The 72,089-nt window shown below is 36.7% G+C and overlaps 3 protein-coding genes across 3 annotated transcripts; 2 read left to right on the top strand and 1 right to left on the bottom strand.

The window, feature by feature from the left end:
* Positions 1–508: 508 nt before the first annotated feature.
* On the top strand, positions 509–3,114 carry LOC149954577 (uncharacterized). Its single transcript, XM_090167642.1, has 3 exons — positions 509–933; positions 2,007–2,185; positions 2,869–3,114. The coding sequence occupies exons 1-3, from the start codon at positions 629–631 to the stop codon at positions 3,021–3,023; spliced, it is 639 nt and encodes a 212-aa protein (XP_090023768.1). The 5' UTR covers positions 509–628; the 3' UTR covers positions 3,024–3,114.
* Positions 3,115–26,683: 23,569 nt separating this feature from the next.
* On the bottom strand, positions 26,684–47,911 carry LOC149954576 (uncharacterized). Its single transcript, XM_090169966.1, has 8 exons — positions 47,766–47,911; positions 47,654–47,697; positions 37,716–37,792; positions 37,515–37,594; positions 35,598–35,664; positions 27,960–28,130; positions 27,673–27,820; positions 26,684–26,931 (listed from the first exon to the last, which is right to left on the bottom strand). The coding sequence occupies exons 1-8, from the start codon at positions 47,909–47,911 to the stop codon at positions 26,684–26,686; spliced, it is 981 nt and encodes a 326-aa protein (XP_090026092.1).
* A 15,920-nt stretch (positions 47,912–63,831) lies between these two features.
* LOC149954575 (uncharacterized protein F54H12.2-like) lies at positions 63,832–64,266 on the top strand. Its single transcript, XM_090169965.1, has one exon. The coding sequence runs from the start codon at positions 63,832–63,834 to the stop codon at positions 64,264–64,266; it is 435 nt and encodes a 144-aa protein (XP_090026091.1).
* The last annotated feature ends 7,823 nt before the right edge of the window (positions 64,267–72,089 follow it).

Below are 72,089 nucleotides of genomic sequence, written 5' to 3'. Positions count from 1 at the left end.
TTATCGTGGCAGATTTTCGTCTCGGTGTGGCTGACGGGTTTTTTGACGTCACTATGTTAACTTAAAAAACAACCACGTGAGAGGGGAGCGCGCGCAGAGGGGATTTTTTCTCTCGTAGGCGGGGCCAAAGCCGTCAGAGTGATCTTACCATACGCGATACGGCAGGATAAGCATTCCAAGTAAAGGTATGGCTTCCTGGTAAAAGCGATAACTAGGAAGATATTTACGATAAATTCAGACTATCTGCGTGTCGGTAATCCACCGCAATTCCAGTTTTCTAAAAAAAGCACGTATAACATAAATTATTTTAAAGAGTATGGAGAGTTCACATTATATTGTCATAAATTCTTAAAGTCCGAATTCCATAAGGTTTGGGATTATGAAACGTTTTATTTTAAGATTTGGTTAGGGTAATTTTCTCGTATTATTGAAGTTTTAATCAATTTGGGGAAATAGATCTAACTTACAATACCATGCATGCAGTCTTGTACTGTAAAAAATCATTATATTTTTTTATTTCCTTAAGAGCTTATACCTAGAAGATTTCTCTTTACCCAAATGGATTTGTTCAGCGTTCAAAGGCGACCGAAAGGGTTTTAAGAAAGTTGACCTTCTGCTGTTGACCAGAATGCAAGGCATGATGAAATGGAATTGGACATACGTTGACGACTACACAGGGAATTCTGTTAAGAAGTTTTTAATGCAATCTCCCCAGTCGGAGTCTTCTGTCCGACTCACGTCACAAGCCAAGGACTTTTACGGACAACACGTTGAAAGTGTCGAAATTCGACATATAGGTAAACTTTGTTTGGACGCTTCATCTTTGGAATGCCAGCAGTGTGACGACATCAGGGTGGAGTACTGTAATATTAAGACCATAAAAAAGGAGGTCTTTGGATCTGGTCTTCATAAATTAACTAATTTACTTATCAAGTAACAAACCATCTTCGAATTCTTAACACCATCTTTGTGACGAAATGAAACCTTTTTTTAGAAGGAGGGGGGGTCAATTGAGATGGAATTTTAGTCGTTACTTTCCAATCGATTTCGCGATAGAGATTTACCACTCACGCGTAAATCCAAAGAGCTGAGAAAATGTGGAAATTTAATTAATCAGATCGGAGCTGACAACTGCATTCCGAGAAGATACATGAAATCGCGTGACAAAATTAAGCGAAATGTTTTAATTTTTGTCCATTTATTTGTAATCTGAGTTAGTTTATATGCTCAAAAGATAACATACCTAGAGATGTTATGACAGTTATGCAGCCATTTGAAATTTAAAAAAAAATAGTATCTCCGGGGATTGCCAATGAAGGACTCAACGGCCATCTTCTTAAAGGGCAACGCAAATAATAATGCAGGGGGGATGAATATATCAAATCTTATAGACAAAAAAAGCATATGAGCATGCGCCTCTGGTGGGGGAACGGAAATGGGGGGGGGCCCTGGCGCATCCGCAGATGCTATTTTTATCTATAAGATACGTTTCCCAGCTGCATCATAACTTGCGTTGCCCTTTAAATGGATCCAGGAACCATATATTTTATCAGACTAACATTTATCAATTCATCTTGTTTGAATTGGCCTTTCTATAAAGTAACATTGACAGCCAATAGACGCTACCATAAACTCTATTTATGTCTTAATCAAATTGTTTTAAGTTCCACGCGCGTCTTGATATTTTAGCGTAAATGGGTTCGAGCGCTTTCGCGCGTGCTCCCTGAAATAAAAAAAATTGCGCGAGCCTTTTACGCTAAAATATTAAAGAGCGCGTGGAACATTTTAGCAAGTTGAACAAGACATGAAGTAAAATTCGACGAGTCGCCCTTTTTATAAAAATCTAAGCTTCAAAACTGAACTGAACTCGTACGTATCTCGTGACGAAAGCGATACATTAAAACAAGTTCGGCAAGCGTAATGACTTTATAGAAAGGCTTATTGGTTAAGTTCGCATTTTGACGCCAGCGGATCGATTAATGGAATAATTTATAATTTAATGTAAGCGACAATGAACTTAAAGAATTACCCAAGGACCTCTTCGAAAACGTCAAGTACCACTCAACTGGCGGCAATCCCCAAACCTTTTATTTGAATATTGACGAAAACCCCATCGAGAAACTGGAAAAAGAGACGTTCGAGCCGTTGAAAGAAACGTACAATGAAATAAACATTAGATTCAGAAGTAAGTCGTTTCTCCACTTTTTCTATTCTAAATTAAATTACCTTGTCATGGTTTATGTTAAGCACAGAATCCGTGTAATTGCAAGAAGAAAAAGCATCGATTAAGATGATTATAACGAATCACCGATTCCAAGAACGGGAGAATGAGGATGACAAAAAAGTGGTCGCCACCGGATTTTAAATTACATCAAAGTCACAGATCCCACAGCTGGCACGAAACCAGAGCCAGTGTTGCCCTTTTTCATTGTCAGCCCCCCTTAACCTGCTGGCAAACCATGACGTGTTCAAATTATTGTAAAACACGACTCCTTCCATTTGCTTCCCCCGAAATATTTTTAAGGGATTATTGACGTTAAAAAACGAAGTTTTGAATTTCCATTGCTATTGGCCTTTCTTTAGAGATAGGAAAAATTTGGTATTTTGCCAGTTGGAGGAGCTTAACGAATTTTAACTACAATTTTCCAATGACATTGTAGTTACTTAGTTCAACAATTCAATTCATTCTGAATTGATAAAATGTCAAGAGGTTGATTAAGAAACTCGGTATGGTTTCTGCTGAAGAATAGAAAGTGACCACTCACCTTAATTTCAAATACACCCACACAAAAATTAATCTACTGTTTGATGACGTTTTTAAGAAGCTATTACTAATGACCTGATTTAAAAATTGTTTAATATCCGTAGATCCCTTCAAGACTTTAAAATGCGATTGCGATCTTCGTTGGCTGTCTCAAAAGCATTTCCAAATCAACGATCTTTGGCCGCTTATGTGCGCCAATGAAGATGGATCCAACGTTGCCCTCTTGTATTTCTTGGAATCAAATAATTGTTTGTCTTAAGAAAAATATCCCATCTTAAAAATTAAGAAGCATGTTGAAGAAAATATACATATTTTTAATTGCTTCATTCGTGAGGAAAATAAACAAGAAATTGTAAATACGTCTAAATACTTTTCAATGCTGACTATTTTCGGGCTAAGCCACTGCTTTTCGAAAAAAATCTTCCATATAATAAGGGCGAAGATTTTCTCTAAAATGAAAACGTACAAATTTACGTTGTGTAGAAGTGCCAAAGTACTAGTAAGCAGATTTTTATTAAAAAAATACATTTGTATTTCCGTTTTGGAAGAGTTTAAACCTCAATCAAAAAGTGTCTTCACGTAGATAATTAACTTGAAAAGTGGCACTAACAATACAGTGCATAAAGTGACCACTATTCAGAAAATTCATCTAAGTTTAATCCATTGATTGAATTATAAGACTTTCTCTCTTGAACTATTGAAATATTTCACGCCAATTTGTATTAGGGTGTACATTATTTCAATGCTTCCACTTTTGTGATTATCTGGAAGATTGTCTAATCAAACGGGAAACAGGAGTATGGATTGGTCTGTCAAAATCATCTTCGTTTCTGGGCGACGCTATGGGCGGTTTCGGTCATTTTGAGCGAAATTGAGCGCTTAAATAAGTTTTTAAAAGAGAGAAAATGAGATGATCGAACATTTCGAGGCTCAGAAACCGCTAAAAGACTAAATAACTTCTTATGTCTTAGGTTATTTTACTTGACTTTGGTTCGAAAGTGTTAGAAAGTAAAACTCTGGGTAAGTTAAACTCAGTTTAATGAAAGGTAACATTGAGAAAATAAGCGCTGAACTAGTCGTTGGCTCTTACTACTCTCACGAGTTGCCCGTTAGCTTCTGGCTTCTGGCTATCTATTTTTTGAACTCTCCCCTTTCTTTTCTTTTGAACCGTTGCTGCTAAAATCACGTGATACAGAAATTCCTTGGTCTATTGTTGGCTTCGACTCTCTCTTTCTAGGCCCGGGGCAATCCTCCGCTTGGGGTTTCTTTGAAAGGAAAGGAGAGTCCATTTCTTCACGTTGGTGTCTTCTAACTGCGCCAAAAAGTCCCAAAAACAAGTTCGGTTAAAAACAATATTTATACAAAATAAACCCTTAAAGGGGTTCTAAAACGTTTTACGAAATCATTAATTAAATTTGTAGAATTTGTGAATTCCAACAAAGACAGGAACGAAAACTTGGCAACTCAATGAAGAGCGAAAACAGATGTGCGCCAATTTCGCTTTTTCTCATTTAAAGCATGACGTTTTGTTTAGAATAAATGAAACTGCATTACGCAAAATCTTCTAAGCCGCTCACGATAGTAAAAACCAAACTTAATACTGGTTTTTAAAGGTCAAAGCTCACCATCGCGGCAGTTACGCCTTAGTAAAAGGATTTTTGCTTCGACGATTGACGTTTTGCCAATTTGAAGAATCTAAATCAGTTTTAAAGGGTCACAGAATCATTTAAAAAATTGGGTTGGATATCAGTTAGCTCGTCTCTTTCTATCACGGGACTCAGACATACTTTCAGGCTTCTCAAAATACGTGATTTCTTTAGGCCGACCCTAAACCTTTTTACAACTTTGTGGTATTTTAAGAGAGTATAACCCATGGCCCAATCGTGGCGTGAAGGTAGTAGAATATCTTGCTGCATTTAATCATTTACTTTTTTATTTATATAATAGCTTATAACTAGATTTATTCCAAGCTGGAAAGGGAATTGTAGTTTTCAACTTCTCTTAACTGTGCTAGAGTTGTACACGTTTGACCGTCCCGGCGAGGGTTATACTCCTTTAAGGGGAAAATGGCGTTGATAAAGTGAGTTTCGAAGCATGCATGAACCGAAAATATTCCATACAGTGATCCCGACTTCGCTACGGAGAAGGCAGCTAAAAGAGACACGGTTTAATTAAAGCTTCTATTCCGAGGGGTTGAACATTTGTCAAAATACCGTCGGAAATTTTGATTAAAACCACCAACCCAAAATCCAAGAATTTTAATCACGTACTTTATATGAAAAAACCACAATAAAAATTTTCGATTTTTCAAAAATCCACCCACCCCAATAACGTTCCTTATCTTATTCTGGTTAAGTCAATAATTTTTTATAAACTTGTACTAACTACCATACGAAACTAAACTATTAATTTGATAAAATAATTTGACATTCTTTCGATGATGGAAATTGAGCGGTAAATCAATCGTTTTTCAAAAGAGATAAATGAAAATGAGAAGCCTAAAAATACATATACAGTAACAATTTTATTGCTCAGAAATTAGTGAATAGAGAAGATTGAAAACTTCCCTGTTCGATAATGAGTAAAAAGAGAGAAGCATTTATTTTTCCTCGCAAAGAAGAGTGAAAAGACAGGAGCAAAACTTAAACCGCTCAGAAAAGAGCAAAAAGAAAAAGCGTAAGCTGTGCCCGGTCAAAATATCGGAAGAGCGAGCGGTGCGTGAACTGAGCGGTTCTTTAAAGTTTCCATAACCGCAATTGGATCGATGGGCAGGTCACTATCATGATTATTAGGACACCCTCAAAAGATTTAATCAGATAAAATCATTAGGACACACTAAGGCCTAGTGACCTGCCCCTCGAATTGGATAGTTAAATGAAACGATCGTTTTTATAGAAAACAGACTAAGCTGTTTTGTCGTGAATATTTAACCAAATATTAGTAATTAGATTCTGCCTATATCGAGGAGGATACATTTGCCAAATGAGCCGAAGTAACCTAATTATATTTATAATAAACAAATATTAATCTAACTTATATGTGAGATTTAAAATAAAAAGGTAAAACAAAGACCAATCTATAACATAAATTAATTTATTATCATATGTGTCAAAGAAAAGGCAGTAAACTTTCCTTTAACATTTTGATGAATTCCATTGTAAAAAGGTTTTAATTATTCCGAAAATAACGGTGGTGAATTATGCCAGAAAGTTTTTGATATATGTGCTGTAAATTTCGTTAACATACATTTTGAAACTAGCTGTTCATGGATATTTTTAAGAGTAAGCGATATTGCATTTTATGCGTTTTTTTCAGTAAATGGTAGGAAAGTTTGTCCATAGCAATTTTGACTAGCAAAAAACGATTGAAAAAAGAAGATTTACATTTCAATGATGATTTTTGTTTGATCGAAGATTTAGATAAATAGGAGTATTTTTTTGGCGTAGGGGTTTTATTCGGGTTATTCCCCTAGGGTAAGTAGGGGAGTCACCAATGGTATTTATATTTTATGTCCTACTTAGCTACAAAATACGACCGAAATATCTATTGCATATTACAAGTATGCACATTACAACTAGAGATCAGCCGGGCCGGCTAGTTTAAAAGCCCGACCCGACCCGATGAAAAATTACAAAAATTGAAACCTGACCCGACCTAGCCCACCAAAGTTATTCATTTCGAAAACCCAACCGAACCCGACCCGCCAAAGTTAAAACCGGACCCGACCCGGCCCGCCAAAATTATTCATTTCGAAAACCCAACCCAACCCGACCCACCAAAGTTAAAACCTGACCCGACCCGGCCCGCCAAAATTATTCATTTCGAAAACCCAACCCAACCCGACCCGCCAAAGGTAAAACTTGACCCAACCCAGCCCGCCAAAGTTGAAACCTGACCCGGCCCGAGAAATTGTTTAAAATTTTAAACCTGACCCGACCCGGCCCGCCAAAATTATTCATTTCGAAAACCCAACCCAACCCGACCCGCCAAAGGTAAAACTTGACCCAACCCAGCCCGCCAAAGTTGAAACCTGACCCGGCCCGAGAAATTGTTTAAAATTTTAAACCTGACCCGACCCGGCCCGCCAAAATTATTCATTTCGAAAACCCAACCCAACCCGACCCGCCAAAGGTAAAACTTGACCCAACCCAGCCCGCCAAAGTTGAAACCTGACCCGGCCCGAGAAATTGTTTAAAATTTTAAACCCGACCCGAACAGGCCCGGTAAAATTGAAACCCGACCCGATCAACTTGCACTTTTTATGTTTATAGTATACGATTGTACTAAATGCTAGAGCGGGCTCACATATTCAAATTTTGTCAGTATATGGCACTTGGAGCTTTTTGAGAAACGGTTTAAAATTAGTGAATTACAAATTTAAAACCGATCCGATCCGACCCACCAAAAACTTCGATATCGAAAACCTGACCCCCTCGAGGCGGATCTCTAATTACAACCTACATTAGCTATGTTGTATGACGTACTTATCTTTGGTATTCCATATGCATTTTTGAAAGGTTTAAAGCATGTTTAATATTATATATGTAGGTATAGGTGCGATGAATATTCACAAGTTTATATTACAGAGCGTCTTTTTGTGGTACTAATTTCATTTGACGTTTGGTCCGACCCTCCCTTAGATTTCGGTTGGGTAAGAACTGGTACCTGTGTTTCGGTTCAAGCTAACGGTGGGCGATCCTTTCACCACCTTGTGTCGTTTATTTTCCCGCTGCGTGGTGGTGGCTCTACCTATCAGGCATGGTGGAGCATACCCCACCCTTTTGCGTTCAGCCGATGTGTTTCTCTTTCAGCTAGGATGCAAATGTTCCATTTTTTTTCAGTTTTTGAAGATTTCTGTTCTGGGCGTTGATTCTAGCCATGTCAGTTGGGAGTGTTACACGAACCATCCTTATTATCATTCCACAAAACTACATGATTCGTACCTTGTTGAAAAAGCAAAAGTCCATTTGGTGATTTAACCTGATCTAACCATACACAAGAAGAAAGCTGATTTAGAAGCTCCTGTTGATCGTAGAATTGTCATCCCGGCAATAAATAACATAATTGTCACATTTGATACTATTCATTTTTAACTTACTAATTATTATAAATTAAATAATTTATCTCTCAGGAGAGTGGAATATCAAAAGAGTGTATATGACTCTGAAAGATAGCTTAAAACATCCTAGAAATAATTGTTCTTGCCCACAGTGATCGGCCTATAATCGTGAAACATTATTTTTAAATAATTTCTTGTTACATAAAACTATATTTCTAATCAACGGCCCCAGAGATCTTCAGTTTTTCTAAAAACTTGTAGAGGTTAACGGTATTAGTAAGTGTAGGGAACTGTTGGCTCGCCTAGCATGAAGGGCTTGTCACCACCCACCTACGCATTATAACCACCTGAATAGACGCTTCAATAAATCATTCTCCAAGGAAATCCCAAGAAATAATATCTCCGAGAGTCAGGACCTGCAAGCGACTGTTTAAATAGTGCTTTTACGTCAGCAACAAGCGTTCCCTTTAAACCAGGTTGGTTTTTTTAACAAAATACAGCTTGGGAAAAATACGACGTTCGGTTTACAGAAGAAAAGTTTCCATTATTACCCCAAGCACTAAATAGACAATACCTCGCGGGTTCTGGCTATCGGAAATATTACTTCTAGGCGATTTCCTTGGAGGATGATTTATTTAAGCGCCTATTAATGGCTTTAAAAGTCGCACGATGACTTAGGCCTAAGGTGGTGAAAAGGGTATTATCGCAGCTGATTATTATTATTTACTTTTATTATATAAGCGGATTAATTTAAGTTAGGCTTGCTGTGAGGTCAGGTGGGTTCTTTGAACCTCGAACACGACCCTCGAAACCTAACAAAAATATTAATTGTAAAAATTAATGGGTTAGTCCATAAGAAATCGACTATAATGAAATCTACCACCTCACCGAATTTTAAATCATTTTTAAATTCAAAGTAAGATTAAAATTACGACCATTTCCAAATTAATTGTCACTTAAGCCTAACCTCCCTTGAATTATCCCTATTTTCTATTTTAAACACAGCGGTGCATTAAAGGCCGAGAACCGAGTTTCAATTTCCTGTTGTGCTAATTTTGACCGCCATGTATTCTGAACTTGTCGATTTCTTGAGGATCTTGGACAGCTTGACTGACGGTTCAGATGGTTTTTTAAAGAATATAAATAATGAGCATCAATTTAAAAATATATAATATAAAATTGTCAACTCAAGTTGTCACTAGTCAAAAATCTAGTAAAGAATTAAAGGTATGGGAATTTGCTGTGTTCTCGGTCTAAGTAGGTTTTAATCTAATAGCCCGGAAATTAACTCAAGGTAGGAACAGAACGCGAAATGAGGGACCTAATAAAGATAAGGCATATTTTGCAGAAACTTGCTGTAAGGTAGAGCTTCGATAGGAGCTAAGACAAAAGTCGGGGAGCCCTTATACGATTGACCCTAACGGGTCGTAATTGCCTTAAGGTAGGATGCCGATCCGAAGCTAAAATAAAGTTAGGGGAATGGTCATGTAACGCGTGTTCGCTAGGACCTAATGTTAAGACTTTGAACGAACTTCATCAAAACAGAAAGACCATTATATTCTTCGTAGGTTTCCGGATCGAGTCGGGTCGGTCATCCAACTTCCAAGCTTAAGCCGACCTGGTGGCAAGTCTAATTTTAGGATCCATTATGCTCAAATCATGGTAATTATTTATTATTATTAAGATTTATCGACGGCCTATTTGGGAGAATCAAACGCAAAATCCCAAGCATGGATAGGTCTGCTTAAATCAAATTCGTTTCAGGGCAACGCTTGGGAACGGGGCAATTGGATGGACGAATCCGTCAATAGTCGCCATTGGAAATTCGCACCAGGATAACCGAACGGGGTGAGTCCCATCGAATACCAAAAACAAACGGAGAATACCTTAAATTATTGGTGGACTTCATTTAACAGGGGTTCGTAGAAAGTTGTTTCAACATGTACAGTTAACGAAATATAATCGGCAAGTGGAACTATGTTCCATGCTCCACACTAAAACGATTCTTCTGTCAAATGAGTAGTTCTAAGTAAGCTGACTTCAGTTTTTACCGGTAGCTATGAATAACACTATGGAAAATGAAATTTCGTAGTAAGAGGTCCTGGCTTTAGCTTAGTTTCAACTTGGCTTTTAATAACGTTTACCTTTATCTCTTGAGTTTGAGAGTAAGGTAAACTGGCTTGTTTAATTAATATAAAATAAAATATATTAAAAAAAATTAAAAAAGTTGAAACTAGAACAAACTGCAATAGAAATTATATTATTTTTATTCCTATAACATTTTTATGAATACCTTTGTTAAAAGGTTATAGTTAATCGAATCGAAGAGTTTCGGATAAATTTATCAATAATTACCAGTCGTGTTCTCTGGAAGAAGCTGAACCAAAAAAAGTCCAAAGAATTATGCCCCAAAAGTGATATGGCTCCTTGGCTAACACATCATAAAACCAAATAAGTTACTCCTGCGTAGAGTTTGCGAGTTATCTCCCCATTGGTTTAAGGAGTTTCCCCCCGAGTTCTTTGGTTTCCCCTTTTAATAAATTAAAGGTTAATAGTAATAGTGAAGGTCTTGCCACCACCCTCCTTCGCAATTTAACCTGGTCACCCGAATTAACTAGATGACGTGGGCCTAAGGTAACGCTTGGGTATTAGCCTAGTTGAAAATAAAAGAAAATTTTAATGATTTACTCAATTATTCAGCGGATGTGTTTTTCGTACGACGATACACCACCACATATCAGGCGCCAAGTTAGAGCCCATGTCAATTCTTTCTTTCCTAAGAGGTGTATGTCGTGGCGGAACGGTTTCATGGTGAGCCCTGATCTTGCATATCTCAATGCTTTTTAGTTATTTTTCCCTCTTCACACAATTCAGTTACTTTTAAGATAGGCGTAGCAGCCACAAAATACGTTGTTGATTGTAAATCTTTCTGAAGAAAAGGTTTTAACCCAAAATAGGTGTCTCATTTCCCTCGACACGCTTTTATTGAAAGGGTTATCTTAATGGGTAACCAAGTTAGCCATTGCAAACTATTCTGTTCGATTTCATTCTAAAATTTGAAAATTTTAAACTCGTTCGTTTAAGATAGAGACTATTTACCACTGAAAGTTGGGGCTAGCAAATTTTGGTGGTGAATAGTATTAACCGTGTTTAAAGGTTCGCTTTTCTTATGTAGAGTAGTTCTTGCAAGATTAGTATTGATATTCAGTGTTCGTTCTTTTTGCCTAGGCTTTAATTGAAACGATTTACATCGTTTAAAGAAGACCATATTATGATTAAACGAATTTACTCAGAATTTTAAATTTTCAGTATAATAAGAACGAAGCAGTTACCAAGGTGAAATTCCTCCTGCCTCCTGAAAACGTAGTTTGGCGTTGTTTTAATGGTATTATACACTTTTTTCTAGCCTTTGCGGAGTAAGGATAATTTTTTCGTTATCAGAAAACTGTCATTGTTTTAAAAGCTTCAACAACGCTATGATATGTTTATATGGAAAGCTTTGGTAACATTCCTTTAAAAATGGTTATCAATTAGCTTCAAGAAATAAAAGATTAAAGGAGTAATATTCTTTAAACATCTGTTCAAAATTGTAAAAATTATATTTTTAGTTCCCCATCGAATATATTTTAAGTGTCTCTAATGTTTTAACCAAAGTGTAATAGTAGTAGTACATAAGTCTAATGTTACTTTGTCTGGGGACCTGCGCGCGAAAATGCCACAAGAAAAGGCTTTTATTTTTAGGTCAATTTTTAAGTGGTGGTTTTGAATCTGTTCCATTGCGCCGAATCCCATTCGACAGAACCCAATCCCATTCGACCGAAAAAGACGCACTTTGTCGGATTTAGGATTCGGTCTAATGGGATTGTCCCATTCGACCGAAAAACCCGCACTTTTCCGGGTTTAGGAAAAAACTAGGGATGTGCAAAATATTTGGTCAGACCAAATAATTCGATCGAATACCAAATCGAATATTCGATTCGTCGAATCGAATAGCGCTTGGAAAAGTTCGCGAATAATCGAATTTTTTGATCAAATAGTCGAATATTCGAAAATATAGGGAAAAATATTTGGTATTTTCAAATAGTTTGCAAACTGGTCGAATAACCGCGGGTCTTTTTCTAATTTGTTGAAGTTCAAGGCCATCCCAGGAGAGCGTAGTGAAATTTCAAAACTAGTCCTTATTTCTGGCACTTCTCTTTAGGCCGCAGCGCCAAGGACCATATAAAGAGTAGCTTGCACGTCCGATATCCATACCGTTTGTATTAAAACTTCTTAGCGAAAGGCAGAAGCTGTGTATTCTAGCGCCTATTGGCTATATTACTCGCGTGTTCTCTTTTGTTATGGAATTTTCTAGAATAGCAAAGTAAAACTAAAATTGAGTCTAAAACGTAAACCAAGTCCAAAACAAAACTAAAAACCGGGAGGAAAGTTGAAGTAAGAAACTTTATGGATTTTTCTGTTTAGAATTTTTGAGTTAACTAAATTAATAATAATTGATTTAAATTAAATAAATGCAATTTTTTATTTGTAACAAAAGATCTGCTCCCTCGCGTTTTACATATATTTAAAAACTTGAAATTTTAATTAAGTGTTTGCAAATTATGAAGTATGTAGCATGTCCTTTGATTTTAATTGTAGTTAGTAGTTAATGAAGGTTAAAGTCGAGTGGTACCTAGGGTATTAGCCTAGTTAATTACTTTTATTATTATTTTGCCATGGTACCCAATTAAAATATGTACGATATTTGATAAGTTGATATGCAGTATATTTTTGTAGGTTACGAACTTACGATTAACTCATTTTGATCAAATCGAAAAAATTGTTCGAAGGAAGGTTGAAAATAAAGACATTTTGTACAACAATTAGAATTAATTTGAATGGTAAGTTAGAGTTTACCACAGTGGCGTAATATAAAATTCTGGGTCCGCCTGCAGCCTGAGACACCCAGGGAACTTTGTTCTAGGCCATACTGTATCTGGTTTAATATTTTACTATTTTCAAGTAAAACGAACAGTAATTTCAACTATTTGGCTATTTGAAAACCAAATACGTCGAATAATTTGATATTCGAAATACGATTTGGTATTTGATCAGTTAACTGGTCTAAATTTTTGCCCTAAAAATATTTGACCAAATTATTTGACGTTATAAATATTCGATTTGGTATTTGCCGTGCTTTGAAAAAAATATTTGATATTCGATTCGATCCCCAAAAAATGGTATTTGCACACCTCTAATTAAAACACTTCCATAAAAAATCAAAAGGAGTAGAAAGAAAAACTTTTTTTTTGCGGTCGCTCACTTGTGAATATTGCGTCGGTCGATTAGAAAAATACAAAACCCGCCTTTGGGCTAATTTCATCAAAAACAGTGGCCAAATTCGGTCTAATGGGATTCGGCGCAATGGGAAGATACCGTGGTTTTGGGTACATATAACTCCCCTTCAGTTATTCGGCCCAAAATACTGGCGTCGACGTGTTTTCGGTGAATTCCCGAATTTGTTTTACAGATAATAAAAGGAAATTGTTTTTTTTCTATTAAACTTACTTTCAACTATTTTATATTTATAATTTAAAAAAATGTATCCTAAAAGTTTGATACTATTTCGACAAAATAAGCTAAAGGTCAATTGTTAATCTACCTCTAAATCTAAATATATCTGATAACTGATTAACTTCACAAAATAGAAATAGCAGTTAGCACTCCAAATTATATTCTTTAGCCTTACATACATCAGATTATATTACGTAAATTTAGTACTTTTTGCAATTACTTATAGACGTTGCATCCGAATTGGATCAAAACTGGCTCAAATGTTTATATGATTCATTTTGATCCAATTTTTGATTAAATCTTTAGGATCAAATAAATAATAACATTTTATCAATTTTTGGTGCCCCATATCCGTAAAGGTAGAGCCTAAATTTACAAATGTGTATCCTTAAGAAAATTTATAATAATATAAAATTTATAATAATATAAAATTTAAAATTAACAGATTTCAGAAAGGAACTTTGCTCCTTGGTTTATTTTTATACCATTTTACTTTTTCATAATAAAAATTTCTAGTGATTTTTTAAAATATTTTAAATTATAACAATTCGGGAGCTCCCCTTAATTTAAAACAAATGCAAAGCCAAACTTTCAAATGCATTACTCGACTATAATTCATAGTTTCGAAATCAAATCCGTACATCTGATTAGACTGAACACTTCAGGTAAAACCCGTTATTTTAAAATCATTGTTTATCATTATTTCGTGCATTCATTATTCTAATGTTTCGTATTAATTAAATAATTTAGAATATACTTTAAATTTTGAAACATATTTTGTTAAAAGCAATTCAGAAATGACGAAGTAATTAATTTTATTTTATTTATCCTGATTTCAAAACTAATATTAAAAAATTATCAGTTTTTTCAAAATGTTTATTTCCGGAAAGCGAGTCGTCAGTTAAACGTACAAGACATATATTTATAAAAGGAGATTTTTCAAGCAACTCGCGCTTTTAAGAAATTTCTTCCACCCCTTCAAATATAAATCGATTTGTGATCTGGTTTAATCTGTGCTATGACTTTAACCTGTTTTCGTCTCTTTACAACGCCTTTTCCGTTGCCCAATTTATTTTTTGAAATTCTAATTCAATTTTTCACAGAATGTTTTCGAAGTATGCAATTTGCAACCACTTCAATAACTAACAAAATTAAAGAGATAATTGTTAAACGAGAATACCACGAGAATATACCAATGACGCCTTTGAAGGTAATATCATTGAAAGCTTTTTCTCTTGGTGTCCAGGTCATTCCGTTGATGACGCTGCGAGGAACTCTTCGAAGTGGTGTAAGCCATTTCGTTTCAAATATATTCATTAATCTAAAAAAATGGCATCTTTAAAATTTAAAACATGTTTCCTCTTGTCATATCATAGCAAATAAATCACAATGAGAGCTTCGCTTAGCAAAAACAACAATAAGGACATAATTCTACTCATAAGCTTACCTAGATCTCCCAAACATCGTATTCCGATTTCATCTTAAGTGAAATTTTTCGTGGACAACCATAAGCTTGGAGTAGAGAAGACTGGAGGGGAAATTTCCATATCTGTAGCATTGAGTCTCTTCCCCTATCAATTCGGCCTTAGCCCTCCCAGCATGCACTGCGTTTTTGATAGGGGCCTACGTTTTACCTTACTCTAGCGGCGAAAAATAGAGCTATTTCCAAGGGTGTTGTGAATATTTGTTCGGTTGTACACATCGTAATTTTGTATAGTACAGGTACCTATATTCGTTTTCAAATGTTTATATAGCGCACGCGCGCGTGAAAGTGAGTTTTTGGTTGCTGTTAAAAAAGGTGTTATTTTTTGCGCGTGTAAAAATAAATTAACGGCCAGTTCTGTTTTGAAATAAGAGGAAAAAGGTTTACCGGTTTTTATGTCGGAAAAGTTCGCGTCTTTTATTTCGCTGTTCACGACATTTTTTGGTCCGTCGAGCCGGATACATTCGTCAACTTGATTATGTTCCTCAACTAATCATCGAATCGGCTATCTTTCCGTGAGAGACAGTGAAAATTAGCGTGGATACTCCGTTGGAAACCGTTTAAACCATCGATCATATCCCGATCGTAAACGAATCAACATAAGTCATCATGGATGTTCTGGTGAGAAGAAGAGCAGCTATCAAGGGACAGATCACCAGGATTGAAAATGCGGTGGGTCAAACAGCAACGAATCTATCTGACGTCGCCTTGAAGCTGTATGTAGACAAGGTGGAAAAACTATCGAAAGACTTGGATGAGGTTCACGATGCCGTAGTTGCAAATATCGATCCCGACGACGACGACTTCGCGGATCACGAAGATGAATACAACCCTCTAGTCGCTCGACTCGAAGATCTGACAATCCTACTCGTCACTGAATCAAATGAAAGAGCAGCATACATTCCAGTGAGACAAGTCAGACCAGCTAGTGATGTACGTTTACCTAAGCTGGAACTTCCATCATTCAGCGGTGGTTACGTCGATTGGCTTCCATTTCATGATCTCTTCACGGCCACCGTACACAACAACGAATCGCTCACCGGAGCTCAGAAGTTTCAGTATTTGAAGTCATCATTACGAAACGAAGCAGCGCTCCTAGTTCAATCTATTCCGGTAACTGACGCTAATTATCTGGAAGCTTGGGATATCTTAAACAATCGGTTCAACAATACCCGGGAAATCATCGATGCACACGTAAAACGTCTCTTCAGTCAAACTAATGTCATCCAAGAATCTTCATCCGCTTTACGAACGCTCGTCGATACCACCGCCGAATGCATAAGGGCGCTCAAGGTTCTCAAAGAACCAGTACAACATTGGGACTCCATACTACTTCATCTTGTAAAGGAAAAACTGGATTCAGAATCTCGCCGACAATGGGAACTTTCCCTGAGGGGGACCGAAAGACCAACTTTCGAGGATCTCGTTACATTTCTTGAACAACGGGCCAGAGCCTTAGCAGCAGCTCCGCCTACAACTACTGCAATCAAGTCGAAGCCTCCATTACATCAGAGACCGAGTACAAAGGCTCATCATGGTGCTCTGAGCGAGACGTGTCACTTTTGCAACGAAACACACTCGGTATACAAATGTACCAATTTTCTGAATGCATCTTCGGACGAGCGTTGGAACATGGTTAAGAGGAGTGCCATGTGTTTCAATTGCTTACGAACCGGTCATCAAAGCAATGACTGCAAATCTGGTCATTGTAGGAAATGCAACGCATGACATAACACACTTCTACATCAAGAGAAGGAATTAACGAAGACGAAGGCAACCTCCGGTGTAGTTTCATGCCCATCTCGTGAAATAATTGGATCAACCCAAGTTATCTTGGCAACCGCAATGGTCCAAGTCAAGGGACTTGACGAGCAACTTTATCCAGCCCGAGCGCTTCTGGACTCGGGTTCTCAAGCCAGTTTCATCACGGAACAATTCACGAGGAAACTAAGATTGAAGCGAACACGTTTCAACGTCTCAGTTGACGGAATTGGAGCAACCGGAATGTACACCTCTCAAGGCAGTGTCATGGTGAATATTCAGTCAAATATCATTAACACGTCGGAGGTCATCGTCGAGGCAATCGTCCTGTAAAAGGTCACGGATTATTTACCTAACAGTCCGTTCGATCCTGGAAATTGTCTACACTTGAAAGGCTTAACACTTGCTGATCCAACTTTTCATAGCCCTGGACAAGTGGATATTTTACTAGGTGCTGACGTGTATCTAGAGCTCTTACAAGATGGCATTTGCAAGGGGAAAGAAGGTCTTCCAGGTGCCTTTAATACTCTTTTCGGATGGGCAGTTTCCGGTCCATTGCTGATGGCCGGAAGAAGTTCGAAAATAAAGGTCCACCATTGTACATTGGAAGCAGATTTGAAACATCTTTGGGAGCTAGAAGACATCCAGCCTCGAAGAATACTATCTCCAACAGAAATTCAATGTGAAAAGAACTTTGAAGAATCACATACACGTGACTCTACAGAAAGATTCACTGTACGATTACCAAAGATAAACGATGCACCAAAACTTGGAGATTCTAAACAAATGGCAATCCGTCGATTCTCTCACTTAGAAAGACGTCTACGTGTTAACCCGAATCTCTATGAGGAGTACCGCAAGTTCATGGGGGAATACATTGCCCTTGGACATATGGAACTCATTCCCTCGAATGAAATAAAAATCGAAACCAATCCATCTTACTACGTGCCTCATCATGCGGTATTCAAAGAAGACAGTACCACCACGAGAGTTCGTGTGGTGTTCGACGCCTCTGCCAAATCTACAACTGGAGTTTCCCTAAACGATCATCTGCTAGTGGGGCCAAAACTTCAAGATGATTTGGTCAACCTCCTTATTCGCTTTCGTCAACATTGCATTGTAATGAAAGCAGACCTTGCCAAAATGTTTCGTCAAATTAGAGTACATCCAGACGACTCCGATCTTCAAAGAATTGTTTGGCGAAACAACTCACACGAACCCTTGCTCGAATACCGTTTGCTAACGGTTACATATGGAACCGCATCAGCGCCATACCTAGCAACTAAAGTCTTGAAGCAACTCGGCCATGACGTGAAAGAGACACTTCCGTTGGCATCTTCGGCTTTACAAAATGACTTCTACATGGACGATCTAATGACAGGAGACGAAACGATTGAGAATGTTTTAAGACTTCAGTCAGAAATCATTCAAGCTACATCTCAAGCAGGATTTGAAATAAGGAAATGGGCGTCGAATGAAGCTGCATTATTGGATACACTACCAGCCAACATGAAGGATTTACAAAAGCCACTATGCATCGAGAACGACGAATCAGTCAAGACTCTCGGCCTATATTGGACTCCTTCGGCTGATAATTTCTCGTTTATGGTTACTTCTCCAGCGTCAAGAAGTTCAATCACTAAACGTACGATTCTTTCGGATACAGCAAGGATATTCGATCCTCTGGGACTGTTGGCACCAGTAACCGTTCGAGCGAAACTGATGTTACAGGAAATGTGGCAGCTAAAATTGAATTGGGATGAGCAACTTCCCCAACCACTACAAGCTAAATGGAGGTCGTTTCGAACCGATTTACCAGAAATTGAAAACATTACGGTTCAACGGCACATTTCGCAAGCTAATGCTACAGACATTAGCCTGCATGGATTTTGTGACGCATCGGAGAAAGCGTACGCAGCTGCCGTATACCTGAAGACGGTGAATAACAACGGACAAATCAAAATACAACTGATCGCTGCGAAAACAAGAGTCGCTCCGCTCAAACAAATCACACTTCCGAGACTGGAATTATCTGGTGCATTACTTTTGGCTTCTCTGATTCAACTGATCAGGGAGTCATTGAGATTGGATATAGCTGATGTTCATTGCTGGTCGGACTCAACAATCGTCCTAGCTTGGTTGAAAGCTCCACCGCAACGTTGGAAAACGTTCGTAGCCAATCGAGTGTCAGAAATCCACGAGAAACTACCGAGAGCGCAATGGCATCACATTTCAGGAGACAGCAACCCTGCAGATTGCGCTTCTCGAGGAATATCCGCTAGCGAACTGGGAAATCATGGTCTCTGGTGGCATGGATCGCAGTGCCTTATTTTCGCCGCAACAACGCAAGAACTACTTGAACTCTCAGAGCCAAATGAATGTTTATCCGAGGAAAGACGAATTATTTCGTTAGTAACACATCATAAAATGGATTTCACGCTCCTTTCCAAATTTTCAGCGCGTAAAAAACTCATTCATATCACCACCTACATTCTACGTTTTGTCTTCAATTCGCGAAATGCGACAGAATTGAGGATTACTGGACCTTTATCGAAGGAAGAGAACGAAAAGGCGCTATCCCATTGGATTCGGGTCGTCCAAAGCAACAGTTTTAACGGAGAGATAGCTTGCCTTAAACAAAACAAGGAATTACCACGGAAAAGTAAAATCCTTTCGATGCGTCCGTACATCGATCAAGATGGGATTCTTAGAGTTGGTGGCAGACTTTGCCACTCCAACTTACCATACGAACAAAGGCGTCCGGCACTGTTACCGAGACAGAGCAAATTAACAGAACTTCTAATACAACACGAGCACGAAAAACATTTTCACGGAGGTGCTCAACTACTAACTTCTGTCTTACAGAAACGTTATTGGATCGTCGGTCTTCGTGATGCCATACGTTTCCATATCAGAAGATGTGTTTCATGTGTACGACAGCAGGCAGTCACTGTAAAGCAACTTATGGGCGATTTACCACCAGCGAGAGTAAATCCTGCTCGGCCATTTTTGAAGTGTGGAGTCAACTACGCAGGACCATTTACCCTTAAACTAATGAAGGGACGAAGTCACCTCAGGTTTAAGAGATACATTGCCGTCTTCGCTTGCTTTATCACAAGATCAATTCATCTTGAACTTGTCAGTGACATGACCACCGAAGCATTTCTGGCAGCATTGAAACGCTTTGTTGCTCGACGAGGAAAATGCGCCGACATTTACAGCGACTGTGGAACCAACTTTACAGGAGCCGATCGAGAGATGAAAACATTCATCAAATTCATAGTCTCTACAAACAACAACGATCAAGTATCACGATGGCTCGCAGACGAAGGAATTAATTGGCACTTCAACCCGCCTGCAGCGCCACATTTTGGAGGCCTCTGGGAAGCCGGGGTGAAGTCCGTCAAGTATCATCTGAAACGAGTTCTTGGCACCATGGTTCTAAACTTTGAAGAAATGCAAACGCTTCTTTGCCAAATCGAAGCTTGCTTAAATTCACGTCCTTTAACGGCGTTAAGCTCGGATCCAAACGACTTCAATGCGTTGACACCTGGACATTTCCTAATCGGAGATGCGCTCACCGCAATACCCGAACCCGATCTCACTTCTGAAAACGTCAACCGCCTGTCACGTTGGCAATTGGGCCAACAAGTACTGCAGCACTTTTGGAACCGTTGGCGAAATGAATTCCTCTCTCGCCTTCAACAACGTCCAAAGTGGACTACACCAAAACCGAATCTACGAGTCGGCGACTTGGTCTTGCTCAAGGATGAAGATTTACCTCCAACCAAGTGGAGAATGGCAAGAATCACTGAACTTCATCCAGGACAAGACAATCAAGTTCGCGTCGTAACTGTCAGAACCTCTGACAAATCACTGAAAAGACCCGTAGTTAAATTATGCCAGTTACCACTAGACTGATTTTAATTGTATTCAAACTGTTTACTAAGGGTTATTTATGTATGCAAATGTAACTTTTCGGACTTTTACTATCTCATTTGAAATTCGTTATTTCAAGGCGGGCGGAATGTTCGGTTGTACACATCGTAATTTTGTATAGTACAGGTACCTATATTCGTTTTCAAATGTTTATATAGCGCACGCGCGCGTGAAAGTGAGTTTTTGGTTGCTGTTAAAAAAGGTGTTATTTTTTGCGCGTGTAAAAATAAATTAACGGCCAGTTCTGTTTTGAAATAAGAGGAAAAAGGTTTACCGGTTTTTATGTCGGAAAAGTTCGCGTCTTTTATTTCGCTGTTCACGACAATATTTGATGTTGATTTTATAGAACTAAGGCCGAACAAACCGTTAAAGGTTTGAACTTAGAGGTTAGAATGGCAAATTTGTAACCGTCAAATTATGTTTTAAAAACGGTACTATATAGTTTAACCATTGACATAGTTAGAATTGTTCATAATGAAAAAGTACTGCTGCAAAAGTGATTCAAGATACCATGTAAATATAACATTCCACCCAGTTCCAAAACCTGGTAAAAACCATGCAACTTTGGAAAAATGTTTAAAATGGATTACTGCCTGATTGAGGGTGACACTAAGGCGCCCCTACCGCGAAGCAAAGGATTCTGGGTAACGTTGAGCTTACAGACTTCCCACCGTCTTTTCCCCTCCAGTCAACTTCTCTACTCCAAGCCATAAGTATCCCTAAGTTCAGGATAACAATTTTAAATCTAGGATTCCCCTGCGTATACCAGAGAGATGTTGCGAAATCGCATCATCTCGCTGGAGAATCGAGCCTTGACCCTTCAGGTGCTCATCCCAACGTCTTTTCCATTGGACTAACATTGGAAATTAAATATTTTTGTTGGAAAATAAATATGTACGTTAAAAAATAATATTTACGCTGGAAAAAAATATAAACGTTGAAAATAAATATTTTTGCAGGGTAAGTATTCTTGGTGGAAAAAATTCTTGATAGAGAAAACCTTGAAGGGGAAAAATAGTTTTATGTGGAAAATTCTTCCCATGTGGGATTTTGAGAAAGGTGATCCAGGTCTCCCCGGCGGTGGTTACATGGGTCGGAGTCAAGAGGAAATGGAGGGGAAACCAACCACATGAAAAAGCTACGGTTTTTCCATAAAAATATTTGTTTATCCACAAAAAATATTTTTTCCCACCACTAATATTTTTTTCCACCACTAATATTTTTTTCCACCACTAATATTTTTTCACCACTCATATTTTTTTCCACCACTCATATTTTTTTCCACCACTCATATTTTTATCCACTGGATTAATTTATTTTCTTAATTTAAAACTGAATGTCCCGCCTTTAACTGGCGCTTGTACTCGGTTGACTCTAAAACTCAATGAAAACAATGAGACATTAGCTTTAGATTCATATAGACAAAACAATTTTTAAATGACGGTTTTCCCAGCCATAGTACTTGTACATGTTTGGATCTAGCACGGTAATTAAAGTGCTTTTTAAACGGTCACATGAAGTGGAATTGGAAATAGCTCGAGTCTGTTTTATCTGAACTGTTGTGGATAAATGGCTTGAGCCGATCAAGAGATAAATAGTACTGACGCTTTATTCATTATGTCCACTAAAGACTTGTTTCTCGCAAAGTTGGAACTGAGTGGCAACATCATGTATTCTTGAATGACGGGGTCCGAAATGTGCATTTTTCTGTTCTCTTTGTACGAGTCCCTCATGATCTCCCCGGCGACACATTCCAAGAACAAGTAATTAAAAATGAAAACTTCGTCTTTCGGGAAATTGTAGAAACTGGAATCGAAGAGCTCCGTTGCCTCTAAGTAGCCTTTGTCTTCTTCAGCGTGGTCGATTTTATTTTGCACGTATCGATAATCTGCTCGTATTGGAGCCTATTTTGATAAAATATAAATTGAACGAATCATGGTAACGAAAGCGAAATATGCAGAAAAATTCATCAAATCTCATGGTAGTTCTCACAAAGTGGTTAGGTCATACTTGCAGACGTCCGTGGAAGCTTAACTCTTAATAGAAGTATAACCTAAGCTAATTTGTCAGTCTAGACGGTAGTAGAAAATTCAATTTTTACGCGAAGTGTATAGAACTATTCTAGGGACATAAATGCTCGAAGCCGGAATTTCTTCTACGTTCTACCTCGCGTTCTACACTGCTAAAATTTCAGCAAAAATTTTCCCGCTAGCAGGTAGACCAAACCAAAAAAGTAAAAATAAAATTAGTTTGGTTGAAAAGCCGTATTTTACTAAGATATGAGAGCATGAAACAAATACCAGTTGGTACCTTACTTTTTCAAAAACTGTGAAATCCTGTAAAATGATACTGAAATTCTGAACTTCAAGCTTTCCCCACTTACTAAATAAATCATGAAAATTTCAACATTCTAGGCTAAACAGTTTTTGAGAAAAATGCCCTGTTAGAGTAAATCCTGTATAACTTTAAACTTATTTTTAATAAAGTCTTTAAAGTAATGTGGTTAGAAATTATTACAACATATTTATCAAAAATATTTCTTCCGGAATTGAGAGCTGATAAAAAGGAGGCATTTCGATGATCATATATAATTAGACAAGTTAAGCCACTCCTCGAGAACGTGAACGGGGAATTTCTAGCTGAGTGTATGAAATAAAGCTACCTCTATACTCTTTCTCTTCACGTTTTCTATAGCTCTGGTAAACCGGAAACGGACGATTTCATATCTAAAACTTCCAAATCTTTTTCTTTTAGATTATTGTAAGTTTCATTCATTTCAAATAAGAATTTCTAATGAAAATATTTTAAAATAATTCAAAATCTGCTAGAGAAGCCGGGTTCAATCCCAGCTTGTGGAACTGGGTGAAAAACTCGGAACTACTACTTCCGCGTTGAGTTTGCAAGTTCTCTCCTCACTAGTTTAAGGGGTTTTCCCCCGAGTTCTTCGGTTTCCTCTTTCCATATAAACTTGTTGAGGTTAATGGTAATATTTAGAGTAGGGAGCTGTTGGCTCACGTGGCACGAAGGGCCTGCCACCACCCTCCTACGCATTGTAACCCGGCCACCTGGATTAATGGCTTTAAAAAGTCGCTTGATGACTTAGGCCTAAGGTGGTGCCTTGGGTATTAGCCTAGCTGATAAAAAAAAGATAAAAAAGTTACATGGCACCTAGATTAAAATTTAAACCTTGAAAGCCGGCAAGATGTAGGCTGTATACTAATGACAAGCAAGTTATTCGATAAAATTATTTTTTTAATTAAAAATGGTGACTGTATTTTTGAAATTCGGACTAAGCAATTTCTTTGCCCAAAGTTTAATAAAAAGGGTGATTTAATTAGATCGCCCCAAAAATAATATTACCTAGAAATGTGAAATTTTCAGGATGTTCACTATCGAGGAAGGTAATTTTTATTTGTAAATTGCAGCAAAATAATGACATTACTCACGGTTTTGGAATTTTTTTAACACTAGGTGGTAGACGAAAACTGTCAAGAAACAAGTTGGAGAGCATACTCGAAAACCTTAAATGAAATTGGTTTGGTTGAAATAGGTCAATTTAACATTGATATATTAGACCAGGAAAAATAACAAGTTGGTAGTAGGTGGCCTTATCCTTTTCACAACTAATTTAAAAATAAACCTATCTAAATTGTAATGTTTGTATGACTGCTAAAAATGAACGTTTTTTAAACTAATTTTTTATTGGTAATTAATTTTGAGAGGAAAAAAACATTTTCCGAAAGTATTATCGAATTTTAAAAAGGAGGTTGTAAGAAGTCTACAAAAATGTTTAATTTATGCTAACGGAATTTCCCAAATATTTTTTTACATTTGCACTTCGTTCAAATTTAGGTTTTGTTTTAAGTATTTTAAGTGTAAAGTGACCAATATTAAAATCATTATATCAACGTAAATTAGTATGCCTCATTATAGCCGTGAATAGAGGTCCAAAATGTTAAAATTATAATACGGTGATGGTCATCAAAACGCACTTCTAGTAAGTCAGTTATTTCAAATGTTCTATCCTGACAGTCAACCAGATCACCACACTATTCTCCGTGATGTTCGTGACTTTGAAGATGATGACGGAGACATCATAACATAAATATAGAAGACACAGTCATTGCTTACTTCGTAGCCTGCCCTCTAGCAAGTATAAGAATGACATGCTCTGATTTGGACTTATCAACGAATGTCTGGAGTGTCCTTGACCACCCTAACTTTCATTCATACCGTGCCACCCTCCACCTAGCACTTCACAATGGTGATAGGCGACATAGATTTTACTTTTAAAACTGGTTCAGTACCATGGCCGATGCATATAAAAATTTGCTCCGTTTGCTCCTCTTGTCCGATGACTGCTCCGTCTCGATAGATGGCCCGTTTAACAGATAGAACGATGAAAATCCGCAGTGGGGATTTCCTCGCCACAATCAGGTCCAATTTCGCTTCAACGTCTGGGCTGGTCTACTATGAGATCGTGTTATTGGACCATTTTTTCTACCAAATTAGCTTAATGGGGAGAACTACTTGGCCTTCCTACATAATTAAGTTGCAGAAGCGTTGGAACATGTACCTTTGATTGACATCACACACCTTTGGTTCCAGCATGACGGTGCGCCTCCTCACAAGAAAAGAGGTGTGGCCCAATTCCTTGGATTGGAAGGATCAATCCAATGCGATGGTCTCCTAGGTCCAGAGATTTGACACCGCCGGACTTTTCCCTGTGGGGATTCGTGAAGGAGGCAGGGGCGTAGGGACGTTCTAGAAGTTGGTTTGGGCAAAGTGAAACCAAAAGGTGTCTGGAGAATGGTTTTTAATTTTTAATGGAGTGTAGCTTCTCCGAATGCAATTGTACATTTTTCTACTATATACATTGGCGGGAAAAGACTGAAATTTAAACACACTTGAGGTTCTATAAGCTTTATATGTTTTTAAAATGATAATTTGAGCCTTGCGAAGATATCAACTGACCAAAAAGTTGGAGGGGGCAATAACATTGGTTGCCCCTCCCAGTAAAATTCTAGGGAGGGGCATTGCCCCCTTGCCCCCCCCCGGGTTCCTACGCCCCTGGAAGAAGGAAGTTTATAAGACGCCAGTCACTAGCGAAGAAGACTTGCGCCAGATAATTAATGCAACGTTTTGACTCGTAACTCCAGCGGATGCTAGAATTTTTGAACCTCATTTAGTATAAAACTGGTACATTTGTAAATTTTGTAACACTTTCGGAAACTATTTTTTATCTCAAAATTAATTACCAATAACAAATTAGTTTAAAGAACGTTCATTTTTAGCAGTCATAGAAAAATTACAAATTAGATAGATTTCTTTTTAAATTAGTATGTGGTCACAACTAAAAAATTGTTTTTTTCCATGAGCTAATATCCCAGTGACAAATTGAACTATTGCGACTAGACCAATTTTATTTAAGGATTTAGAGTATGCTCTACAACGTGTTCATTGACACATAACTTTAAAAAATAAAAATTCCAAAACCGTGAAAAATATCACGGTTTTGCTGAAAGTTACAAATAACAACGGCCTTCCCCGATAGTGAACATCCTGAAAATTTCACATTTCTAGATAATATATTTTTTGAGCAAAATGCCTTGGGCGATCAAATTCAAACACCCTGTATATCATTGGAAAGTCATTGTTTTGGCAAAATATGGTCATCAACCCTTTATATCCGACAATTATTAGTAGGTGCCTCAGTAAAAAAACAACTTGAAATAAATCGATTCAATCATTGGGCTTACAAAGACCAATGACAAAGATTAACTTGGGTATCTCTTTCCATTCACTTCATTGGGTTAAGTGATTTCGGGTATAGATGATTTATCCTTGGGTATTCGCTTAGCTGATTATATATTACTTATTTATGTTCCATCAAAGCAGTTTCTACACTTTGATATTATAGAAAAGCCCGAGAAGCAATTTATAATACCCGTCTGCGTACATTCCCATAGAGTATGCATTATGAATTTCGATTAGAAATTCGTATGTAAAGCAATGTTATTGTCTTTGAGAAATACCGTACCGACAGATCACAATTTCAATCGCAATTGAAGGAGCTTCGTTCTAATTACTGAATAAAATTCAGTTATTTTTTTTAGGATTTCAATTAGAGAATAAATAAGACCCCACTAACTCTTGACCGAAAAATGAATTTTTCGAGTGATGGAGTTGGAATCCTTGGAATAATATCCGGATGAGACATCAAGTCGCTCAACGAGTTGATGATATCGTAAGTGACGAACGAAAATTCCGAGTTCAATGCGCTACTCAGAGTAATTGAGAGAAACTTCACAGAAACTAACCAAACAAGGAGAAGAGTTCTGTGCGATAATACTGTGGGTAGTGTTTTGCCAGCTGAAAAAAAATAAAAAAAAATAAAAAATTGCAAATCAGAGATTTTATATTTAATATAAGATCGCATTAAACTGTCCAGAAAATATTGAAAGCCCTTTTAGACAAGTCTGGTTTCAAAAAGCTGTGTGATTGCCTTTCGGCTCAGTTGATTTTCTGCGGCGCACACAATTCAATTTTCCTTAAGTGCATGGTTTTGGATGTGTCTACGCAACAGCAATTATTAACCTAAGGTACTTTTGTCTTTCCACGTGAGCAGAATAAATTATTTATAACTTGCTGATCACCCTTTGTTTTATAGCGCAAAGTCACGTGAGCATGGTTACACTTCTCTAAAATATTTGGAGCGAGCACCCAAAGAATCAACAAATAATTTTATTCACGTATTTAACCCTAACAAAAACTAGAACGGTAAAAGTTAGGTAGGAAATTTTCTAAATTTCTTTCTCGCCTCCACAATTTATGACGTCAACCATGGGTACCGTCAATCACAAAATTCGAAATATATCCAAGCTGAAACTATATCTTTAAAGGGAATATAACCTCGGGTATTTGGGGTAGAACACCAACGTTTGCAGCTTTGGCCGCTCTTGCCCTTGGCTTTAGAAATGTTGGGCTCCACTGTACAGGGTAATTTGAAAAATTGAAGGGGTCTTCCATAAGGATTGCTATGCAGGTAACATTCCCTTTAAGGTAACGTCAATTCTTGGCTGCATACATAAAATAGCATTTAAAACATTTTACCTTGGAGGAAGAAAAAGAAAAATGCTTCCCAAAGATTGGCGAACAAGGTTCCCAGCAATGAAATGTTTTTCTTTTTAGCCGTTAAAACCAATATGAGTGTGGTTAAAGATGCAAAGACTAGAATCGAGACCACGAAGATAACTAAAACCTAACGATAGGGAATATAGAGCCTTTAAAAAAAAATTCGTACAAAGAAACGACGAAAAATATAAAAACGGAAAAAACACTATAGCTTTTAATATTAGGCATTTAATGGAACTTAGTTAATTTTACGCGCAGTTTCTCACCTCCAGATCTATTTTGAATAAATTATCGCAAGCTTTAGAGATTTCCTTAGGCTCAGCACTGAAGATTACCGAAGAGCTGAAGTCCCAGACAAAGGAAGGCATTGCTTTATTGGGTTTTGCGAAGTTCTCAAAGACACTTAGTTGCGTGTCCAATACAAGGATGTCCGCACTCTGGAATATCAAACGAAAATATCGAATAAGGTCCCGCTTGTCTCAGTGACAATAGTCTAGACTATAATAGGCTCACTAACAGCCTACTTTTTAAGTTAAAAAGTAATCAAATGGTTTGGGAAAATTAGCTTGACTAAATCTAACAACTAAATCAGTGGCGGATTAACAACCACCATAGGCTTTAGATCTTTTCTGGGCTTCTCTACCTGGGTTTTATCACCATCTAAGATCCTTTTACCTTTCGGCAAATGTTTCGGGTTCTTTTCTCAAGCCTACTCAGATCAGTGATGGGCACTCTCCTCTCACCGTGTGATCAGTGAGAGCAATTGAGAGGAGGTGAGATGCTCTAAGCTTCCAATGGAGAGGAGCGTGAGATAAGTTTCGAAGCTATGAATTTAAGTGAGAGGAGAGTGAGTGGAAATAAGATTTTTCAATAATGTATTTGGAGTGTAAGCGAGGTTAATTTAATTAGTGAAATGCGATGAGAGGAGATCAGCTAAAAAGGTATTTTGCGGTGGTGAGTTTAGATGTAAGAAAACCAAAACAAAGGAAATATAACAAAGCCCAAACGTACAATAACGTAATATTCTGACGTTAGAAGGCTATCAACAAGTTAAAGACAGTAAATCTTATGTGGCCACCGGCCAGTGATTGTTGTCGTTGTTCAACCCCTGTGAGAACAGTGTGAGAATCTGAGAGGAGGTGAGATGCGCTAAACTTCAAAAGGAGAGGAGCGTGAGAGGAGTTTCACAAAGTATGCATTTCGGAGAGAGGAGATTGAAAGGAGATAGTTTTGACTTCCATAAACGGAAAAGAGCGTGAGATGAGATCAGATTTTTCAACAAAACTAGCGGAAGTGTGCGCGAGGTTATATTAGTTAGCCAAATTCAATGAGAGGAGATGAGATAAAAAGTAAGTTTACGGTGGTTAGAGGAGATGAGTTGAAGTTTAAAAATTTTAGAAACGGGAAAGAGGTGGATTGAGAGTTATCACAAAATTTTTAAAAATTCCTATTACTGACTCAGATTAAAGGTTAATCTGCTACTGAGTTAAATTAACATATTTAAAGAACATAGTTTTAAATAAAATCTCTTACTGTGAGTAATATTTATGAATTTTTATAGTTGGTAAATAACGTATCATTCAAAATCTTTAACGTTAAGCTTTCGACTAATCATTGCTATGAACAATAATAAATGAAAAAGGTACACGCGAAAAAAGTAAATACAAATTAAACACTATCTACCTATATATATATATTTTTTTCCCAGAAAGAAATATAAGCGGAAATTTCGTTAAGTTTAAAATTGGTATCTAAATTTCACATGTTTTAAAGGCCGAGAAGAGAGATTCCATTTTCTCGTGCGTTAATTTTGACCCCCGCAAAACTGAACTTGTCAATTTCTTGAGGAGGGACAGGGTGGAAGGCTTGACCGACGGCTCAAACTTTTTTTGAATATAATATCGATAATGAGCATCACTCAATCTGTCAGAGCTGTCAAGAAAGTTGTCAGAGCTGTCAAGTTAGTTTTGCTGTCAAGCAGTTGTCACTCGTGAAAAAAATAGGTACAGGATGAGAGGGTGGAAATTCGCTCTCTTCACGGTCTTTAAGAGGGTCGATTTATAAAAGTTTGGTAGTAATCTATTCTCGGAAATACTCAATTTTGCGATTTAAAATGACAACTGAAGTACTGAACTGAATGGTTGTTGATAATGGTTTCGACAATTAGAACACAAACCTGTACAGATATGTTTAATGACATACTTTCCGGTTTTCCCCAAACAAAACCCCGATTTAAAGATGCTGTTCCGTTTAGTGATTTCACTAAAGCGAATTTGAAAACGGAAATATTTTATCTCGACAAAAATTTATTTCTGTGACTAATTATCATCTATAGATACGCTTCTTCATAAAACAAACGTGGGCGTTACTGAAATACGCGCCAATTTCTTCGAGTCACTTCGAGTCTTGAAGAAGTGAGAAAAACATGGAAGTGAAACTTTTGTCTATTACGCTGCTTTTTGGTAAGATGTAAGAACCGCTCGAGCATTACGTAATGCAATAAAAGAGGGGAGCGGTGTTGTACAATCATTAATTTATGTTAAACTATTATTGTTATTACTATTACGTTAACTAAAAGCTTTATACCAGAACCTAAATTATCAATTATTTTAAGGAACATTTGCAATTTAAAACTTGTATTTATAATTTATAATAGTATGATTAGTTTCTAGAGGTAAAACAATACATAAATAAGTTTATTTCGAATTTATAAATTTGAGGGTTTATTGTACTATTTTATTTTAGGGTGTTTGAGTATTTGTGACGTAATTTAGGAGATGAGGGTCTTTCCACTAGTTACTCTTCGCTACGAGAGGGTATCAAAAAGTCGATTTTTTGCGTTACGTAACTTTTGAACAATAAACTTGCGCAATATTAGTCATATTTTCCATAGAAAATATAGTATTGAAATAGCAACTTCAACTATTAGTCCTATCGGGGTAATTAAGCCTATTATTTTCCGGGAATGACTAATATATTTTAACTGGAAGTAACCCGTTTTAGATTCTTGAATACATTTTAATTTCTTGTCAAAGCTAGAATTATTTTTCTTCTGATTTACAATTGAATTAAAATAGTACTTCCATCTGCGAATTTCGAGGAGACAACGTCGTCTACTGGTTTCCCAGATGGATGGAGACCATTTCGTTAGTAAAATTTCATGTCTTTCTGAATTTCGCGTAATTACTTAAAAGCTTTATTTACAGGAAATAAATATTACAAAATCTTCGCCAATTCCGTGGATGGAGTGACTGACAAGACTTTTAACGACGGCAAAGAGTATTGTTCATCGAAACTAGGCACACTAGCGTCAAAACACTCTGTCGAAGAACAAAGTAAGATGCCTCAAAAGTTGAGAGAAATATGGAATCCTACAATGCAATGCTTGCCGATACCTAATGCTCTTGATCCGTTAAAATTATATGAGCGAATTAATTTAAGCGTCCATTACTCTAAAACCATTGATATTTGTTAAAAGATTTCTTAACGGCTTATTTGGGAGAAACATACGTGAAATCCCAAGTATGGATAGGTCTGCAAAAATCAACGTCATCTCGGGGTGCCGCTTGGGAACGAGGCAATTGGATAGACAAATCGGTCGATCGTCTCTATAGAAACTTTGCACCAGGGGAACCAAATCGGATGAGTCTTTTCAAAAACCAAATCATATATTCGAATGCCTAGAATGCCTAAAATGATATGTCAAATTTAACAGGACTCCGTCGAAAATTGTTTCAACATGGACACTAAACGAAATATAATCGGCAAGTGGAACGATGTTCCTTGCTCCGTACAAAAAGGTTTCATTTGCCAAAATAGTAGAAGTAAGCTGACTTTACGTTTTTAACAAAAGATATACCTAAGAATTTAAATATCTAGTGTCGTAGTGTGGTAATCAAATAGATTTTGAAACCGTGGGGGCGCCAAGGCTGTCGTAGCTGAGTGGCCCGCAAATCAAATTGAGTGGGCCCGTGGGATTCTGAACACCTGCCCACGTAGACAGCTCACCTCTTAGGTCAGAGATATAAGTCAAGGAAACGTCGGGGAATTTGAAGAATTTGTTAACAGTCTGGAAATTTTATATTTATCCAGAAACCTCTTTGAATGTGATTTAACTGTTATTTAACTTTAGTTCCGTGATCAATTAGCCTACTTAGTTTACATTGAGGCACGTAGCGACCAACGCGGAAAACGAAAAGTGTATTAGCTTCTCACGTGGGCTCTGAGATAAACTTCTGTACATCCTACAAATAATTTAAACAGTATTGAAATGTCCATAGCTTTTAGTAAAAGTAAAATGAAGTTTGAAAAATATTGAATAATTTTGGCGTGTAAAAGGTCATGGATATCTATAGAAATGGTCAAAGAGAGAAGGGAATCTCCAAATATTGTGGCAACCATGTCCGAGAATTAAGCCAATAAACGTTACACTCCAATTCTGTTCTTGGGAAAAATATTATATCGTATCGTGCTCTTTTCCGTTTGTGAGAAAATAAAATTTGTCCTCTTCCCAAAATTGTGCAGTTTCGAGCAGCCCATCTAGTTTCAATTGCTCTCACTATCTCAGAATGAGTGGAGAGTGCCCACCACTGCTAACTATACTGAGTTAACTGCAACACAAAACTAAATAAATTCCTGATTATAGCATTTGTTTATGGCCAGTCTAGAAAAAATGTTACGGGAAAAGAAGGTCTTGATGATTCTCATTGAAACGGGCGTGGCTTACAGACGAAATTTTCGTTTCAAACATGGAGGAATAGTAGAGGAGGGGAAAGGAAAGAAGGCGCTAAATCCGACAGCGTAGTGCCAGTTCGAGGCGGGGGGGGAAAGTCGAGGTAGACTTTTAAAAGAATTCAAACCCTAACCGGTAGATGGCGCCATGATCGCGCTGCCTTTGTTGGAATGTATGCATAGATAAAAGTCTACCTCGACATACCCCCCGTTTCTACATTACCCTTAACGCGATTTCTGAAGAGGAATGTCAGTGCTTAGCCCAATCAGAACTATCAATACCACTCCAGGGCTATTCCTCTATGTTTCAAATAACTGTATTTTTCTTTTAAAAGTGAAAGATGGTAAAGAGAGTATTATTATAATAAAGTTATTTTCACAGTCTTAAGTGTTTTAGCATTTTAGGTGAATTTGTTTGTATATAGACGGGGTACATATTTGAAGAAAATATGAGTCTAATATACTGCGCCACCACTGCATAAAGGATCTAAGCTAGAACAAACTGCAATATAGTTACGTTTTCCTAAAAAATGATTTTAAACTTCCTTTAAATATTTCAATTGAAACCTTCGTAGAAAGCTAATTAGAAATAAAAATTGAAGAAATTACTTCAATACAATTAAGGGTGAGTTGCGACAACTCTATTACCAAATCTGAGCTTGATATATCGAGTTCTGCAGTGGCTAATCCGCGTTAAAGAACTGTTCTTTCTTTAAAATTAATTCTAGTTAATTTTGAAACGTCTTTTACAGTAAATGGTGGAAAAGGTGACGTTGTTCAGTCCCATCCAGATTGCCCGAAAGAATTCATAAGCTATAAAGAAGTTTGCTTTCGTCTTGTGAAAGACAAAACAGATTTGTGGTCCGCCGAAGATAAATGTGAAACAGAACTCGGGGCTCATTTAGCTTCAGTTAGAGATACGTACGACGAAGCTTTTCTGGCCACATTGTCCGTGGATCTGGACGCCAGCGTTTGGATTGGGCTCTCAGACCACAACAACGATCTGGTAAAGGCGATACAAAACGTTCCAACGAAACACGTGTTTCGCTACTAATCCTTTACCAGTACAGATTGAGGCATATTTGCTTGGATAGATGGCCGCCCTGTGTATCATAACAATTGGAATGAAGGGCAGCCATTTGAAACATCAGACGATAGGTGCGCTATTTCCACGCCGAATGCAGCTGGATGGTCTATTGATGATTGCGCCACCAAACGTAGTTTCGTGTGTGCCAAACCATTACGTAATTCGTAATTTTGCAAAGGAATGTAGCATTGAAACGTTGTTAACTGACCATTTATCTTAGAGGAAAACGGAAATAGTCGAGAGATCCACGTCGGAGTGTGTCCCAATGGCTGGATTGATGTAAGCAATCTCCACTGCTATTACATAGTAAGCAATGAAACTAAACATTTTGAGAGAGCGACTACCAAATGTTTGAATATAGGTAAAAACAATTATATTAAGTTTAAATTTTAGATATTTTTAAACATCAACTTTTTTCTCTTTTAATCAATTAACAGCAGAAAATGGAAAGCTTGCTATGTTCAAATTCGAACATGACCTTCTTCTCCTGGGACATTATCTTCGGAAATTCACCAGCCAGGAGTTCATAGTAGGAATCAGACAATCAATAAGCAGTAAGTCAAAGAAAAATAATTTTTATCGGTTCTAACCCTCTGTTAAATACAGATTTATTCGTATTTCATTTCGTCAATGGCCAGGCCGCAACATACTTACCGTGGACAGTTGGGGAACCGAACAATTTAGTGTATGAACTCTAAAATTAATAAAGGAAACAGAGGTAAAAACATAATTATCTAACTTTATTTATTATTTATTTATGTAATTAAATGTTGTATTCGATATGGAAGATGGCAATAAAACTGGCACCGCGAAAGTTTAAATTATAGGGAGAAGCGGCGATTTTGTAGTGACTATATGCTAATTCGCGTTTTAACTGCACTTAATATTTTTGTTATAAATTACGGTGGCACAGGCTCATCGTTTACTGAAATTTGTCAAAATCTAGCTTTACCTTATGGCGTGACTCATTCATTAAATATTGGCTATAGGTTTTTCTGACCTCAATATATTTTTATCGTTCCAGCTGATACTGGTCATCGTGTGTCCGATATGGAAGAAGGTGAAGTGTCCGGGGTCAGTCGAGAGGGCACGATTTGGATCGCAGTCGGGGTTGTTCTTGTTGCCTTGGCATTGATTGCAACTATTTGCATGGCTTATAAAAGAATATTTTACAAGAAATCGAATGAGTCAAGAATTGTAAAATTTCAGAACGAAACGGAATAAAACATTTTAAAAGACTAACTCAGTTGTCTTTAAAAAAACAATTTCCCACAAGGCCAATAACTAAAACGAAGCGTTTGACAAAGCCAAACTATCTTGTTAGTTAGTTATCTCATACCACCTTGGCTGTCGTAGCTGATGAATTGAAAAAAAGATTAGTTCTTAGAATATTTCCATCAGTTTAAAAGCTTCAATAGCTCGTGTTGTGGTGTCATTCAACGAATTTTTTCTAAAGCTATTAACGACTAGAGATCGGCGTTTGGATAAAAAATAATCACTTTACTTTTTTTTATCCACAAACGAAAATTATCCGGGGAAAAACGATTATTTTACATGTTAAATTGCTATATAGCCGTGGATAATATCCATGGATAAACAGTTAATCGTTATTTTTATGGTTAATCAAAACTTTAGCGGTTAATTTATCTGTTTCGCCGAGCTCTATTTACGACAATCTGTAGTTTCACAAGTTTTGAAGCCAGTGAGAGAGTTAGATTTGGTTCCTTGTGTAATATATTTGGCATGTCTTTATTTAGTTAAAGTTAAAAGAATGTAAAGAGAATAAATATCGGATAGCGCGTTAAATGTTGTTACTTGAAATAGGAGCGATTTGAAATGATTGGAGAAACGCGTGAAGAGTTTTTAAAAAAGAGAAGTTAGTTCGAATTGAGTTTTGAAAGATTGGTGACGTGTAATTAAAAGAGGCTTAAAAAATTAAATAGTTTACCGATTCTATTGTCGTTCTTCTTCCCTCGCCTAACGAATTTTACACTGGGAACCAAAATTTGCGGAAAGGCTGGGACTCCGGATTTCTGTGGGAGTCTTGCTATTTTTAAATACCCAGGACAAAGTTTTGTCTACCTACCCAGGGAACTTCATCAAAAACTTCTATTTCATTGAAATCAGCCGAAGAGTGTGGCTCAATTTCTACTCTGAAAGACGCAAAAATAACATTTTAATAATTAATTAATTTAATTAAAAATAAAAAAGCACACCTTTGTATGCCAAGACATTTCTGAGGAGTGCGAATTCATAAGAAATTAAACAATTAGAAATAAATAGGAAATGGCAACAGAAGCGAAGGAAAGTTAAGATTTTGGGGAGTACAGCTTCAATGTTGATTTTCTTCACCAACATAATAAGAATAATTTAAAATTATAATGTAAATTTAATAATTGCCCATACACATCAAAGTATGATACTAAGAAATGTATTCACTACTGGCATACGTTTTACTATAACTAAAATTTTTTAATGAATTAAATATATCCTTTTTTGATTTGTCATATGGCGCTCAATCTGAAGTAGGTCTAGGACTGGTTGAAGCTCTGTGGTCCTTTAATAAGCACAACCTTGGAATTTAGATCGTGTGGGGCAGTTGTGGCTAGCCTGGCTACCGATAACCCCAAAGCTATTTAAGCTCATACCCCATTTAAAACTTCCTCAAATCCCTTGAAAAACTGATCGTAGCCCAATATTATACCCAAAAGTTACTTTAATGCTTTGTAGAAAGTAATTTAAAATTATGTATTTATGGAAAACAATGTAAATCGAATATAAAATGTCTTAAGCTTCCAAGCGTGTGGAAGTACCCTTTTTAATTACAACATTATTGTCAATAAATAACTAAAGCAGTCATCGGTCAAAGGGACAAAAAGCCAAAGCTTTATTTTCTTTCCCACAACTTAAAAGTAAAACCACAATAGAATGAAGGACTTTAAAAGGGGTCTCGTCTTGCCGAAACGAGGTGATAACAAACATGAACGACACATCCAACGTTAAAGGAAGTAAATCTTTTGATATTCTAAAATGCAAAATGGAAATGATCCATGGCTTCTGACCTCAAGACAACAGATATCTCTCAAGTTATCAAGCTCAGTAAATCAAATTACTGTATAAATCGAATTGTATCGCTACAAAAACGAGCTATCCAAATTATTGGGGACGCCTCGTTTTTGGCACACACTGAACCACTTTTCAAATCATTAAATATTTTAAGTGTAGACCAAGTATATAAGTACGAAATGTTATTATTTATTTTTAAATCCTTAAAAAATCCAATACATAATGAATTTACCATAAAAACGGACTTAAATTATGCAATTCGGAAAACTAATGTCATTAACTTAAAAAGAACTAGAACATCAAAAAAATGAAACTCCTTGTATTATAAAGGTATTAACTTTTATAATTCGTTATACATTGACCTTGTACAAATTTAAAAAATACGTTCGTGACGTATCATTAAACCATACTCTCTAAAGAAAAGTTAAAGAAAAAGAAGGAAACTGTTTTTTCTTCCTCGAGTAATTAAGATTAGTTAAATGATTATATTCTTTGTACTCTTGTGGATACTCTTTGTGCTTTCTTTTTTTGTTGTTGTTTTTCTTTTCTTATTTTTATATATTTTGTATTTCTTTCTTTTATTACTGCACTAATATTTATTTAAAAATGTTGTCAAATAATTCCGTGGCATAAAAGTCAGATACTGACTTTGCCAGTCGTAACATCTCTGTAAATGATAGACAGATGGAATAAAACAAATATTATCATTATTATTATTATTATTATTATTACCATTTTGAGACATTAGATTATTATATCTAAGAAAGCATTCGGGTTAACATGAACACAGAATCTTAAGCTGCGGCTACATATTATCTATTACCCTGACCGTATCAAACAGCAGATAGATATTTATGTACTAATTTCATAAAAACATGAAAGGTCGTAAAAAAGGGGGGAATTTAAGATCTCTAAATAAGTATTTCAAGTTACTTACGTCAACATGAAAAGAGATTCCAAGTATTTCTGTAGCTCTTCGTAAAGTTTTGCTTCAGCAGTCAGGATTGTGTACGCTTCCTTCGAAAATAGGGATTGTATGTCTTACGCGTGTAAACATATATACCATAATCGATAGGTGTATGTTAGTATATATATATGTAATAATATATAATATATAAAAAACTCAGTATATGCTTACTTCGATCACCGCTACTCTTATAGTTCGCTTATCATCCCTCATATCTTTCAAAAGACTGCACAGATTGGACGAGAGCCCTGCAACAATGACAAGAACTTAAAGGGACAGTCATTTTTAATTATTAATTCTTCACACGTGTATTCATGTGAACTACTCACTTTCTTCTGAGTTAGCCTTAAATCATTTAACTTCTGCACACTCACCTCTGAGAATATTTAACTTAAATGCATCGCTAAATATATCATTGTACAAAAGCTTAAATTGTTGTTCCGGTGTTTTTGAACATTTCTAGAGTTTTTCGATCTCACTATTAGTTTTTTTATCAAAGAAATTTGCGTTATTTGTCCATTTATAAATGATATTGCATTAAGAGGGGTCCTCACAAAATGGGATGAATTAAGAACCGTTTAGAGTAATTTGGCATGTCAGCATTAAATATTTTTCAGGCAATTTCCTATACTAGCCTATGAATTTTGAGCAGCTAATATTATTTGAAAAGCATTTCAACCTTACCCTTTGTCAATAACCAGCTCAGTGTACGCTAGATTTATAACGTGTGCTGTGTTAATAATACCACTACGTCAAACTAGGAACGCTCGCCTGCTATATAGCCTTATGCATATTAAAAGACAATTAGTTCTTTTTCGAACATGTTTGTTTTGAACAACTAGTTTTCAAAATAAATATCGTAGCAGGACACGTTATACGTTTTTCAGGTAAATAGTAATTTGGTCGTGTGTTTCTTTTAATATGCACCTTGTTTTTATTTTTTTCTACGTAATGGAAATTTTAATGATTTATCTATTAGTCTAAGCTCAGTTGCTACTACGTAAAGGTAAATGATCTATAGCTTTCACTGTTTTGCCAAAATAGCTGTCTATGCTGTTGGGCCGTGAACCACAATGAAAATAATGGAACTGGACTTGGGAATTCTATGCGCTTGCTAATTGTGGTTCCAAAAATGTTCGAAAATTAAAACTTCGTCACGTGACTTCGAGTGAATATTTTATAATATATCATTTTTACAACATTTTCTATTCGTTAGAGCCCAGCTATTTGCGTGACTCTTTCCGCGTGTATACGTGCTCACTCTTGTTTCGCGTTATCAAAGCAGGCTGAAACCACTGAGCTAGCTTCGCGTTCGCTTAGTATATTTTCATTCTCAGACTTAGACCAATTTGCTATGCACTACTCGTAGGCTACTCATATTTTTGTAAGCTTAATTTTGTCACTGTCTTCCAAATTCTAATAATTATAAAGTGTTTTTAATTAGCGCGTGCCGCTTTAGTTTGTGTAGGAAATTTCTCTTATACAGTTTTTGGTGACGGCGTAGCGCAAAATGTCATGTTTGAAACAAGGGGGTTAGTAAAACTTAGAGGTCAAGCAAATGATTAAAACGTTATGTTTAGCTTTTACCGCTTTTGCGTTTGTGTAAAAAATTATAAATCAATATGAAACTTTTTTTTTCGCTTATTCAATTGTAATGTCTCTGTCGACAAGATATGATTTTAACAAAAACTATAAAGTTGATTAATGTCGTAATAATTTTACTTAACCGCGTTCGTTTGAATTACGGATTGTGTAAAAGCAATAATTTTTTTGAAGCGAAATTCCACGAAAGTTCTAGGTACAGTACGCTCTGTTTTGTTATCTATTTGTACTTTAATTGTCCCTTTCAAAGATATTCTTAAGAATGGGAATCTTTGGGAAATTTGGCAACTTTTTCCCAGATCGATTCTTAAGATTTTCTTAGGAAATTATCCTTAAGATATCCTTAAGGGTTTTCCGGGCTCGGGTTTTCCTAAAACATTTCTTTGGCAATTCATACCTTTCGCTTTCCTTGAAGACCTAGTTTAACTTCGAATCCCGAAAAAAGGGTTCAGGCGGGTATATGCTAACCCCTTCACACCCCTCTATTATGCTCGGTCGCTCGCCAAATACGTTTTGCTTACTAGACAGGCGTGTTCAATTGCCCAACTTGCATACAATAGCAGACGCTTCAGCAGTGCTACTAGTGGCGCCTCTAACGGCTGGTCAAAAGCCTTCTCGCGTGTTTCCAAAGTGTTAACAGGTTCTTTGAAGGGACACGCCTGTCTAGTAAGCGAAGCGTATATAGTCTTTGGTCGCGCGCTGACCGTTCTGCTTCGGACAATAATCGGCTTATCTCTCTCTCGCTTCTCAGTAGAATTATATATTGTCGTAAAAATATAAACAAACGTGTAAAAACGACAGGATAGCTTATTAGCAGCGGTATAATCTAAGCAGGTAGAGATTTTCCGCCTGGATATTTCTCAAGGATAAAAACGAGAAAAACGAAAAGACGATTTTAAATTTATTATAAATTAAATTAAATACTACGAGATATTTACTACGTGCGTAAATACGACTCTATACCTATGCTTTATTTTTTTAATTAATTTATAAACATTTCTTAGGTAATAGTTATTATTTTATAATAATTAATGTAATTACTATCAGCCTATCTATTGAAACTATAGGGTCATTGAAAGAAACACAATTTCTTGAATATCAGCTAAATTTCGATTTACTCATTTGTAACATTCATTAATTTTTTTAACATTACAATAATTCCGTCCGGATTGGGATACCTCTCCCTTACACAGTCCAAAACGCATTTCGGTATAATTACCTCTCCGAGGGGACTATGCTTACCTTACTCGTAACTTCGTAATTTGTTTTACGTGTTTTCTCATCGGCTTTAAATGTTCGATACATTTTCATTAATGTGGTTAAGTTAGTTTTATATTTTAAGATATGCGCTGTTCACTATTCCTTTAAGAGTTGTTGTGTGCGTTATAAGCCGGCAATTGTTAACGGTAAGGTGTTTTTGGTTTTTTCTATTACAATTTTCATTACCGTGGATTGACTTTTTCTGGATTTCTAAGTATTTGAATTACCTTGTTGTTTGATTGGGTTATTACTATATATTTTTCTATTGGTTATTTTTCTTGTTTTATTTCATTTATCGAAAGTGTTGTTAATGTGAGTTAGAATTCTAGTCTACGATTTTTTTTATTTGCATTGATTTTTACCGGCTCTGTTGGGTTGTCGTGGTGAGCCTACGCAGTTTTTAATAGTGCTTTCATCAGAATTAGATTAGAGGAAGTTATCATATGGCAGGCGATATAACCGCTGAAACGTCTTTGCGATCTATTATGGATATTAACAGCTTAGAAAGTGAGACAGTGGCATCTAGGAATATGAATTTCCCTCTTCCTAGGATGCATCAACTCAATATAGTTATTATTTAATTAGCAAATCTAAAAAGAAAAATAAGTCTGTAGCATGTAATTTTGATAAAAAATTGACAAATAACCAAAAAACGGCCAAGAATACTAAGTTTTAAATCGGTTTCTTAAGCCGGAAATTAAAAAGAAAAACGATTCCAAAGCTAACAAATTTACCAATGTTGACATCAAAGTTAGTCCACCCTTACAGAATCAGTGGTAGTTGGGACATTAGTTTGTGATATTTCAAAGATGATCAATTTTAATTATCATGTAGAATTAAATTATGAAGTAAGAATTTGTATTTAGGAATTTTGGCATTAAAGATAAATAAAAAAATGTATAGAATATTGAAGCATATGTTTTAAATAACGCGGCTCTTGACTGAACAAATAAACTTACATCTTTTTTTAAATATATTAGTAACTTGGGTATATATATAAGTGTCATCTCAGTATTATGGATTCCAAACTCGTAGTTTTCACAAGGCATTCGCGCTAACTCACCGTTTGCGGAAAGATAACCGACGCAGCTCCCCCATTTTCTACCCCTTTCTTCCCAAGTGAGCCGGAAATCCGTTAATTTAGATTTTCTGCGCATGACCGAAAATTCAAACTTCTTTCCGTTAGCGTTAGGAATTTTAGATGGTACTTTATTGTTACTCATTTCAAGTCCTGAAAATAAATTATTTGTTAAATGTTTCTTTGAAATTTCTCTGTTTAACTAAAGTCTGATAAACTTACCTTAAGTTTCACCAGTGTAATAAAATTAGGAATAGATGAATTAAAGACATTTATAATAATTCGCGTTAATATAGTTAAAGCTTTGGAAATCATACACGCGGTTTAGCGAGCAGACGACATTTCCTGCCTAACGTCCGGTCCGTTTTTTGAAAACCCTGCTAGATGGCGGTGACTGCGATTAAGACATTTGCTTGGAATCCATAATACGCAGTATTAATACATATCCATGGTCCCACCGTTCCATGTCTAACAACACTTAATATCTAAGCCTTGTAAATCGTACGATAAAGCAGACGATATTTTCATTTCGTTAGCTCACGTTAGATGGCGGTATCGTTGACCAGCGTCCCTCGAGAATAATATCTCCTTTTGAGGAGGGGGGGGGGGGATTTTCAACGAGAAAGAAACTTAACCCCGCTTTTGTAAGGCATTTGCGTTTCCAGAATTTCAGGCTCTGTAGTAACTTCTCCTAATCTAATTCTGCTTTCACTTATAGTTTTTGTTTTCGATTTAGTTGATCGTTTAAGAGCTATAATACAATGGGTTGGTTTTTGTCTTTAAAATAGTTTTTCGCACGTATGTATTTTACGTTTCATGAGCGTTCTAATAATAGTTAATTAGGAAATTTTCATTTCCCATTTTTGTGCTTTGTTAATTTAATAACGTTTTTGGTCTAAAGTTGGTTTTTTGTTCTATTGATATTTGAAATTTGTTTAAAGCAATAAAATTTGTAATATTTATTTTAATTATAATAAATATACTACTGGTAGGGATAGGAATGGGATCACATTTTAAGGCGGATGCTTTGAATATGGTGCCCTGTCCAGTAATTAATACGTCCAAAAGGAAACTCTCCCGAGGAGAGTTATATTTTGGCCTGCCAACTTGTTTTCCTTCGTAACTATTATACCTCAATAAAACTTTCGAATTCGTTGTAAGCCTATGGGAAACTATAGTTTTGTCTAAAAGGATAACATTTTAGATAGTGTATATATTTTCAGTGATTTACTTGAATGACTTAGTTGCTTTTAAAACTTTTTATATTCATTATCGTAAAAAATTGTTTTTGTTATGTATAAAACTACGAATATAGCAAACGATATAAACAAAGAGGGAAAAACAAGTGAAATATTGTATTCCATCGAAGGCAAATGCCGAAATGCGTTTTGCACTTCTTAAGGGAGAGGTATCCCAATCCGGACAGAATTGACAATATGGGCCACAAATAATGTAAAAAATTAATAAATGGTACGAATGAATTATTCAAAATTTAGCTGATATTCAAGAAATTGTGTTTCTTTCAATGACCCTAGTTTCAATATATAGGCCGTTAGTATTTACATTAATAACTATTATCTAAGAAATGTTTATAAATTAATTAAAAATAAACTAAAGCATAAGTAAATAGTCGTATTTACGCACGTAGTAAATTTCTTGTATTATTTAATTTAATTTATAACAAATTTAGAATTGTGGTTTCGTTTTTCCCGTTTTACTCCTTGAGAAATATCGGAAAACAATCTCTACCGGCCCAGATGATACCGCTGCCAATAAGCTATCGTATCTTTTTACACGTTTTAGTTACATTTTTGCGATGATATATAATTGTAGTGTGGTTGACGCTGAGAAGCGCTGGAGAGATAAGCCGATTATTGTCGGAAGCGGAACGGTCAGCACGCGACCGAGCATAATAATAATATACTCGTATGAACTCTTTTCGGGATTCGAAGTTAAACTGGGTCTTTAAGGGTTTCCCTTCCGCAAAACTTTGAATACCCTTTAAAGGTTTCCCTTTATTATTTTTATATTAAGCTATAGTTTTTAGATACAGTTTAGTCGGTTGAAGGTCAGCGGTTAGAAGACTAACCTTGAAAAATATGCTGTGGCTCGTTCTATTGAGATTTACTTTGACTATTAAAGAAAAGTTACTCTTGACGGTATCCAATATTTATAAATAAATAATATTCATATTTATTTTCAACAATAATGTTACATATCAAAATATTTGTTTTTAATATTAATTGGCAGAGCATGCTTATGCCTAATTTAGCTATATTAGTATAAAAATTCATTCTTTTAGCAGTCCTATTAGTATACTATTTCTATTTACTCTTTGCGAATTGAAATAAGGTAAATAAAGTTTTCTTTTTAGATAAATATAGAAAAATTTCGTATATTTAAAACAAAAGTTAATAAAGATTTTGTAAGAAAACCCTAAAATATTGAAGAGATTCTTAAGAAACTCCAACAAAAATTCCTAAGAAATTCAAGTGGCAAATATACAATTAAACTGAAAACTTTGTTAAATATAGTATACAATTGAAATTTCTAACGAAAAATATTGGGAAAAAATCTTAAGAATTGCTTAGATCGCTTGTCAATTTCTTAAGAAATCTAAGGGAAATTTTCGTTTGAAACCCATTTCCTAACCCAGAAGAGATTTCCAAAGTTTCTTAAGAATGTTGTTATAAGATTGTCACCTCTCCTTTTCAATTTTACATGATAATAAGTGGGTAAAGTTTTGGTTTTAAGCGTTTAGATTTAAATAAAGTAAACTAGGATTTATTGGATTGCTATAGAATTAAAACCAAATAGACTAAAAATTATCCCTGGCCGATATGGGACTGGCCAATTTCCAAGATGGCGTAGGATTTGAACTAAATACAAAAAGTATCATCTGCAGTGTGTGACCAACTAACACCGAGGCGTTCACTGGCATCGTTTTTAAACTACGGACGCAAAGGTACCCTTATTTTGTCAAACACTAAAACTCTTAATAAAAGCCTAAAAATTATCATGAGGTTATATTTCCGTTATATGATAAAAGCTTTTTAAAAAACTGTCTGAAATGTAGTCGCCATAACATTCGCCATTGTGAAATCTTGCTTAAATGATTTTTGCCATTGTGAAATCTTGCTTAAAGGATATTCGCCATTGTGAAATCTTACTTAAATGATATTCGCCATTGTGAAATCTTCCTTAAATGTTAATCGCTATTGTGAAATCTTCCTTAAATGATAATCGCCATTGTGAAATCTTGCTTAAATGATATAGATGCAAAAAGGGGCGAAATCCACCCGATGTACCTTCCATTTAATAATGTTTCAGGTAGATGGCGACACTATAAAGATTATGAAAAATAATTTTTTTTTAAATGTTATTAATTAATTACTAACTATAGTACTTTAAATTCTTATTAAAAATATATAATTTTCGTAATTTAAATTAACAATTAATTCTAACAGTAGTTAACACTCTCCACCATAGATGGCACTATAATACGATTTTTAACTATCCAATCAGGGAAGAGAATTTATATTTTAAATCTCGACAAAACCGTTCTCCACTATAAACTGAAAACTCTCAACCAATCGTTGAAAATCAAATTTATTACGTCATGCTGCTATCAGAGCGCCATCTACTAACAAATAACGCCATCACCACGTTACCTCGGATGAATTTGACCCCTTTAAAGTCGTCTTTTCTCGTTAAAAATTGTAAATCGATCTATTCGCCATTGTGAAATCTTGCTCAAAGGATATTCGCCATTGTGAAATCTTGCTTAAATGATATTCGCCATTGTCAAATCTTGTTTAATGGATAATCGCCATTATGAAATCTTGTTTAAAGGATATTCGCCATTATGAAATCTTGTTTAAAGGATATTTGCCATTGTGAAATCTCGTTTAAAGGATATTTGCCATTGTGAAATCTTGCTTAAATGATATTCGCCATTATGAAATCTTGTTTAAAGGATATTTGCCATTGTGAAATCTTGTTTAAAGGATATTTGCCATTGTGAAATCTTGTTTAGGCCCCTGTACTCCTTGCACACTTCCTTAAAAATCAAACTAAAACTCTTGCTCATTTCACTTTTAGATTTGATTTTCACATACGACCATGCCTTTCAATATTATTTCAAAATAAATTTAAAAACGTCAAGGGTAACCTGGTGCTTTGATTAAGAATGACGAATTGATAACGGTAGTTAGGTATGACACGCTTTCATCGGCATAAAAGTGGATGTTGAAGTGTCTTAAAACAAGGTCGCTAAGCGAAAGGAAAAATTTACACGTAAATAACGACGAATGAAGGGTTTTCAGTTCCAATCGGAAATAAATATTGTAGAATTTAAATAGTTAAATAAAGCTCTTAATCGTAATTACTATTTTTATAACATGAATTAAGTACTATTGATATCCATTTAAATTATTGTGAATTTTTTGCCTAATGTTTGTTATGACACTTTTCTTAATAAATTAATTCGGATAACTAATTTATATAAACGTTTTGATTGGTTATTCTACTGTAGAAATATTTTTTTTACATCTATTCTTTAGGCCAGCGGTCAACGCAAGCGATTTTATAAGGTAAACAGTGTGTCAGAATTTATAGCCCGGTGTACCTAGTAACAGAGACCATACCACCGGAGGCCTATCATCATAGTGCCCTACGCCAGCGTCCCCCTAGCCCGGACAGGTGACAAATCCAGCATGGGTAGCAGAACCCCACTACTAATGGTCTCACCTTTGACGCAAGCCACTCAACCCAGCAGAAGGTGCAGCAATGGGTGGACCAATTCCCATTTCGCACACAGCAGTGGGATTTAGAATGGATGCTATAGCAACTCCAGTCGACACCAAACCTATGAATGTAAGGAGCCAAACCCTTTTGAGAGAGCTCCTAAAGGGGAACGACGAGCACACAGCAGCCCGCATAACCCGGCACAGCTGGCACCGGAGATCCCGGTGGGAGTCCAAAAGGCCGGGAGATGGGTCCGCCGTGCCCTCATACGGAGGCTCGCCGCCCCACAGCAGGCTACCCAATCCGCCGAGGCGACCAGTTGGCCTGGACCCTCTCCGTTAACCTGAACCGAAGTTCAGTATCCAGCCCAAAACCTGACCGAAGTCGGAGGTGGAGATAGGACCATTTGATCAGAGCTAACATCTCCCAGTGCGCCACCGCCCTTATGGGTTACAAGAGCCGGACCCCGACTCCCCGGTAAAGCCACCAGTTATTGCACACTCTAACCCATTTAGGGCCTTTTATAAGGTAAACAATCATTTTCACCACGATTTCCAATATATAAGGCCAAGGCTTAATGTGTGGTTTTTGTTTTCAGGCTAGTAGGAGCCGGCTTTTAGGCCTATTTATAGATTTGAATCTCCAAAGAAGCGTTTTGATTGCCACTTGACATTTGACAGTAAGTGGCGAGCAGTGTAGTGTGTGCTGTAGGACGGTGCGATAATACATTTGACAATTGTCGTGGGTTAAACATATCATTTCATTAATTTCCGAAAGATCAACAAATAAGGGCGGTATGGCAGCTCTAGGAAAAACAGATGACTTTCAATCTACTCCAAATTTGAGAGTATATTCTGCTCACTTCAAATCATATAGTTTTCATCCGCGTACTGCTAAGCTACCTGTATGTAAAAAAAGAGCTTTATTAGAAATTATCACAAGTGAAAATAGACTGTAAAACTTAAACCAGAAATCTATTATAAACCCTTTTCGGGGAGAAGTATTCAACCGCAAATTTTCTAGAAACGTTCTTTTAACAATTTACAGCTTGTGGATGTGCACAATTTTATAAACAATTGAAAAATATTAAATGTATGCACTCCTTCCGAAAATTTTACATTAGGGAAATGTATGTTTTCAGGTTCTTTAAGAACTGGCTTATATATATTTTAATACATTCTCCTGAATTTATTACTTTAATTATTGTAATTTAAAATGTTGGTGAAATAAGGTTTATTATAAACTTTTGTTAAAAAATTAACCAAATAGTATCTTACTCATGTATTTTCCTGTACGTAATGGAGGTACGCTCGCTCGAGAACATCAATTTCTAAACAATTTAATCGAAATTTTCTCCAATCGAGACAGCAGCGTAAACCAGGGGTTTCTCGCACTAATCTTCCTATCTTTTGACAACAAATACTCTTCGTCGCTGTAGGCATTGGCCTGCAATTACCGCAAGTACACCTAAAAGAAATTGTTTATGCTTAAATTAGTATAATGATTCGTGAAAAATATTCAGAATTCATTTTTACCAATTGGTTTTTACAATACCTTCATAATTTCCCGCTACTACTGGCTGTTCATTTTCATCTTGATTTGCAAAATACTCGGGGTGGTCAACAAGTAGAGGCTCAAAGTTATACGGAACGGCCCCTAGATTCTCCAATTCTTCAGCCATAATTTCCGTCAGGACCCTTTCTAAATTTAACTAAATTTCATAAACCAAAATAAGTCTTGGCCTTGTATATTATAAATCATGGTGAAAAAGATTGTTTACCTTATAAAATCGCGTGCGTTGACTGCTGGCCTAAAGAATAGATGTAAAAAAATATTTCTACAGTAGAATAACCGATCAAAACGTTTATATAAATTAGTTATCCGAATAAATTTATGAAGGAAAGTGTCATAACAAACATTAGGCGAAAAATCGCAAAATGCAGTGGCGATTGGACGCTCGTACAGCCGCGGAATACACAAATTTCCGAGAACTTTTTGGGTTGACGCGTTAGGCCCGAATTTCTTAAAGTTTTTATTCTTTTAAAAAATGGATTTGAAGTATTTTAACGAATGAAATATTTAAATAGGCTTAATTATAGATGGGGAATCGAATAAGAGTAAGGTATTTATCGTCTTCAGCATCCCTTTAAGAGATAATTTCAAAATTCAATGTCAGCCCGTAATTGCTTTTCGCGACTAGCGAAGGAGTACACATAAATTGAACGTCTGACGACGATTACTATAATAACGAAGGTTTTTTGCAATGGGTTTTCCGATTATGACAGCTCTACGACAATAACATATGGTAGCTATAGGTATCAAAGATATCACAAATGTGACGCACTTGGATTAAGTTGTTTTCTTTCAACATATGCCTTGATCCCAAGATGTACACTCTGTTTAAAAAGTCTTCGACAGGTGAAATTTTTGCCCTCTTTTTAATTCTGCTAGAAAACTATAATAGATAGATCGATGAAACCAATTGCAACTATTCTTTATTTTCTAATATCTTTCGTTATTTATCGATTTCGTCCGCCAAAAATTAATAGTTTTGGCAGCTACCGTTAAAACTTATTTTTGACAACTTTTTAAATATTGGTTCTACGGCACTGACTCGCGCGTTTTTGAATTCACAATGGTCGATTCATATATAAAAAGTTGAAAAATTTTCCCTCTACAACCAACGGTTGAGAAGTTATCGCGTTTACAAACTTTCGTCGAAATTGGGGAACACCTAAAATGCACCAGGTGATTATTAATAACGCAACTTCAACAGCGATTCAATAACATTGAAAATATATTTAATTAAAGGCCGGTTAAAAAAAACCAATCCCATAGAACAACTTGGCAAGTGGTTTTAGGAATATCCTTTTTTATACGCTAAAGCTTTTAAAAAGCTATTTGCGTTAGAAATTGTTTATAATAATGGTTACCACAATTTTAAACCAGCCTTTAATTAAACATGTTGTTGGATCGCTGTCGAAGTTACGTTATTAATAATCGCTTGGTGCATTTTAGGTGTTTCCCAATTTCGACGAAAGTTTGTAAACGTGATAACTTCTCAACCGTTGGTTGTAGAGGGACAATTTTTCCACTTTCTAAATATGAATCGACCATTGTGAATTCAAAAATGCGCGAGTCAGTGCCGTAGAACCAATATTTAAAAAGTTGTCAAAAATGAGTTTTGACGGTAGCTGCCAAAACTTTTAATTTTTGGCGGACGAAACCGATAAATAACGAAAGATATTAGAAAATAAATAATAGTTGCAATTGGTTTCATCGATCTATCTATTATAGGTTTCTAGCAGAATTAAAAAGAGGGCAAAAATTTCACCTGTCGAAGACTTTTTAAACAGAGTGTACTTGAAAGCGTCAATCATGACCGAACGATAATTCGCGTTTAATTAACTCTCAGAAATCTGACATTGAACTGGGCAGATAAACATGAATATCACTTACACATCGACGAGCGAACAGTCCTCTGCTGGGATTCTTAGCTTCACTCTTTCAGTGCGTACTAGTCATTTGCCAATTTTATCATCTTTTTATTTCCATATTTTGTTGCTTTTTATTGGTTTGCCTCTATATTTAATACGTGTTTAAGAAATATTTCGTGGCATTGTTAGAATTTTGGATAAGAGATAACGTGTCGCGAAATCGTAGTTCGGAATCATCACGCACTCTCCTTCAAAATGCCGAAAGATTCGAAAGTCCGAGAGTATGTTGTACCCGAGCCCGTTTTGAAACAGGGTATAGAGGACTTACGTCAGAGATTTTTTGATGACTTCGACCAACAAAAAGGTATGTTAAATACCCTTTGTACCTTTGTATATAAATTTTGTACCTCTCTATATTTCTTTTCGAATTTTATGATTAGACTGTACCTATATTTATAGATATTATCTACCTATATTGATTTCAATGTCTTTAATTAGCATCACCTACATTTACTCCACAATTTTATAATTATTTTCAACTTAAATTTCTTTCAGTCTTAAATAGTCTCTACACATTTCTTTCGAAGCTATATAACTAGTTTTTATAATTATTTTCAAAGTATTCTATAAATGTCTGTATAACATTTTATATTCTGTTTCTACATATATTTCAATCAAAATTTTACAACAAGTCTCTTCATATTTATTTCAAAGTTTTGATGAATTCCCACGAATTTTGGTTATCTATGGTTTTGAATTAATTTTTCATGGTAGTATGAAAATTGCCAAAGAGGAAAGTTGCAATGGGATTAATGTTTTTGATCTCTCAAAAAAAATCTCCATTTAAAAAGCATGGGATTTTCTCGGTTTCACAGGGTACTTACTTAAAAATATTGAAAAATTAAATTTTCAAAACTTACCCAAAAAGATGAATTTGACTTATTTTGTGTCAAATTGATGAAGGATTTTGGGTAAAATTTATCAATTTTGGTTAAATTAAAAAAAAAATTGGGTAACCGAGAAAATCCCATGCTTTTTTAAATGGAGAGGTCGTATTTTTATACTTATATTTACATATTGGAATTGTTTTTTTTTTCATAATATAAGTAGAAAAAGACATTTTATGCGATATGTTTCCACCTATTTACATATCGGAAAAAGATTTTATTGGATTTAAAGTAGAGTAAAGATGTTTCTTGTGTGTAGGCTTAGGTTATTCTTGTTTGCACTTCAAAAAATATTTATGAATAGATTATATTAAAATAAACTTTGTCGCCCGGGTTAGAAAATTTTAATCGAGAAAACTTCTACTTATACGTACTATGGGTGACGTGAATGACGGAATCTCTTAAAACGTTGAAATTTTTTCTAATTCTTCGAAAACATATCAATCAACTAACATCACACGTGCGATTTCAGAGAGAATAAAATGTTTTTCTAAATATACAAAATAATATTGTAACGCTAATTTTTTTAAATATAACAATTATTTTATAAAAATATTCTGTACATGAAACATAAGAATTATTTTATAGTATATAAATCAGGGTATTTTAAGATCCTTCGCGTTTTTTCAATGGGAAATTGCGCAACATGGACTACTTGGGGAAATCGGGGATCTAACTCCACTATGTGTTGCGACACCTTACGCCGGTTTTTCCGAGACTCACTGATCATGTCAAAGTTTAGGTATACGTAAGCATAACAAAATGAGAGTTTAGAAAAACTATGTATCCAAAAATTGCATCATGTTGTAATAGGTATACTGGACAGTATAAAAAGGGTCAGAATGTAATGTTAAGGAAACATTCGACCTCTAGATGTTTTCCTGTACAATTTGCTCTGCTGTTTTCAACCATAAGCCAAGTCTAGTTCGCCATGTTAATTCTATGCACGGTAATATAAATTTATCATGTTCCGTTTGCGTAAAGTCTTTTAAGCGAAATGATAATTTGGTTGGAGGAGTGGTAAAATAACGGTTCTTCGTTTTTCCAACTGCTTTTCTACCAAAATGTACCAAAATGGACCAAAAGTACCCTAAAAGCGACCAAAGTCACCGTGACTCTTTTATCACTATCTCTCCGGTACGTCCATTCAGAAATTCGAAGTCAATAACAATAGATTTTTTATTCCTATAAAAATAAATTTTAGTACATTCGCTCAAGTACGTTTTCGGAAAATATAGTCTCGAAATGAAAATATATTTACGTATAGCTTGTTGGTTCCATCTTTGAATGCGTTTGAATGTTTTTTCGATCATGATTTCTCGGCTATTTATACTTTTACATTGCACAAGAATTAGTAACAATGTAAACACTGTAACGGAGAATCACACAGCCACCTTGTAACCTCTTTGCCATTTAAATAATACTGGCGAAATTAACGGTTAAAATTTTAATTTAATTTGCAAATTAAAATAATGTATATTTCTTATATCGTAGTTAACTCTATCCTCGCAAGGAATAATATATACCGTTTTACCGGAGTGTTTCAGATAGCGTTTACTTATTCCACACCTTCAATCCATTTTTTCCCATTAATTTGATATAACCTTGAATCCACTAAATTATAGAAAGGATTGGAAGATCATAGTAACAGGGAAAAAGCATTGCTTGGAATTATAGATATTGGGGTGTAGGAGTGGTAAAATTACGGCTCTTCGTTTTTCCAACTGCTTTTCTGATGTAACCAAAAATGGACCAAACGTACCCTAAAGGCGACCAAAGTCACCATTACCGGCCCTATGTACCCTATTTCGGACCAAAAGTACCCTAAACTGGACCTATAAGCTTTATTGTAATGTTAAACCCCCATAGAGATTCGCCTAAAAAAACTGGCGGTCCAATTTTGGGTACATGAAGTATTGCGTCATGAACCCTTCATTGATAGTTCACTAACAGCGGAGTTGGCTTGGCTGTTCACCGCCGGGTGGCGGCCTTCCACTTTACTGTTTTAGAACCACCAGCACCACCCCTGCCTTAGACTGTTCACCACCTTCATTAATATAGAGAAAGACTGCTGCCTTCTTTAAAGCTTTCATTTTATCGGGGTACAGTCTTTACGTTTTCTTATACACCACTCTCTATAGCTTTACTAGTTCTCCATCCAAAGAAAGCGGGGACTGTCAATCAGGATTATAACCCTTCTTTTCGGGTGGTGGATAAAGAGCTAACGGTCAACCATTAATACACAGAAAGGCGGCGGCCTTCTACAATTCACCACCAGTGGCGATCTAGCGTTGCTAGTTCACCACCTAAGTATAGCGTCACTCTGTCGTTAAACATAGCATTGCTAGTTCATCCCGCCTTTACGCGTTCACCACTAGCGCGTTTAGGAGTCAACCACCAGCGTCACCTAGTGGTGTAGGCTTGGTAGTTCAACACTCGGGTGGTGGCCTGCCACTGTACTGTTTTGGTATCCCCGCCTTAGGCCGTTCCCCACCAGCACCACCCTGCCTTTGTACGTTCACTACCAGCTCCACCCTACCTTTGTACGTTCAGTAATTGGTGGAGCCGTCTCCAGTCGGTGAGCCTGACAATTACCTGTTTTAGAATCGACATGTTGACCCTACTAGCATCATTTAAAATTTGAACCGATAGATAACCTTTATTATTGGAGGTTCTATAGAAAACATAAATAAAAAATGGAGATTTCTTGTTACAATATCCAATAAAGTGCACTACAGCATTTTCGAGATTCTAGCAGGCTTGAGGCCACCCAAAAGAGAATTTTGAATTGACTTGAACTTCAGCATGACCATAATAATATCTATTTCTGTTCTTTGAAAGTTGAGTCCGTAATGACAAAAAATTTCATAGCCTTCCAAAACAGATCTGTTGTGATTATATCTTAATAGAATATTTTAAAGAAAAAATAATTAAAGCTTTCGAAATATTATACAATTAGCTTACCATTTAGGTGTTCAACATTCTTCCAAAAAATAACACACTAATCGCTACTAAATTTACCGCATTGTTTAATGAAAACCAGTTAAAAACTAAAAATTAGTAATATAATACATGCAGGCTGCCTTTTAGCGAGCCAAAGTTTAAAAAATTACATTTTTTATCCTCAAAACTGTAGACTCAAGTTTCTTTTCTGACAAAGATCCCTGTCATCGTTTCATATTTATTATTTAACTGAATTAGTTAAACCACATCTAACGTAAAAATGATATTACAATACCGTGTAAATTTTATTTATAAGGAAAAACAGTAAATCACTTCATAATTGTGGCCTCCAGCTCGGTCTAAAGACGCCATTTTAATTTCTACTTTTCTTTCTTCAAAATAAGTCATAAAAGTGAGAGCCAATGGAAAGCGCCCGCGGTTTTTGAACTGTGGCAGAATGATCTATCATCAAAATAAGATGGGTTCAATGAGAAATGGAATACTTTCCCCGAAGGGGTTTATTATGAACTTCTAGGTTACAATAAATGGCAGAACATTATTATTTTAAACATCGTTCTTATAGAATCAAAATTCATTTTCACATACTGTTATAAAACTATATTTTGTGATAATATCAATATTTTAGTTCCGAACGTACTTCTCATCTTAGATTATTTAAAATGTACATATTTTTTCCGTCGTCAAAAATAAATAAATTTTTAAATAAATAATTTATTAAAAAAATTTTGTAATTCGTTTTTACATAACAACACGGAACCGTGGACCAACTTAAAAAAATATCCGTTATTAAATTAAAAAATTTTCTTCCGTTCTTGTTTTACAGCAAATCGTACAGTGTACTGAAAGATAACATGTAAAATCATTTTCACAATATCTATTAGCCTATATGATGATTATTAATAGTATAATAGCTCTCTTCCAAATAATTAGATTCCAATCATCATTTCGTCGCCCAAAGATGATCAAATAGCATATCTTCTCAATCTATTTTAGCATCCTTTAAATCAAGCAAACTCTAGACTACCGCAGCAAGCTCCCTGTACGCAGCCCATGACCATTCAGGCTGGTTTTTTAGATTCTGCGCCTCTTGAAACTCTTGAAATAATGGCTCAAATATTTCTGTTTTATAAAACAATGGGTTCGGAACCCTCTATGTGACCTTGCTCTCAATTGGTATTTCGAGGAACTACCAAGTCTTAATTATTAAAACTTTTTAAAAGAGGAATCAAAGCTCGCTTTGAAACAAAAGCTTATGACATAGAGTTAGAAAATAAGTAGAGGCCCAATGAAATCTGAGGGTTTGTTCCGTGGTGCTATCCCCCTTCGCGAGCTATGCGTTATAGGGAAGAAAACACGTGGCGCCACAAACGGCCATCTAAGAAACTAAAATCCCTTTATGGCAACCAGCTGGGCTCTATGACGTCATTGCAGAATGAAAACAACGTCGATATTTCGAGAGAGAAAAGGTATATTTAAATATTCAAGATTAAATACAACTATCAATCGAAATAACATATATTTGATAGACAGGTATTGCATTAATTAATTTCCTGTCCATTCTGTATGTTTCTTGATTGACGTTTCATCAATAGATTATGCTATTAAAAGTTGATGATCTGATTTGTCACTCTCCTTTTTAATGTAGTTAAAACTTTCAGCTGTGAAGCCAGTTTTGACCGATTTTGTTTATCCATCAATTCTTCATTTGAGGTAAACAAAGGTGTTTTCTCAAAAAATCGTATGTTTTCGGAGATTAAAAATGAACTGTCATGGCAAAGCTTCGAAGTAAATGAGGGTATGGCTGTTTTTTATTTTTCAATCAAGTTTGGTGTTACAATTTAAACAGTTTCATTTAAGTTGAACCTAATCTTTCGTCGATATTCAATAAAAGCTTTCGTTTTCTCATTTTCGTGAAGAGTTTTTTAGAGATGAATCATCTGCAATCTCGTCCATTTCAGTATATTCAAAATCCATCCATACCGACAGTAGTAGTGTAGTGTATGTTCTGTCACTAGGGGAGCCAGATGGAGCCAAGAGGAGGCAAATTTTCACATACCAATCCTAGGGTGTTTTTTAAATTTTACGATTACACCAGGGGGGTCAAGGGGAGGTAAATTTTAGAGTACCTATCCCAGGGTGTTATCTGTCTATCGGTACTTAGAGGACAGAAAACTGAACTAAATATGTAAATTCTTAGCCTATGGTGAGCCGAAAGTAAAGATCGTGTACCTATCCTAGAGTGTTTTTCGATACTCACAGATATTTTATGTTTATCGGTACTTAGAGGACAGAGAACTGAACTTTGATGATATATTGTTATCCAAAGGGGATATATATATATATTCTATATGTTATAACATAATGAAGCGTGTTCGTTTCTCCGATGTAACCGTACATTTTATTCCTTACGAAGACCGGGTGAATCATGTTCTAAGAAATAAACAACATTTCACTATGCTTATTAAATTGAAATTTGAACCATTACTATCCCCGATATTTATCAACTGGTTGGTAAATGACGTACAACAGAGGATGATAAAGCGTGTAAAGGTATATTAAAATTTTCAATATAAGATATAAAAAATTGCGAAATATGATAATCAATAGACAAATATGCCAATCTTTACCCCGGAAAATAATTTTATAATTAAAATCAAAACAAACCCTTTGAGAACGTAAATACATCTAGGAAAACCCAATGACGTTCATATATGATATCAACATCGACCTTTATCCTTTTAATTGAGTATAAAGGCGAACGTGAGATCTTTACCATCATTCTCTCCAACCACATCAAGAAAGGAAAAGACGGAACAACAAGACTCTTAAAATGTAAGTGTAATTTTCTCTTAATTAATCGGGAAAGTCCGTGTTTGTTGCAAACCTAATAAAGAATATACAAATATGTATATCCCCAGTTCCCGAAAGAGTAATATGGTGTTACACTGAATATCAATCTACCTTGTTTAATTCTGTACTACGTCACTCTCCAGCGGTGGAATTTCTTGAAGGACTTTTAGACGTAAATATCCTCGATCCGAATATAAAGAATTTGGTTAAACTCAATGATTTCCTTTGCGAGATTGCAAACAACAAAGATGTGACAAATCTCTTCGTTAGAGTGAGCCATCACCGAAATACCTCAATCCTGATTCTAATGCAAAACTTGTACTACCCCGGAAAAGAGATACGAACTTTGAACCATAATGCGCACTATTTAGTTATTTTTAAATCGCCACGTGACCAGTCAGCTATTTATCATCTTGGCAAACAAATATCACCCGGAAATAGCAAATTTGTTATAGACGCGTACAAGCAAGCCGTAGCTGAACCATATGGGTACTTGTTGGTTGATCTGAAACCGAATACGCATGACAAACATAGACTTTGGTCTGGAATTATACCCGGAGAGCAAGCGTCCATATATTTACCAAAATAATCAATCTTGCGGAAATTTTTATCTATCAACGTGGTGATAATGAGTGGGAAAATCAAATATCTCAATCTAGTCGATTAGATTAATGACGATTATTGATTGGGGTTTTACCAATCGACATTGTACTTTACTTATTGCAATGCTATAAATATTTTCTCGAACTTCAACCCTATGAGATTCCTTTTAAAGCGGCGGAGATCTTTGAGGAAAATCATTCTGATCCGGAAAGCTGCCAATAGGAAAACCTCCAAAGAGCTCAAACGAACCCCTCTTTCAAGACGTTTTAATGTAAGTAAACTTTAATTTCCTTGAGACTGTTTAAACCGTTGGGTTTTCTTATAACGAAACTTATTGGCGACAGATTGCACTGCCGAGAAATGACGGGTTTCATCGAAGCGAACTTCTATAGAGCGAGGGGAGAATGGATCATTAAGGAAGTGGCCCTTTACGTTGACGGAACGGGAGATTATCAAGCATGGACATTCAGACCACCATTTCCATTTTCGGATCTTTCGTCGGAGGATAAAAGACAGTGTAGATGGCTAACGTGGACCATTTGCGACTTACGTTGGAACGAGGGACAACACGCTTATAGCAGTCGAGAAACCGTCGCGAAACTTATCCTGGAGAGAGCCACTAAATTCTATTGCAAAGGGGTAGAAAAAGCAGAAGTTCTCTCCAAATTTCTAAAGACTGATGTTAGCAACGTTGAAGATTTGAACTGCCCCAGTCTTTCAACCATATACTGTTTAAATCCACCGCAACATTGCGAGTTCCATCAAGATCCCAATCGCTGCGCAATCGTCAAAGCACATAAAATCGCGACATGGTTCAGTCGAATAGGGTGCAAGAAAATATAAACTTTTTGAAATATTTATCGAGTGGGAAAGCGCGTCAGAGAAAAGCCGCCATTAAAAACGCCAGCAATGAAGAGTTAAAAACTTTGGCCGAATGTTGTATAAATGTTTTACGGGGTTCGGTTAAAATTTCAGACGAGCACAAGAAGCGGTTGAAGAAACATCGAAGTGTTCTTCGTAAATTCAATCGAAAGCTATCCCCATCAAGGGGAAGAAAGATTCTTAATCAAACGGGTGGATTTTTACCCATTTTGTTGGCCCCGATCCTCTGAATTCTTAGCTCTGTGGCAGGTGCCGCTATAGGCAAAGCAATCAAGTGATGGCTCGGAAAATGATGCTAGTGTCGGAAGACGTTTATAGAAGACTCCAAACTGGAAGTACCGAAGCGGGGAAAAATCACGAGCAGATACCGAAAGTGGATTCTCTGCTCGAACTGCACACCGACCGTAACAATGTTATGGAACGAAGAAAATTGAGCCAAACTGAAAAACTAAATATTTTTAATCATAAACTGCAGCAACGTCTCAACAAGGTAGTGAAAGAAAAGAAAAAACTTTGGTAAAAAACTGGGAAACGCAAATCGCCTCTGTTGTACCGGGATATTATATTGATCAGTGCTTGCCGTTGTACAAATGGATAAATAAATCTACAAATATTAAGTTTAACGAAAATGGTGAATTAATAAATCGGGGTGACACCATTTCCGGTTCGCATATTATAGATCTTTTGGCGTATTGGGCGGTAAATTCTAAAAAAATTAAAATCGTTCCCGGAGTTGACGAGTTTTATGATTGTTTAGTAAAGGAAAATGTACCTAAATCCCTATTTAGGGAAATAATAGTCAATAAAAATAAAAAAAAACGTAAAATGGAAGATGCTGTAGATTTAAAATCTGACAATAATAATGATAATATGATTGGTAACGGGTTCCGAAATTGGATTGTCTTGTAACGTTTTCAATAAAATTTTACTTATTAAGAAAAACAATTGTACTTTCTATTAATTTCCAACTTATCCACCACAATGGACAGTAGTGCGATGGAAGCTGCTGTTGTAACCAGTCTGACTCATTCCTTTTTTAAATATCCGAAAGTACTGACCGCGATCCTAATCGTAGCTATACAGGGTCTTTTTTTTGCTAGGAAAAGTGTTTTTTTTTCAAAAACTATTTATAGTACCGATTTCAAATTTGGAAGGTCAATTCTCTATACCGGGGGACATCAGTTTGAGAAATTTGAGCGTTTTCGGTAATGTTTTTCACCAATTTTGAAAAATTATTTTTCGACCACTAGGTGCGAGATAAAAAATTTCTATTATAAAGTTGTAGGCCGTCATCGAAAACCCTTAAAAATTGTTCACTCGACGAAAAACAACTTATTTATCAGTGAAAATTCGAGCTTGAAAAATTTACAAGTTGGTGAAGCCAAATTACGATTGTTTGAAACGATAATTGAAAAGGGAACAAGTCTAATACAAACGTAGTAGAGTTTTCACACTTGAAAAAATGTACACGTTTGGTTTTTAAATGCAGATATTTTATTCACATAAATTTTTACAAAACATTTTCCATAATATCACCAATGGCTGCAACACAGGTTTGTGCGCGGACAATTAAGTTCTCAAACGCTTTCTCTACCATTTCTGGTGTGACGTCTCGGCAAGCACTGATTATTCGTCTAATGAGTTCCTCCCTAGTTTCAATGGGCGTGGCGTATACCTTGGCTTTAACGAATCCCCAGAGAAAATAATCCAGCGGTGTTAGGTCAGGTGACCTTGCTGGCCAATGCACTGGACCATTTCTCCCTATCCACCTTTCAGGAAACTCGTTGTTGAGGTGCTCAGTTACTTGCCGGGAAAAATGCGGAGGGGCGCCATCTTGCTGAAACCACAACTGACGTCTTTCAGCCAATGGAAGGTCGTCGATTGCGTCACTCAGTTCGTTCTGTAGAAAATGTAAATACCTTTGGCCGTTGAGGTTCGTCGGCAGGAAAAAGGGACCAATCAAACGGTTTCCAACAAGTCCAACCCAAACATTGACCCGTTCAAATTGAACCTGGTGATGATATTCAAAACCCCAATGTGGGTTGATGTCAGACCAAAGATGGCTGTTTTGATGATTAAAGGGCCCATCTCTAGAAAATGACGCTTCGTCGGAGAACAAAACATGGCGCAAAAATTGTCTATCTTCTTGGACAGCATTTAGTAACCAGTTGCTAAATTCATAACGTCTTTGATGGTCTCCGTCAATTAGTCCTTGGTGGAGCGTAGCTCTGTATGGGTGATAGCGATTCTTACCAAGAATTTTCCACACACGATTTGCAGAACAACCCAAATCAGCAGCGGCGTTAGCGCAACTGTGACGAGGATATGCCACAAAGTACGCGAGTACATTGTTCTCGAAGTCTAAATCCGGTTGACCCAATCCGCGAAACCTAGGTTGCAAGTTACCAAATTGATTGAAATCGTGAATTGCTCGTCTTACTGTATTTACAGATGGTGCTCCATTTGGATGTCTTTCTGCGAAGATTTCAGTCACTCATCTAAGGTTTTGCGCTGCTTCTCCATAGTAAATGGCAACTATCTCGGTACGCTCAGCTACTGAATAACGAGGCATTGTTCGAAATATTATCAAACACTGATAATAATCTCCCAAAGTTTTCCTTTAAATACCCAATGCATGTTTAGGATTGACCATTAGCCTCGTGTTTTTTAAATCCGGTCGTTTTTTTAACCAAAGTTTCAACTGGATTAGGTAATTCGGTTTCAATTATCGTTTCAAACAATCGTAATTTGGCTTCACCAACTTGTAAATTTTTCAAGCTCGAATTTTCACTGATAAATAAATTGTTTTTCGTCGAGTGAACAATTTTTAAGGGTTTTCGATGACGGCCTACAACTTTATAATAGAAATTTTTTATCTCGCACCTAGTGGTCGAAAAATAATTTTTCAAAATTGGTGAAAAACATTACCGAAAACGCTCAAATTTCTCAAACTGATGTCCCCCGGTATAGAGAATTGACCTTCCAAATTTGAAATCGGTACTATAAATAGTTTTTGAAAAAAAACACTTTTCCGAGCAAAAAAAAAGACCCTGTATACTTCGATGCCCGAGAGCCCGGTTCCTTTGGGGGTGCCAAAGCGCTATATCAAGCGGCTAAATCGATAGGCGCCAAGATAACTTTGAAGGAAGTAAAAAATTTCCTTAAACATCAAGATACATACACGCTGCACAAACATGTTAGGCGTGTATTTCAGAGGAACCGAACTATTGTTTACGGTATAGACGAGCAATGGCAAGTGGATTTGGCCGATTTACAAAGTTTATCACGTGTGAACAAGGGGTATAGATATTTGCTTTGCTGTATCGATGTCTTCAGCAGTGTGTCAGAATTTAGAGCCCGGTGTACCTAGTAACAAAGACCATACCACCGGAGGCCTATCATCATAGTGCCCTACGCCAGCACTATGTCACCTGTCCCTAGCCCGGACAGGTGACAAATCCAGCATGGGTAGCAGAACCCTACTACTGATGGTCTCACCTTTGACGCAAGCCACTCAACCCAGCAGAAGGTGCAGCAATGGGTGGACCAATCCCCACTTCGCACACAGCAGTGGGATTTAGAATGGATGCTCTAGCAACTCCAGCCGACACCCTACCTACGTAGGTAAGGAGCCAAGCCCTTTGGAGAGAGCTCCTAAAGGGGAACGACGAGCACACAGCAGCCCAAGTAACCCGGCACAGCTGGCACAGGAGATCCCGGTGGGCCCCAAAAGGCCGGGAAACAGGACCGCCGTGCCCGCATATGGAGGCCCGCCGCCCCACAGCAGGCTACCCAATCCGCCGAGGCGGCCAGCTTGCCTCGATGTCTTCAGCAAGTTCGCATTTGTAGTGGCAGTTAAAAATAAGAAGGGAAGAACCATGGTGGAGGCATTTAAAAATATATTAACGTCGGGACGTCGGCCCAAAAGAGTTCAAAGCGACCACGGCAGTGAGTTTGTGTGTTCCGCTGTTCAGAAATATTTCAAACAAAGTGACATTAAATTTTTCGCAACGAACTCTGAACGTTTCCAGAGGACCTTGAAAGAACGGATGTATCGTTATTTTACTGAAAATAATACAAATAAATATATAGATATTTTGAAAGAATTTGTCAGATCTTACAACAACAATTTTCACAGCTCGATAAAATGTAAACCAGTTGACGTTTCTAGGGAAAATTCGGAAAAAGTTTGGAAGACCTTATATGGGAAGATTAATTTTTCCCCGCCAATTGCGTTTGCTTTTGATATAGGTGATATTGTTAGAATAAGTAAAAATAAGAAAACATTTGAAAAGGGATATTTAGCAAATTGGATGGAGGAATTATTCCGTGTAGTGGAAAAAATTCCAAAAAATCCGCCGGTATATAAGCTAAGTGATCTCAACTCGGAGCTCATTTTGGGTGTTTTCTACAAAGAGGAAATACAGCGAGTCGGTAAAGACCTGGAAAATTGTCCGTTTATAATTGCGAAGATTTTAAGAAGCAGACGGACTCCCGACGGGCAAGTTGAGAAATTAGTACGCTGGAAAGGATATCCACCCTCGTTCGACAGTTGGGTTAAAGAAATTATTGTAGTATGAGTTTCTACATCACATTACCATCGGATTCATCTTCGAAGTTCTTCGAGGGGAATACCATGAGCAAATTTCATACGTATCTCCCGGAATGCGTTCAACTAGACGGTTCTTACGAGGTTGGTTTAGCTGAGATTAGTTATCCTAGAACATGGAACAATCTTAGAGATGATTGTATCGTAACTCTTTCGAAGAACAACGAACGCGAGTTTCCGACTCATATCGACGTTCCAAAAGGTTATTACGGATGCGTCACGGATCTCCTGGAACTAATTCAATTCGAATTCGATAACAAACGCGATACTATTATAAACGCCACAGAGTCACGGGTGTTACCAGTCACATTTAAATACGTGAAACACTTGAGAAAGGTTTACGTGAAATTGGAAAACAAGGTTTATTTAAAAATGTCGGGTAACCTAGCGACAATACTTGGATTTACAAGAAATACCGAAGAGGATTTCACTATTAACAAAAAGGAAACACTATCCAAGTATACCGTCGATATGGATGTAGGCCTTCATTCTGTGTTTATATATTCTGATATTGTAGAAAATCGTGCTGTAGGGGACTGTAGCGCACCGCTTTTAAGAATTGTGAGCGTTCAGGGAAAAGACGGTGACACTGTAGATAGAGATTTCATCAAACCTCATTACATTTCGGTGACCACCAACAGATTTCAAACCATCGAAATTCATATTTGGTCGGAAATGGGTGCACCAGTTCAGTTCCAAAGAGGAAAAGTTCATATCACCCTCCATTTTAGACCTAGAAGAATGTGGACGTCGTTATAAAAGGGAACCCTAATGTGTTTGGTCCTCATTTCTCTGTTAGATATTGAAGCAAACGCACCATGAAAATAACATCTAAAGAAGGGGAGTCAGATTACGAAAAATATTATTTGAATCAAGTGCGGTTCGGTTCAAATAATACTATTGATTATGAGCAGTATTACCAATCGCAAGTCGGGAGCGGATCAATTCAGTTTTATCAAGGCTCATCGACGCAACGTGGCTATGGGCTCGGAAATATACTGGCGTCTGCGTTTCGAAAAGCTGTCCCATTGTTAAAAAAGGGCGCTATATTCTTGGGGAAAAAAATCCTAAAAACTGGCGCTAGAGTAGCGGACGATGTTGCCAGTGGGGTACCGATTAGAAGCTCGCTGAAAAACCACGGTACGACTATCGGGAAGGAAACCCTTTCGGAGTTAAAGGATATGGTGATACAAAATATGTCTGGGAACGGTATAAAATTAAAGCGTAGAAGGGTTCAACTCGTCAGTTCAGTCGCGGCTAAGAAGCGAAAGAGACGCACACTGAAACATCCCGATATATTCTCCAAATAATGGCTCTAATTCATCACCAGTCCGGAAAATGTACCAACTCGGAATTAGATCTTTTCGAGGTACCACTCACGCAAACCGTAATTGTGAGTGAAGAATGGGTGGAATTCAATCCTGTTTCCAACGCGGACGAAAATTCGAACATTAATTTCGACATTCCCGGAAACTCGGAGACCTATTTAGATCTGTCCAAGACGCTTTTCCACGTACAAGTAAAATTAGTGAAACCTGATGGTGCTGATCCCGACTACGATAAAGAAACCGTTGGTCCTGTAAATCTGTTCCTTCACAGCCTATTCAGCGAGGTTCATTTAATTATGAATGAGAGATCGGTTACCACATCCGCCCAGAATTACGCTTACAAAAGCATGATTCAAACTCTATTAACGTTCGGAGGGCCGGCTAAAGAGAGTTTTTTAACTAGTTCTCTCTTCTAGAAAGACACAGCCGGGAAATTTGATCTATTGACGAGCAACGAAGGATTTAAGAAAAGAATGTCGTTTTCGAAAAAAGGTACAATTGATATGTTTGGAACAGTTCACATCGATATGTGTCAGCAGCCGCGCTTTCTACCGAATTTTCTCAACCTCAGATTCCGGTTTATCAAAAACCCGAACGAGTTCAGCATTCACTCGATAGGCGACATTAAATATAAAGTTAAATTTGAAACAGCTTCGCTTAGCAAAAGCGTTGGAACGTGGCTCTATGAAGTATCCAATTATTAGAAGTGAGTGCAACACTTATTCTATTCCGGTCGGATCGAAAATGTCGACACGTGACAATTTATTTAATTCTCAAATTCCTAAGAAAGTCGTAATTGGATTATTAGAACAAAGCGCCTATTTAGGTGATTATTCGAAATCGCCTTTTAATTTCCAAAACTTTGGCGTAAACCATGTGGCATTATACGTATATGGTACGTGTATTCCCCATAAACCGCTAACTCCAAATTTCAGGAACGGTTTATGTATGAGATCCTACATTAATCTATTTCTTCAAACCGGACAATTTAATATTGACGAAGGAAATCTAATTAATCGAGAAGAATTCGCCGAAGGATGTTGCCTATTTGTTTATGATCTCACCTCGGATATCTCTCACTCGGCAGATCACTTTCACTTGATCAGGAACGGAAGTGTGAGATTAGAATTAAAGTTTGAGACAGATTTACCCAAAACGGTTACCGTACTATACTACGCTGAGTATCAAAACCTCGTAGAAATCGACAAAAATAGAACTGTTGTCTTTGATTACACAAGTTGATGGACACTTTACAATTGACAAAAATCTTGCGAAAAGATCCGTACACCGAAAGATTATTTCGCGGTGTTTTTGCGGCCGATAAATTACCCAAGTATGTGAGGATATTCCCATCTCTTTACATTGTCAATACTGGATTATATATTTCACATCAAATCGCAATACTGTATTTCTAGACTCATTTGGACTTCCACCGGATTATTTTAAATTTAATGGTTTTGTCGAAAGAAATAGCAAAACCGTTACTTTTAATTCTAAACAACTTCAGAGTAATATTAGTCAAACTTGCGGTGGTTATTGCGTTTATTTCGCTACTAATATGTGCAGGGGTGTTAAAATGTATGATATTGTTTCTAGGTTTAAAAATTATAAAAATGTAAACGATCGTATGATTGAAGAATTCATGTACAAGAAATTTTCAATAAAGTTTTTCAAATAATTTTTATTTAATTTTATTTTCACATAATCATCTTTCGCGGGCGGGCGGGCTGGGCCGAGCAGCGCGTACCGCGGTACACGAATGAAAATGTTTCGCGCGCGAACGCGGGTTAAAAACAGTTATATAAAAATTTTATTGTTTTACATTTGTAATTAAATCAAAAAACCGTTTTTAATCTTCCGACAAAGTGGGAATATCGACATGTCCATGCGCCAAGGTGGTGACTCCATCATCTAAAATGTACCGCTTGTCGTCGCAATTAAGGGTTCAGGCACAATTTAGATTGTTGAACCAAATATACCTGGTGCTTTTTACTTTGAATGCGTATCATCCGCGCGATCGTTACTTTACGATTGAGGATCTTCGTGTCGAACGTATTTTTTGACGACACGCTTGCAGATTCCCTTTGCTGTTTTTTTTCTCCATTAGCAGACAATAGAGAATACATTTTTGGTCGAAGTCCGCAAAATTCCTTGATGGGAATTGACGACATCTCGTCCTTGAATTTTCCCAGAACTTTGTTATTCTGCATACTGAATAACGGATGGTCCGGGGGGTACGCTGAAAGTCGTACTTGTCGGCTTGTTGTCCAAAGTCCTTGTACAAATCCTTTGTTTCTATGACATACGTTAGGCTATCTGTAATTATAAGATATAAGTTTTAAAATGAAAATAGATGGAATGAATATATATTGAAAATTAGCAGTTACATACCATAATCGGTAAATAGTAGTTTCGCCTTATGTCCGTATTGGGCTCTAATAACGTCATAGTGAAATCTGTACATAAGCAATTTGGAAAGTTCAAGTATTGCAAATCCTGTGAAAATGGGGCGGTCTAACGTCAAGCTTTTCTTTTTCAAGTGAATTCCAACAAGGTCCTGGTTGAAAATTGTAAACCGTTCGAAAGCTGGTGAATTGGCTTTTTTGGTAGCTTTCTCCGGAGATTGAACGAGAACAAAATTTATCCTATTCCGTAAATTCTCCATCGTTTTTCCTGGAAAATAGATTTAAAAAAATAATATTAGTCAAAATTAACAAAAATATTCTGGCTGTTCTTTACATATTAGTTGTGGGTGACGTAGGGTACGCGACGATTGTATTAATAGTTGTAGACTAATCTAAGGTTAGGTTGGGTTGGGTAAGGTTGGGTTAGGTTGGGTTGGGTTAGGTTGGGTTGGGTTGGGTTAGGTTGGGTAACCAATTTCTGGTTCTTTTGTAGCTGAGAAAAAAAATTGCCAAATAGAAAATATTTTATGTTACCCTAACAACTAACCTAACCTTAGTTTAGTCCACAACTATTATTACGATCGTCGCGTACCCTTTGTCACCCAAAACTAGTATTGGTGGCAGATGTAAACTACATTCAATTTATTAATTAAAAAGGCGTACGTACCAAAAACGGAGTTATTCTGTAATTTCCAGAAATCTCGTTCAAAATTGTTGGCCGCAGCTTTTCGTTTTTCTGTATTGAAGTTAATGAACTCCCTTAACCACGTTCCTTGATCAAAGGAAAGCACGCGATGCACTTTCGTGACTTCCATCCCCTTACTAACGTAGTACTTTAAGTTTCTGTAGTGCACTACATAGTTTTTCTTGGCGTAGAGGTTAGGTACCAGTTTAGGTAAACTGTCCTTCACCGGTATCTTCAGATGTTCTAGTTGCGACTTTGAGTAGGGTGAAAGCTCCTTCGTTAAAATTGAACGTCTTTCCGGTGCCAAGGGGTAATCGTTGTGGTCATCGTGGATTTCGCTGGTATACGTTAGATCGACTTCCAGTATATAACCGTTGACGTGCTCATCGGGATGACTTAGGATTTTGTCGAGTGATTCCTGACACCATTTAAAGTTGTTCGTGGGCATTGGATCGTTCATTACTGACCCGTATAGATTATTACAATCTGACGGCAAAATAGGTGTTAATTATAAATTTGATATAATTATTATAAAAATATTTTATTTTTAAAAATATGAAAAATCCTCAAATTTTTACCTAGATACGTGATGAAAGTGTCAGGTTGCTCGGGGTTATACGTTTCTGGTAGATATGAATTATTCGCCACGGCATGTCGGTTAGAAATCATCGACACACCACCTCGTATACCCTTCTCGATCAACAAATGCATGTCAGAATCCAAAAGGAGATCGAGTTCAACTCCAGTCATGAAGAGGGCACTTTCCCATGCAATACCGGGTCCCGTATACGCATGTGCCGGATCCAAACGATAATACTTAAGGCCCATGGTTCGAAAAGATTCAAAAACATCTGCAAGTTGAAGGCAATCTGACGTCACATAAACATCATGATATTGCCCTTTAAAAAAAAACAATATATATATATATATATATATATTCAAATAAAGGATATAATGAAATGAAATATATGAACTAAATCGTTATATTTACCACGATCCGAAATTTAAAACGTTTCCCACACATCTTTGGCGTGTTGGTAATCGTCGTCGCTAATTTCCTCTTCGGTCAGCGTGTTAAAGAAAGCCTCTCTCGGTGGTAGGACCGTGTCTTTAAATTTTTTTGTGTTGTCTACGTAATCGTACGGATATACGCCTTTCCTTAAAAGAAGCGCGACCTCTTCTGATGTAAAATTTGAATTGAGTATTTGAAATTTTGTAGATCCCTCTTTTGCCAGGTTGGTAACGAGGGTTTGTAGAGAGGCGGGTAGAAATCGCAAAGTGTCCACAAACCGTAGTTTCCCAAGGGAAAACGAAATGTACGTTTCCGAATTTGAGGGAATACAGTTTATCTCCTATTTTCCTAATCTTTAACTGTTCCGATATGCTGCATAATTAAATGAGCGTCATACGAACTTAAATTATGAATAAACACCGGGATGTGTTTAGGAGCTTTCAGCTTAAGATTAAAACTTTGGTGACACGCCCCCCGATATGGACCTTTGTAGTGGTCGTGATCCCGAACTTTTATATCTTCTCTAGTAAATCGTGTGCTACAAACGTAACACAAAGTAGCGGCTTGAAATGACTCCTCTTCGCTGTTCGTCAGATTCATCGGTATCACTTCTTTAATCTTTTCTGAAATGATTGCTTCCTCTCGCTGAAGGGCGTCTAAAAATCTTAAGGTTGCTCAATCTCCTCTACAGGTGACTGGCTTATTGGATTTCCCATCTGGACCCACTACGCAATAGCTCCAACCGCATGATATATGATGGGCGAGTGTGGTTGTGGACGACAACGTAGAATCGGGGATGCACGTATGCGCCTTAGGTAAAATAGCGTCAAAATCTGCGTAAATTACGAAAGATACCTATAAAAAATATTGGTTAGTATACTATTTAAAGGAAAATAAAAATTAAATAATTTTAGCTTTTGACTCCACCCATATTTCTTGAATTTGAGTATTGGATCCCTAGTCGGCATCTTCACTAACTGCGGACCGTGAACTTTACAGTTATTCACGTGTAAATTATGGCTCTGTTCGGCGTTCGTTCCGGCGGAACGGTGCAGACAATACCCACAGTAATAAGTCTTCCTACAATTTTTAGTGAAATCGCTCAGAAGGCGGCTTAAATTCGTTATCAAACAGTAGTGAAACTTTCCAGCTTCAGCTATAAATAACAAGTCTATTTGACGACATTCGTCTACGACCTGACCACTTACATAACGCGGAAAAACCACACCCTCATACGCGAATACATTAATAGATAAATTATTGTTTTTTTTTCAAAATTTCGCAACCTCTCAGAGTTCAGTTCAAATGGGAATTTAACGCCCGATAAATTTAGTTCTTTCTCATATTGCAAATAGTTGCGTACGAGATTGGGATTATGTTGTGCGGGATAAAGTTTTGCTAATATAGCCCAAATGAAACACTTATGGTCATTGTTTTTAACGTTAATAATGGCTTTTTTGTTAGCAAGTTTGGTTCGCGTTTCAATATAGGATCCACCGACTAGGGGTGCGTATGTTATGATATTAATTTGGAGGAAAAGTATGCGATCTAATACCCAACCTGATCCCAGATCCTCAAATCCAGACATAGACTGCACAATCTTTTTAATACTCGCGTCGATTTGTTCACTAATCACATCCGCACTTATTGTAGCGTACGTTAGCCCCCGGAAATACGGAATTACCTCTGCCATCCCTGCTTCGTTGGCCAGAGGTCGTATATATCTGCAACGGATGGCCAGGTACCATTTCAGTCCCTTCTTGGTTTGTAACTTATTTTTGACGTAGTTAACAATCGCCGAGCGATGACGGTTAATGAAATGCTCCGCATCCGTTTCAACTTGCGACGGCGTGAATCGTGCTGCAAAGATGTTATCACCGAGGGCGTATATCTCCTCTAGTTGATCTTCAGGCACATTAACAGCTGCGTCGGGTAGCGCACCTTGGTTTTCCGCCTCCCACCGTTGCATGAACTGCTCCACATTCTCGTCATTTTCATAGTCAATAACCTCTTGGTCAGCGATCTTATCCAAAAGATCATTGTTCAATTGGCTGTCTCTGAAGTCGAAGTTCGAGTCTGATCTATGTTTTTTGCTCGGGGGAGGGGCTGTTGGTTCTGGACGGGATCTTTTCGCACGGTGTATACGAATATTTTGTACAGGAACGTAGTCAACGCGATGTGAGGGACCAGCTACTTGACTCGAATGAAAGATAGCGACGGTGAAAATCGACGGATCGGTGACCGGAAGTGGCATCGGAGTGGCGGGCGGACGAGACGTCGGAACGGCGGGCACATGAATCGTCGGAACGGCGGGTGTGGGAGACGTTGGAGCGGGAAGCGGTGGAATCGACGGAACGGCGAGCGTGGGAGACGTCAGAGCGGGAAGCGGTGGAATCCTCGGAACGGCGGCAGGATGTTTGGTCTGTTTGGCGGGTTCTGGACTAGACGAGCTGGAACGTTGGTGTTTCTTTGCATGAACTTTTAATTTTACATGGCGGGTATAGGCGGCTCCACATTCGTCACATGAGAACTTCTGCTCGTCATGTTTTTCACGAACGTGACGCAGAAGATTCTTTTTCGCGGAAAACGTGGAAGAGCACTGATCGCAAGGAAACATATTAAATTTTAACTCGAGCTAAGAATAGTAAAGGCTATTACTGGGATCTCTCAAAGCGATAATAGATAATTGAAAAATAGCTACCCGGTTTTTTTACCGTTTATCATGGGTATGTGCCATCCAATCAAATTAATTAAAAATGACGCCTTTAAGAATTTACTGAAAATTTACGATAGTCGGGGATATAATCAAGGGTCATTTATTTATCGGTACTTGATCATCAATACGGAAATTAAGATATTGGTACGTACTGTGATCTTGATATGCGATTGAACATTGATATCGAATAAATTTTTCATCGCGATAGATATCGGAATATGTGTAAATAAAATATAGTCATCGTACAGCTTTAAGTGTATTATTTGTGTTCAACTGTTGACTTTATAACAGTCAAAGCAAACCATGAATGACCTTTCTCTCAACGCGAAATCAAAAATGTGTAATCGCGATAGAAAGGCCCTTAGGGGTATAAAACCGGACACATTTTCATGGAAAACTCACAGTTCATCACTCTATCCACAGCAATAACCAACTTGGAAAATGGTTAAGAGACCGCGTTCCCCCCGAGCTCTTCGGTTTCCCCTTCCATAAAAACTTGTTGAGGATAACGGTAATAGATAGTGTAGGGAGCTGTTGGCTCGATCGTGTGGCATGCAGGGCTTGCCACCACCCTCCTACGCATTGTAACCCGGCCACCTGAATTGAAGGCTTCAAAAGTCGCTTGATGACTTAGGCCTAAGGTGGTGCCTTGGGTATTAGCCTAGCTGATTATTTATTTATTTATTCGGAAAGTTCTGGAGAATTCAGTCGGCACATAGATTATGCTCCGCCGTCAGACCACGAATATGATGATCCGCCATCTGATCATGAGTATGAGTAAGTATGGCTTTTTTTTTAACAAATTTTTGGTTTTTTATTTTTTTGTTTTTGTTTTTAACCAAATGTTATTTGAATGTGTTAAGTTCCGATGAGACTGTGCCGTATGCACCAAGCCCCTCACTTTTGGAAGAAGCTCAACAACCTATCCCACCTGTTCAAAATCATTTACCGATAAACAATATGAATGCCAATGCCGTAACGTATGTTCTTAAATTTCCCAGTATTTTCATTGTATCTAATATTATGGTTTTTTATTAAATAGTATAATTAATTCCATTATGGAATTAATGTCACCGATGATTATTACACCAGGCGATAGGGTAGACGATTTAATGTTGGAATTAATTGCCGAGATAACAGATATTTTAATACATACCAGGTACTAACTATAAATAAAATTTTCTTGGGGCTAAATAATAATTAAAATACTTCAGCGATTTTGCTGATGCACAGCGGGAAGCTGACGAAGTAGAGATCCCACCGCCTAACGTACAAGGCACATAGTATGTGTATTATAATAATAATATATATATTATATTATGTATATTTTTTTAAATATTGTATTATTTTAGTGTTATCGACAGGTTGTGGAGACTAACTATGGAGCGGAGGTGGCATAATCGACATCTTGATGAACACAT

This window comes from Leiobunum rupestre, chromosome 3, assembly GCF_980474605.1.
Source record: "Leiobunum rupestre chromosome 3, qqLeiRupe1.1.hap1, whole genome shotgun sequence".
Classification (NCBI taxonomy): Eukaryota; Metazoa; Arthropoda; class Arachnida; order Opiliones; family Sclerosomatidae; genus Leiobunum; species Leiobunum rupestre.
The sequence above is the reverse complement of the archived record's forward strand: the minus strand, read 5'-3'. Positions and strand labels throughout refer to the sequence as shown.

Bases quoted from the DNA above. Each gene is read 5' to 3' on its own strand.
- LOC149954577 (XM_090167642.1), top strand. From the start codon at position 629: ATGCAAGGCATGATGAAATGGAATTGGACATACGTTGACGACTACACA. The intron at 934-2,006 runs GTAACAAACCAT...ATTTAATGTAAG, and splicing joins TTAACTAATTTACTTATCAA to CGACAATGAACTTAAAGAAT. The intron at 2,186-2,868 runs GTAAGTCGTTTC...TAATATCCGTAG, and splicing joins AATAAACATTAGATTCAGAA to ATCCCTTCAAGACTTTAAAA.
- LOC149954576 (XM_090169966.1), bottom strand. From the start codon at position 47,911: ATGGCTGAAGAATTGGAGAATCTAGGGGCCGTTCCGTATAACTTTGAG. The intron at 35,665-37,514 runs GTAAGTAACTTG...TGCGTCTTTCAG, and splicing joins GAATCTCTTTTCATGTTGAC to AGTAGAAATTGAGCCACACT. The intron at 27,821-27,959 runs GTGAGAAACTGC...CCCTATCGTTAG, and splicing joins TATTCAAAATAGATCTGGAG to GTTTTAGTTATCTTCGTGGT.
- LOC149954575 (XM_090169965.1), top strand. From the start codon at position 63,832: ATGGCTCTAATTCATCACCAGTCCGGAAAATGTACCAACTCGGAATTA.